Genomic DNA, 72,089 nt, shown 5'->3' with positions numbered 1-72,089 from the left:
TAAAAAATAATTGTATTTTAAAATCTAGAACACCTTACACACATATTAGAACTTTATACTGTGTGTTCAAATTAATTGGGGGAATTTCAGAGCAGGCAGAGCTTCTTTCTGCTGTGAACAATAGAAATACATTCTCAAAAAATAATTTAGCCCTAAGTGTCCCCTCATCTTGCAGTGTGCCACATGAACTCTGTCTCTTTGTTTCAGCTGTGATGGGAACAGCACCACTCCAAATTGCACAAGATAACTCTCCCATCACATGGGAGAGTCAGCCTTACAGATATATATCATTGTGCCCAAAGAGAGCTTGTGAAATAGAAATACTAGAATACACATGGATGGAAAGTTCACTGAAATTAGTGGCCCTTTACCACTCTGAATCAAATTTGTAAGACTGATGAGATATAAGAATGTTCATAAGAAATGTGATGTAATTGTAGATTTCAATAAAGCCAATGTCAGTGAAGTGTGTAAAGGAAATGAAATCATCATGTTTCTTCAGTGTTATTCACCAAAAAATTTCTGCAAGTGAAGTAAGGCTGTTCTCTAAATAAATAAGTCATCTGTCATAGAATTAACAAGTTTCAAGTTTTTCATTACGTTTTTCTTGAAAATGAAGTTTGAGAATCTAAATAGATTACTTTTTCCCTTCACATCCTTCAGGATGACAATCAGGGATATATAGATATTTATAGTTTTCCTCATATAAACAGGACATGTATCAAATATTCACTGAATAGGTCTTTCTTTTTCTTCCTTCCATCTAGAATGACGCCCATGCAGTCAGAATTACATTTCTTACAGCTCTATATCTTATTCTACCAGTCTTCTGAATTATTTTTGATAAATACTTACATTTATTTCCCTTCAGTTGTGAGCCTAAAAGCTAAAAATGTCTGGATGTTGCTGGGCAGGTGGTCATAGCCAAGTCCTTGAGTAATCAGGGGCTGGCATGCCTTTATTGCCTGAACTACGTCCAGGTTCAAAATACTAACCAGAGAGCAGTACAAAAAGGCAAATTGAGCAGCCACATCCTGACTGAAGGTCTCCCAGGCATACATTAAATACTCTGGTGCACCCTCACCCATCCTTGACTGTTGATAGCTTCATCATGTGGGGTTACTGGTACAATGAAACAATGACGTGCTACCAGGGGATGGGAACTATACAAATTCTGAAGCCACGACACCATCACCTTTGCAAAACACCCAGGAGAAAAAAAAAACATATTTTGAGCCTTTTCCATTTTCCCACTAAATTGGATTATCTTTTAATATTAAGGCTTAGCAACGCTTTTGATCATTAATGTTAACAGTTTTCTTCTCAAAATCATTTATTTAACAGAGAGTTTTTGGCAGAATTTTTAGTAAGCATGAACAGCAGTTTTTAAACCTAGAAAACTGACAGATTGTACATAATTTCTTCGCCACCCACAGCCACTCGAAGGAAAGCCAGTTTCAGTGCACTGTTATTATATACACAATATTATCTGAACCACACAAGTAGCAGTGTCAGTAGTGTTCAAGGACTTCAAGATGGACTCTGAAAAATGAGCAGAGAGGCCCTGTTTGGGCACCAGAAGAGTAGCTGGGCTTTCAATTAACCTTACTTAACAAAAGGTAAATGAGATTCTTTAAGAAGGCATGGAGGAAATAAATGCTTCAAGGGCCAATACACTGCAATATTATGAGTGACTTTCTACTGCTACAAAGAATAATTGAAGTATGTAAAGCAATGTTTCTTAGTAAAATAAATATGTATGTACAATTCATGTATATGGTCATATATATCAGTCAGTTCAGTCCAGTTGCTCAGTCGTGTCCGATTCTTTGTGACCCCATGGATTGCAGCACACCAGGCCTCCTCGTCCCTCACCACTCCCAGAGTTCACTCAAACTCATGTCCATTGAGTCAGTGATGCCATCCAACCATCTTGTCCTCTGTCGTCCCCTTCTCCTCCTGCCTTCAGTCTTTCCCAGCATCAGGGTCTTTTCAAATGAGTCGGTTCTTCACATTAAGTGGCCAAAGTATTGGAGTTTCAGCTTCAGTATCAGTCCTTCCAATGAACACCCAGGACTGGTCTCCTTTAGGATGGACTGGTTAGATCTCCTTGCAGTCCAAGGGACTCTCAAGAGTCTACTCCAACACCACAGTTCAAAAGCATTCAATTCTTTGGCGCTCAGCCTTCTTTATAGACCAACTCTCACATCCCTACATGACTGGAAAAAACATAGCTTTGACTAGACAGATCTTTGTTCGTAAAGTAATAGCTCTGCTTTTTAATATGCTGTCTAGGTTGGTCATAACTTTCCTTCCAAGGAGCAAGCATCTTTTAATTTCATGGCTGCAGTCACCATCTGCAGTGATTTTGGACTTTTGACCTTGTGGACTGTAGCTCGTCAGGCTCCTCTGTCCAGAGGATTCTCCAGGCAAGAACACTGGAGTGGGTTGCCATGCCCTTCTCCAGGGGATCTTTCTGGCCCAAGGATCTAATCCATGTCTCTTTTCATCTCCTGCATTGGTAGGCGGGTTCTTTACCACTAGTGCCACCTGGGAAGCCCCATACAGATATTCATAGATATATAAATAGCGATTATTTGTGTCCTGCATGTCAGCAGCAAAATCACTTGATGACTTTTTCATTCACATGCTTGTATCACCTAGATATAATTTACTAATTTGAAGGAAATGGCAACCCACTCCAGTGATCTTGCCTGGGCTATCCCAAGGACAGAGGAGCCTGGTGGGCTACAGTCCGTGGAGTCACAAGAGTCTGACATGACTTAACAACTAAACTACAGCAAAACAACTTTACTTCTCAAACATATGAAAAAACTTACATGAGTTTAAAATATAAAATTTAGCCTTAACACCAACAATGGCTTCATACCTATAAATGGATATGTTTTATTGTCCTTACACTGCTTACTTGATCTTTAAGCGTCTTCTCCCTTTAAACATCATTAGTGTAGTTGGTAACAGTGGCACAAATAATATCAAACCTGTGAGTTTCTGTACAATTCTGACTACCCTGATCTGTCCACAGACTTTCCTTAGCATTATGCTCCAAACCAATGATTTCTAGGATTGACTACAGTCTAGGCAAATAGATAATTCATTTATTTTTGGAACAAGTGATGATGGTGCAGATTTATGGGGTTTTGTTTTGTTTTGTTTTGTTTTCAAGGCAATTTGGCATGATATTAAAATTTTTAATCCAACAAATACTTGAATTCCACTTCTTATGCTGTCTCAAAAAAAGATACTTGCAAATAAGTACCAAAAGTAAAGATAAGTCTCTCCAGCACAATCTTGGTATTAGCAGAAACTCTAAACCACCATCCAGAGAATTGTGGTTAAATAAACATGGACGCTTTATTCTATTAAGTACCTGTTAATAATAGGTAAGATAGCTCTATGAGTATTGGTCAGGAAAGTGCTCTAATATATTAGTAGATATTGCAAAGTAAAATAATTGTATAATACTTAATTTTAAGCCATTCACCTCCAAATATTGCATAGTTTAATTTATGGAAGAATTTCCCCATGCAAAACCACCTTTGAACAGTAACTAAGGTTGGGATGTGAGTGATTTGTGAATAAGGTGTTTAAAGATGTTTTTCAGTTTTACTGCATATCCCGTATACAATGTTTTAACAAGAAAGTTTTTAAAAATCAGAATTCATGTGCTATTATTCATTATGTTACCATGGATAATGATGTTAAGTACATTTAAACTTGTCCTCTTCACCATATTGTCATTGGATATTATGGAAGCCAACATTTTTTTAATTAAATAAAGGAAACATAGTCTCTATTCACATATATATTTTGTAAAGTATCATATTCCTTCTACCTGAAAAAAAATAACATTTATGTGTTTTGGGTCTGTTGGGGTTAATTGTTTTCATTTTTAATTTTCTGAGACGGTTTTAATGTTTTTTTTATTTTTTTACTTTTTAAAGGTATTTTCACTGAGTATAGATATTTTGTCTTGAAATACTGTTTGTTAATTCTTTCATCAGTTTAATATATTATTCCATTGTTTAATATATTACATGATAATATATCTTATATTGTTTCTGATGAAACTCTTATGTGATTATTTTATTTGTTTGTATGTATGTACATATATAATGTTTATTTTTCCTTCTGGCTGTCTTCAAATTAAAAAAAAATTTGTTTTCAGCACTTTCAATATGATATATGTATGTGCATGTGTATACATATGTGTATTTTTTTCTGTGGTCCTCTGAACTTTTGAGAATAATGTATGTCATTAATTTTGGATAATCTTATTCTTTTAAGTATTGATTTTGTTCTCACTCTTCTGGGATTCCAATTATAAGCATATTATGAAAAATAATACATAAATATATAGTAAATTAGTTTGCTATTCATGCCATAACCTCTACCCACTGCTAAGCCCATGGGTGCTTTGTTTTATTTTTTTAACATTAAAAAAAAATTCCTTCAGATGGAATACTTTTTATTACTTTATTTTAAAGTTTGCTCATTGTATCGTAAATGGATGCAATGAGCAAACTTTAAAATAGAGTAGTAGAAAGTACTCCATCTAAAGGAATTTTATTTTCTTGGGCTCCAAATCACTGCAGATGATGACTGTAGTGATGATATTAAAAACACTTGCTCCTTGGAAGAAAAGCTATGACAAACATAGACAGCATATTAAAAAGCAGAGACAAAACTGCTGACAAAGGTTCGGATAGTCAAAGCTATAGTTTTTTCCAGTAGTCATGTACAGATATGAGAGTTGGACTGTAAAGAAGGCTGGGTGGTAAAGAACTAATGCCTTTAAATTGTGGCGCTGGAGAGGACTCTCGAGAGTCCCTTGAACAGCAAGGAGATCAAACCAGGCAACCCTAAAGGAAATCAACACTGAATATTCACTGGGGGATTTATACTGAAGCTGAAGTCCAATACTTTGGCCACCTAATACGAGGAGCTGACTCATTGGTAAAGACCCTGATGCTCAGGGAGATTGAGAGCAGGAGGAGACAGGGGGTGGGGTGCGACAGAGAATGAGATGGTTGGATAGTGTCACCAACTTGATGTACATGAGTTTGGGAAACTCCAGGAGATAGTGAAGGACAGGGAAACCTGGCATGCTGCAGTCCACAAAGAAGCCCAAAGAGGTGGAAACAACTTAGAGACTGAACACAGCTTGCTGCTGCTGCTACTGCTACTGCTGCTGCTGCTAAGTCGCGTCAGTCATGTCTGACTCTGTGCGACCCCATAGATAGCAGCCCACCAGGCTTCACCGTCCCTGGGATTCTCCAGGCAAGAACACTGGAGTGGGTTGCCATTTCCTTCTCCAATGCATGAAAGTGAAGTGGAAGTGAAGTTGCTCAGTCATGTCTGATTCTTTGCGACCCTGTGGACTGAAGCCTACCAGCCTCCTCCGTCCATGGGATTTTCCAGGCAAGAGTACTAGAGTGGATTGCCATTGCCTTCTCTGGAAAATAGCTTATCGAGGAACAGAATTGTATCCTCCCCTAAACCATTAAAAGCATTCTTCATTTCTGACCTCTATTTATCTTTATAGTATAATTTTTATAACATTTCTTATTCTATTTATGTTGATTACTTTGCCTCTTAGCAATGCTTTTGTTTTTTACTCTGTTTTTTTTTTTTTTTTTTGCCTCTCAATCTGACATCTTTTTAAAGATGGTAGATAGATCTCTACCTGAAATTGGTAAGCGATAAGTAGATCTCATTCCTGCCATTGTGCACATGTTTCCACTTGCTAAGTTTTGAATGTAGAGTTCACAGTCAATGTGTTCAGTGGTTGAATTTGTTTGGGGTCTGCTGTTGCTATGCTTACCCTTAGTGTACTGCAGATTTCATATTCCCAATCTTGTTTTTAAGATGGGGTTTCCTTCCCATAGGGGATTTATGAGTGTCTGATCCACCTTCTGTTTTGGGTCTTTTTTGCACTAAAACCTAAGAGGATTTCTCTCAGTGGTGCTCTAATTGTCTCAGCAGTATTTTGCTAGTGCTTGACCTTGAAGATTATTATCCTGGTGATGAGGGAGCAATGCTATTTTCCTATGTATATGCCAAGTGGAAACTAGAAATGGCAGCAGTTTATTTTAAACTGGTATCATTTATTGTACTGATTCTACTATAAATCCAGTTTTGTCTTCTTTTAGGGCTGTGAGTCCCTAAATGTGGACTGAGGCAGAGGGAGCTTTGCAAAATAGGTAAACAATATGAAAGTACCTGGAGCAGTTATTCATGAATTTTCTCATGTCTTCTGGACCTACTCACACCTACCCTGAATGTAATACTTCCATTACATAAATGGTTAGTATTGCATAAGCCTCATCATTTGACTTGGGGAGCTCAAATGTCACATAGTCACATGAGGAGCATTCACAAATATCTGTCTTTACCAAGTCTTAGTAACAAGCCTGTATTTTTTTTTTCTCTTTTCTCACACAGAGTAAATTTCTCTGATACCAGTGTCATGGTTTTGAATCAGAACTATAGGGGGTCTTTGCCCCAATTTGGCTTGTTAGAGACTCCACACACATCTTTATTGGTCACTTACCTCTACCCCATCTTATCCAGTGGGTCATATGACCCAGTGGCAGAGCGTATCCGCTTCAAGCTTCCCCTGATGCAGAGCACTCACACATTGTGAGGTCTACAAAGCTGTCAGCCTATCAGGACATATGATATTTAGTAGTGAAGTAATTTTCCTAAGTGCTCTATGATCTGCTTCTAAAATTCATGTAGCACAAAAGAACATGTTGATACTTTTTACAAGTGGAAGAAGTCTGACATTCACCAGTATGCCCTTTACCTAGCAATGAGATGCTCTCAGGATGCTTCAGATCAGTGGACCTTTAAAATCTTCACTGATATAACAGAACCCAAAAGGTTCATAGAAGCTATCTGTCACCCTCTGGTATGCATTTGCTTTACGAAGACATTTACCTCAGTTGCCATAGACTGATTATTAGGTCTAATCCACATGTGTCAAGGTACTATCCTACCCTGTGAACTCATGACAGAGCCCAGAACAGTGTACCAAGTGATCAGGCAAAACAGAAAATATATTTAAATATGACTGACTTTCTCACAGAAAGAAGATATGCTTTTGATCCTCCCTATTGATAAAGGTTGAGAATAGAGCATCTGTGTTATCCTTGATGTATCAAGTACCAAAGACCAGGTTAATCTAATCCTAGAAAGATTATATTGAGAACAGTGGCTGAAACTGGGGCAAAGATATGGTTAATACATATATCAGTGCACTTTCATTTGCCATCAGTCATGTCCCTTCTGGTTTCTGCAGAGGACTGACATGGTGAGTTGAAAGCATATGAAGTAAGACCGTCTCCACTGTGTTCTTCGACGTTTAATAGTGGTGCTCATCTCTGCATTCCTCATATTTGCACTGGTGCTTCTGATTCTGATTTCCTTTCTTGACTAGAAGTGAGGGAGAAGCTTCAGGGGCTCCCACTTAACCTTCCCTATCATAATAGTCATACTCTAGGTTTCTGGAAACCACTATGAGGCTTCTGTCTGATTCTAAGTATGTGTAATCCATCCAAAATTGCCGTAGAGACATGATTTTATTTGAAAAACCCAGGACCCTCTTTTCATAGCTTTATGGATCCACTGAATGTTACAATCTGTCACAGACATTTGATACCCATTGGAAACCCTCACACATGATGACCAAGTTATTACTCATACTGAAGCTTGAATGAGTTAGAAAAAAATTCTTTGGTTCCAAGGTGTGCTAAAAACTTAAAGTCTGATAAAGGGATCAGAGCAGCACAGCCACATCTGTTATGTTTTCCTGAATATCTGATGATGCTCATGAAACATTTCACATTTTTCTTACAAGGAGTGATGGCAAGGTACCACTGCATGGCCTTTATTTTGCAGGGGGTATATTGATATATCTCAAAACCTATGCCTTACCAGAAACTTCTTAAGGAATACAGTGCTTGTTTTTGTGGAGACTTTATCTCTAATCCCAAGGTACAGATATCTGTCACCAGATCATGTGGGTTGACTGCTACTTCCTGATCCCCAGTACTCATCAGCTTATTGATACCAACATACCGGAGCAGTGTGACGTCCTGTAGGATGGTAAGAGAGCTAGGCTCGTTGCAGACTGATTCGTAGCATAGAACCGGAGAGGACAATGAGCCTTGCACAAGCCTCCTTTTCATTTTGGGTACGCAATCTTTATTAGACAGAGAAAAGAAATATTTGACAAATCAATGACTACACAAGAGGGTAGGAAATCTCTGTTCGCTAGAGGAAAGAGGCCATGTACACAGTGGCACTGATTGAAATAACTGACTGTAATTCTTTAAGATCATTTTATCTTTACTAGCAGGTTAGTTAAGCATGTACACTATAAGATTTCCCATAATATTCTTTCAAATCATTGAGGATGGCACTGATCTCTGTCATTCTCCTTGATGACACAATTTCCCTGGTATTAATATTTTTAGAGTGCTATTCGGCTCCAGAGTGTTTTTGTCTTCTTACCATGAGAGTGTTTAAAAAAAAAAAATTATGAGGATATAGTGCTAGGATTTTGTGTGTGTGCTCTGAATATCTGTTAAAATTATATATTGGGCCTAAATTAAGTAGACTGGAAGCAATAATCGCGTGGATCATTCAAACACCACAAGTTTCCCCTCTGTAGAGAGGGCCATGGTGATACTTTCCCTCAGGTATTAACTTCAGTTCAAGGTCAGTGTATGCTAATTCCCCTCAATGCATAGGATATTGGTACTTTTTACTATTTAGGTTCCATGCTAAACATCAGTATGGTGCTCAAAGTGCTCAAATATAAATTGACTAAAGTTTTAGATGTAGAACTACTATTTCCTGTTATCCAGCTCAATCTGGCATCTCCTTAACTTTTGCTTTTGATAATGCTATTACACATGAGAAGTAGAGCTTTAATCAGTTGTCTATATATTTTTATTCTCGAGATCTACATGGCTAACCCCAGCCAGTCTTTATTTCAAACCAAGTTGATACTTCTATTGCTGTACTGCCTCTGGGGAAATCATACCCATAGAGCCACCTAGATTTATAGTGCTACACGGCCTCTGCCTCTGACCCATTCATTCTACAGTAAAAACATATTTGCTCTTGGGCTGGACACTTGGAATGGAGTGACAGTCCATAAGAAATTTAGCTTGTTTTAATTTTCCTTCAGGTAGAATGCATCAATATGCCTTTGGCTAGTTAAAAAAAAAAAAAAAAGAAATAGTGAATAGGTAATCACGTGGTATGCTGTTGTTCAGTTGCTAAAATCATGTCCGACTCTGTGACCCCATGGACTGTAGCCTGCCAGACTCCTATATTCTTCACTATCTCCTGAAGTTTGCTCAAGTTCATTCCATTGAGTCAGTGATGCTATCTAACCATCTCTCCTCTGCCACCCGTTTCTCCTTTTGCCTTCAATCTTTCCCAGCATCAAGGTCTTTTCCAATGAGTTGGCTCTTCCCATCAGGTGGCCAAAGTATTGGAGATTCAGCTTTAACATCAGTCCTCCCAATGAATATTCAGGGTTGATTTCTTTTACTATTGACTGGTTTGATCTCCTTGCTTGGAGTTCAAGGGACTCTCAAGAGTCTTCTCTAACACCACAATACAAAGACATCAATTCTTCGTTGCTCAGCCTTCTTTATGATCCAACTCTCACATCCATACATGACTACTGGAAAAACCATAACTTTGACTGTGACTGCATATCATGTGCTATAAGCACTAGGTTTTACATGTGAAAGGGAATAGTTGATGAACATATGTTTGTCAACTCTTTATTATGATTGTTCTTTAATTCAGTTAAGTTACTGAGTATTGTTTAAGAATGCAGGATAATTAATTATTTCCAATTCTCAAATATACCCAGTTCCCCTTTTCTTTCAGGTACTTGAGAGTCCATATGCAAGCCTTTGAGTTGGGAGAAGATTCTAGGTCTGGTGGTTGAGCTCTGAGTGACACACATTTCCTGAAGCACTTTGTTATAGGAGAATTCTTGGTCTACTAGGACAGCCCTTGAAACTTCATGTTAAGTGGTGGCATTTTAAGAAAGTAGAATTTCCATCCAATTAGGTTTCTCTGTCATGAGCAGAAGTCTTGCACTGACTTGGACATGAAATATGAGCCAGCAATCAATTTTTTGACATTTTCTAGTACATTTTGGGCTTCCCTGGTAGCTCAGATGGTAAAGAATCCAGCTGCAATGCAGGAGACCTGGGTTTTATCTCTCGGTTGGGCAGATCCCCTGGAGGAAAGCATGGCAACCGACTCCAGCATTCTTGCCTGGAGAATCCCCATGGACAGAGGAGCCTAGCAGGACACTCCATGGGGTCACAAAGAGTCGGACATGACTGAGTGTCTAACCACAGCACAGCACCGTGCATTTTATCATCATGTAGCTTATGGCAACCCACTCCAGTGTTCTTGCCTGGAGAATCCCAGGGACAGGGGAGCCTGGTGGGCTGCCGTTTATGGGGTTGCACAGAGTCAGACACGACTGAAGCAACTTAGCAGCAGCAGCAGCAGCTTAGACTACCCTAGTTAGTTGAGCTCAACTGGCAAACATCCATAGAAAATCATGCTAGCTAAATTAAGTAAAATCAAATTTATAGAAAGAATATTAGGGGTTAAATGGTTTGTTGGGAGGCTGGAAAACACACCTGCAAATGAGTTTGAGGAGATTCTAGGGGATCCAGTGTGAAGATGAAAAACCCTATGATAAGAATAGCAATCTGGGTGTATGTTATAAGAAAGAGACAACTGTTTACTTCTTGAATTATTATTTCACAATACTTTTCCAAGATCTGGGATGAAATACCATGTTATATGTTTTTTCTTGGCTTATTGAAGGTATTGGGATTTACTTTCCCAACAAGATTAAAAACTTAGGATGAGGTAGTGATTCTTCAATAGGAAATAAGATGTCATTAGGAAGAAAATGCTGCAGATGCTTGGAAAGGGGTTAAACCTAACAGAAATTCACAACATACAGTTTTTATTTGAAAACTGGACATAGATGACTCTAGGGCCATCAGAACAGGATGGTACGCATATGGCATTAAACATGAACTTGTTAATGCAATGTAAAGAGCCTTTCTTGTATAATCCTTTTTTACCCCCTTCACTGGAAAACATTGTTAAAATGTTTATGGCATTTATTAAATGTTAATTATTAGATTAGGAGAAAAAAGTCATTTTAAGGTGATTTGTTTTTAGCAAAGATTCTGTTTTTGTGTTTGTTTTTTATCCCCAAGAATTCTTATGGTTGTAAGCATTAGTATTCTTTATTGGTGGGAAACAATATAATTTAAATATTTCTCTCAGAATTTATTAGCCCAAGAATATCACAGTGATATATTTTGGTAATGCTCAGGTATTGAATGCCAAAATTATTAAATTCTTAGTTGCTTTCATCATATTATGTTCCATAGGGACAGAACTCTTGTGTGAGCATTAGCTAATGAGGTTACTATCATTTACCTATGTGTTTCTTGTTATTTTACATGATCTGATTTTATCAAAGACTTAGAAAAAGCTGAAACACTGACAATGGATATAATTAATTTCTAAAAAATCTACTTTATATTGGATTCACAATTTGGAATGTAAAAAATATAATACAAAACTACTTCATAAAATTTTGACTACATTATATGAGAAAAATAACAATTTAGTTGAGTAGATTAAAACTGATTTAAAGTTATCTGAATGGACAAATAAGTTTTTTTCTTTTTACAGTGAATGTAGATTTTCATTTTGTACCCTGGAGTAAGTGAACCTATCATTACCTCCATTCTGATATAATTTCTAAAATAATTTGGTCCTGACCAAATTTTACATAAATAGAAAATTTACAGATAAATCCTAATATTTTTTCTTTTCATGATTTAGTATTAAAAGTATCATTCCTTTATAGTGAATATGATTAACGTAGACAATTGTGCAGAAAGCTGGCAAATAATTAGAAAAATTATAGATCATTATAGATCAATTTTTAGAGGTAGCCAATAAATAAAATGTAAAAAAAAAATTTTTAAATGAGATTGAATTAATGAATCTTTGACTTATGGAGGAAAATGCATCTAATGTACCTTTTTAATTTTTTTGCCGCATGTTGTTCTGGAGTGTAGAACTCACCACCCAAAAGTACACTACTAAGAATCTACTGAAAACTAGAGATATTTGAAAGGAAAATTAAATGCAAAATCCTTGGAAATACATGACACTTCAGAGAAATGCATCTCATCTTAGACTTACAACATTCATTAAGCAAATTATGTATAAAATCCTCTTTTACCAAAGCATTTAGTATCACCTTCCTTTATTTATGGTAGACAAATATACAGTACACCAATTCTATAAGGGTGTGCTTATTTCTAAAACCATCATTTAGTTTTATATTGCATTCTATTAAGCATATTTCTTAAATATATAAAATTTTGTACCATTGTTATTTTTAGTTATAACTTTGTTCCAATTGTTCCTATTATGGTCTTAGTCATAATACTACAATGAGAATAATTTGTAACCGATACTCATTTGCTCATATAGTAAGTTACCAAGCTCAAAGTGCTATTTTCATGTCTGAAATATTAGAAATCTCCAAGATTATGTTTATTAAAGGTATATAGTGTGCTATTACCCTATCCATTAGCTAATTTTAACAGCATCACTCCCTTAAAACAACTTCTACATGTTTTTGATCAGCTTGAAATTATACCTCTAATATATTCTTAGAAGTGTTAAATAATTTCATCTCATGAAATTTTTCCATTTTTTATTTTCCAAATCTGTTATTTGCCATTCCTCATACACAAATTGTATTTCTGTAGTTACACACAAGTATGCATATGTATATGTCAATACAAATTTAGACACACTCACTAAACACACATATATACTAACAGGATGTAAATTCCTATATTTCCTACATAAATATTCATTCTCTAAATTTTAACATTTAGGTCTTTTGAACTAAATTATTTTTTTCCCAAATATACTAAGCAACACCGGGTAATAGCCAGTGACTGATTGAAATGGTTTTCTAAACTAGTCTAAGTAAATTTTCAGAAAACATATAACATCTTTTAAACAAAAGTACTCAAATTATATTGCATTTTACACTTTGTGAAAGATTATCACTAACCATCTTCAATGTGATTTATTTTATTTTCACTGGGTGTAGTAATAAGGTAATACAGTTTTCAAGAAATTTCCTTTATAATTTTACTATTCTTACATTAAATAAAGTTTTCCTTATTCCTCACATACATCTATACTTATTCCCACTACTATGACCACTTAGTTTCACATCCTATCTGTTGAAATAATTCAACAAATATTGAGTGGATACTCTCAAAGAGGTGCTGTTCTAGATGTAGTAAGATGAACAGATAATTATATATACAAGCAAATATTGAAAGGAAATATGTGCTGTGAAAATACTAGAGGAGACTAGGGGTATTAGAAAATCAGCATCTGAGGAATGCAGACTTAATTGAGATGGTTGGTGTTGGATTTATTGAAAAGGTAAAATCTGAGCAACAATTTGAAGTGGAAGAGTAAGTCCTGAAGATGCATGGAGACTTGTAGGCAGAGGAAACAGAAACTATAAAGATTTTGAGATAGTTCTAAGCAGGTTTCAGTTCAGTTCAGTCTCTCAATGGTGTCTAACTCTTTGCAATCCCATGGACTGCAACACGGCAGGCCACCCTGTCCATCATCAACTCCCGGAGTTTACCCAAACTCATGTCCATTGAGTCGGTGTTGCCATCCAAGCATCTCATCTTCTGTCATCCCCTTCTCCTCCTGCCTTCAATCTTTCCCAGCATCAGGGTCTTTTCAAATGAGTCAGCCTTTCACATCAGGTGGCCAAAATATTGTAGTTTCAGCTTCAACATCAGTCCTTCCAATGAACACTTAGGACTGATCTCCTTTAGGATGGACTGTTTGGATCTCCTTACAGTACAAGAGACTCTCAAGAGTCTTCTCCAACACCACAATTCAAAAGCATCAATTCTTCGGCACTCAGCTTTCTTTATAGTCCAATTCTCACATCCATACATGACCACTGGAAAAACCATCAGATCAGATCAGATCAAATCAGATCAGTCGCTCAGTCGTGTCTGACTCCTTGCCATCCCATGAATCGCAGCACTCCAGGCCTCCATGTCCATCACCAACTCCCGGAGTTCACTCAGACTCACATTCATCGAGTCAGTGATGCCATCCAGCCATCTCATCCTCTGTTGTCCCCTTCTCCTCCTGCCCCCAATCCCTCCCAGCATCAGAGTCTTTTCCAATGAGTCAACTCTTCGCATGAGGTGGCCAAAATACTGGAGTTTCAGCTTTAGCATCATTCCTTCCAAAGAACACCCAGGGCTGATCTCCTTCAGAATGGATTGGTTGGATCTCCTTGCAGTCCAAGGGACTCTCAAGAGTCTTCTCCAACACCCCAGCTCAAAAGCATCAATTTTTCGGCACTAAGCCTTCTTCACAGTCCAACTCTCACATCCATACATGACCGCAGGAAAAACCATAGCCTTGACTAGACGAACCTTTGTTAGCAAAGCAACGTCTCTGCTTTTGAATATGTTATCTAGGTTGGTCATAACTTTCCCTCCAAGGGGTAAGCATCTTTTCATTTCATGGCTTCAGTCACCATCTGCAGTGATTTCAAAGCCCAAAAAACAAAGTCTGACACTGTTTCCACTGTTTCCCCAACTATTTGCCATGAAGCAATGGGACCAGATGCCATGATCTTAGTTTTCTGAATGTTGAGCTTTAAGTCAACTTTTTCACTCTCCTCTTTCACTTTCATCAAGAGGCTCTTAAGTACTTCACTTTCTGCCATAAGGGTGGTGTCATCTGCACATCTGAGGTTATTGATATTTCTCCCAGCAATCTTGATTCCAGTTTGTGCTTCTTCCAGTCCAGCATTTCTCATGACGTACTCTGCATATAAGTTAAATAAGCAGGGTGACAATATAGATCCTTGACATACTACTTTTCCTATTTGGAACCAGTCTGTTGTTCCATGTCCAGCTCTAACTGTGGCTTCCTGACCTGCATATAGGTTTCTCAAGAGGCAGGTCAGGTGGCCTGGTATTCCCATCTCTTTCAGAATTTTCCACAGTTTATTGTGATCCACACAGTCAAAGGCTTTGGCATAGTCAATAAAGCAGAAATAGATGTTTTACTGGAATCCTCTTGCTTTTTCGATGATCCAGCAGATGTTGGTGATTTGATCTCTGGTTCCTCTGCCTTTTCTAAAACCAGCTTTAACATCTGGAAGTTCACAGTTCACATATTGCTGAAGCCTGGCTGGGAGAATTTTAAGCATTACTTTACTAGCGTGTGAGATGAGTGCAATTGTGCGGTAGTTTGAGGATTCTTTGGCATTGCATTTCTTTGAGGAAGATCAAAGTACTCAGTGTGGCTGGAAAAGGATAAGTGATGGGCAGAGTAGCTGAAAAGTGAATGTATTAGTTGCTCAGTCATGTCCACTCTCTGCGACCCCATGGACTGTAGCCTGCCAGGCTTCTCTGTCCATGGAATTCTTCAGGCAAGAATACTAGAGTGGTTAGCCATTCCCTTCCTCAGAGGATATTCCAGACCCAGGGGTCAAACCCAGGTCTCTTGATTGTAAGCAGATTCTTTACTGTTTGAGCCACCAGTGAAACCCAGAGTGGTTGATGATGACAAAAAAATGTCATTAAAGGTCCTTTGATTTTTACTGCAAGTGGAGGGTAAGATGGTACTAAGAGGTTTTGAAAAGTTGACCATCTTGATGCAATTCATATTTTAAAAATGTACGCCTAGCTTTCCTTTAGAAAGCAAATGATAAAGGGCAGTACCCCAATTATCTCTTGACTTTTCATTTTTCCACTCTGATCAGCATTGTTAAATTTCTTATCAACATTCTCAAGGATTACTTCAACAATTTACTACACTGTCTCCTGCTCTTGCCCTTTAAAATTCATTCTGCAAATCATGATTAAAGTAATGTTTTTTAGTTACAAATGTGGTGATATTATTTACCTTCATTCCACAAACCTTTCATGATAAATTTCAAATTGTTTGACTGGCATGAAAATCTTTCATGACAAGACTTGTGTATATATAAAGCACATTTTTTGCCATTTTCTATACACACCACTATTGACTGTTACCTAGATATCAAATGCTATTGTAAACTTCTATACCTGGCCACATGTTTTCCCATTTATCAGAAACATTCTTTACTCAATAATCTTATATTGGGAGATTTTTGCTATATATCCATGAATGTTATCAGATCATTGTCAAATCATTCCACATCCAGCAGTTTATGTTTGCTTGTGAACTCTCATATGAATCTATTCATGTCTCCATCATAGCATGTATTATATGTCATAATAATTAAAATATTTTATTTTTATCATTTCTCTCCCTCACTGAACTGTGAAGCAGTTCATCTCAATATTCTAAATATCTTCTCATATCTTTCACATTCAAGCCCAATTAAGTCCTTGTGATGGCAGGAGGAGAAAGGGATAAAAGAGGATGAGATGGTTGGATGGCATCACTGACTCTATGGACATGAGTTTGAGAAAGCTCCAGGAATCGGTGATGCATAGGGAAGCCTGGCGTACTGCAGTCTATGGAGTTGCAAAGAGTCAGACATGACTGAGAGACTGAATTTTTCATTTGTATGTTTTCCATATCCAAAAGTTTTAACGTTTCCATCAAGAGATATTTTATCTCCTTCATGTGGTTTGCCAATTACCCTGGACAATACACTTCTAGTAGTCACTATGGCTCCAAGCTTTTTGCCCTATACTCACATACTGTTAAATTATTTTAATTTTTATCAACCATTATAAAAATGTCATTTCCACTCCAGTATTTTGAATCACTCATTTGAATTAATCCATGTGGTCAAAGTTCTTGCACTTTGTGAAATTATGCATGCCAATTTATAACTTGATAATCTGCATTCAGTTTATCATTCCTATTGGATGTCCTCTATACTAATTTTCTCCACTCACCTTTATTCAAATGTTTTGCCTTTTCAATTATCTCTACTATATGACAAAAAAATTCACTACATTTTTTCCAGAAATCTTTTTTTCATGTCTTCTTGAAAGATTTTATTCTCTATAAGAAAGCTAAAGCAGTAGTAGATATATTTTCAGCAAATTCATTTTCTCATTTTGTAGAAACTTAACTTTGCATCACCAGGATACACAATTTGCTTATATCAGTAAATAGTTCATTTAGTGTACAAACTTCTAGAGTCACCAGCTAAATCTTATGTGATTCTTGCAGTAATTCTAGTTATAAGCACAGTCCATATTTTTATTTTTGTTTTTATTAATTCTTCTAAAAATTATTGATTTTAATAAGTACTTCAGTTCAGTTCAGTCGCTTAGTCATGTCCAACTCTTTGCGATTCCATGAACCGCAACACGCCAGGCCTCCTTGTCCATTACCAACTGCCAGAGTCTACCCAAACCCATGTCCATTGAGTCAGTGATGCCAACCAAGCACCTCATCCTCTGTCATCCGCTTCTCCTCCTGCCCTCAATCTTTCCCAGCATCAGGGTCTTTTCAAATGAGTCAGCTCTTTGCATGAGGTGGCTAAAGTATTGGAGTTTCAGCTTCAACATCAGTCCTTCCAATGAACACCCAGGACTGATCTACTTTATGATGGACTGATTTGATCTCCTTGCAGTCCAAGGGACTCAAGAGTCTTCTCCAACACCACAGTTCAAAAGCATCAATTCTTTGGCGCTCAGCTTTCTTTATAGTCCAACTCTCACATCCATACATGACCACTGGAAAAACCATAGCCTTGACTAGACAGACCATTGTTGGCAAAGTAATGTCTCTGCTTTTTAATATGCTGTCTAGGTTGGTCATAGCTGTCCTTCCAAGGAGTAAGCATCTTTTAATTTCATGACTGCAATCACCATCTGCAGTGATTTTTGGAGCCCCAAAAATAAAGTCAGCCACTGTTTCCACTGTTTTCCCATCTATTTGCCATGAAGTACTTAAATTTGAGTTTTGCCTGCAATATGGGATAGCCAAGTTCAAACCCTGGGTCCAGGAAGAGCCCCTAGAGAAGAAATCGTTACCCACTCCAGTATTCTTGCTTGGAGAATTCCATGGACAGAGGAGCCTGGTGGGTTACAGTCCATGGGTCACAAAAAGTCAGACATGACTGAGCGACTAATACTTTCACTTTTTAATACTTAGATTTGAGTTTACTCTGTTATTCTACCTTCCTTCTCTAGTGCATTTAACACACAAAAGGTATTTAGAAGAATCATTGCTCATTAACATTCAAATTATTTCCTAAAGCTAAACTAGATGTTTAATCCTCTTCTGGCTTTCCTACATCTTTCCTGTCAAAATATCACTTTTTACTTTGGTTATAGCTATAGTCAAAATTCACACAGACTATCCCTGGATGACACTTTAATATGTGGAGTTGTAATAATTAAAACTACTTTCATAATTAACATAGCAAAGTGATACTGGACTGCTTTCTTTGTTCTTTTTGTAAAAGCCCATTTTGAAGAGAGTTATAGTTTTATACTGGAAGTAAATTTATTTTCATAGATGCAAGAGTTCTGCTGTTGCATTTGACAGTAAATACAGATGACTCTCATCTAACATACTAACCAAATGCAAGCTTGCTTATGTGTCATAAATGACATTACTGTTCAAAGGCAAAAGCCAAATTGATGGTTGGGAACTAAGTAACGAGGTGCAGAATCCACTTACCAAGAAAGATATTTAAATTTGAAAACATTAAATGGATTTTACTTCAAAAGCCATCCATTGGACATATATTAATTCCATTTTCAGGAGCATTACTTTTGAAACTAACAGTTATTTTTTCAAAATGTTAGGTAGTTAGAATAGGAAAAAGGAGTCCAGAATGGTGGTGGCTAAAAGACAAAGAAGGGAAAACCCCACAAAAATAGAAAAAAAAGAAGGTCAGAGGACCCGAGGGAGGACCTTAGGTGAAACCAATAGCCCTCCTAGCTAGCCCAATTTACATAGGCTCAGGGGGAGGAGAAAAAAACATATCAAAAGAGGAGCCAAAATTGAGCTGGGGGGTTTCTCTTATCTTCACGTCTTTTGGGTCGACCTGCCCTCACACTTCCAGGATGTATTTTCCTTTGCTTGCCAAATAAAACTGAGCTCTAATGCTGTTCCACCCACCACTTCAGAATTTTGCTGCTGTAAGTCAAAACCAAGGAAATTACACACTCCCCCAACAAAAACAATAAGCTTCAACACATTACTTAAACAGTCGAAAGTGGGTTATTAAAGTTTCATGAAGAGTTTTTAAAACTGGAAAAAAAAGGGAATAATTATAATTCCATAGAAAGGTGTTACATATAGCCTTAGCTTTTAAATGTATAATCAACACAAAAATCAGTTACTTTACTATACTACAATATCAGTATAAAGTGCTACTTTATTTATCTGTTAAGGTTTGTAGAATATCTGTGTGCTCCATGTACATGTGTGCTAAAGTTGCTTCAGTTATGTCCTACTCTTTTTGAACTTATTGGACTGTAGCCAACTAGGCTCTTCTGTCCATGGTTTTCTCCAGACAAGAATACTGGAGTGGGTTGCCATGCCCTCCTCCAGGGATTGATCTCACATCTCTTACGTCCCCTGCATTTGCCGCAGATTCTTTACCACTAGTGCCATTTCATAAACCCAGAATATTTCTACCCAAATAACTGTGACAGTCCAGCTGATATCAGCAAGTTAGTTGGTGGGCTGGGTAGTCTAGGCTGATTTTGTTTGCAGAGGCCAGATCTTGACTATACTACAAGTAGACTCTGAAATTTAGCAGGCTAGCTGAGACCTGTCTTTGTCGTAAAAAGCATAGTGAGAAAAGAAATGGTCCTGTTATCATAAGCATAAAAATGCTGATGTGTCTGACAAAACATGATTGTTCAAATTTTGGATTTATTTTATTGCAAAGCATATAGGATTTATTCATGATGTGAACTGAGATGTGTGGGAAAGGGAAATCAAAGTCAAATCCTAACTTTTGACTTGAACAAGTGGGTAATTTTGTCATTTACCAACTTGTGGAAGAGTGGGAGAGGAGTGGGTTCAGTGATGAAGGGGGACAGAATTCGCCACCCCCAAATATGTCTCTTTGACATAAGGATTGTCTTCAACTAGCTATTTTTAGGAAACAGAGACACAAGGGAAGCTCTGAAATCTGAGCAGAAGTTACCCATTTGTAAGAGACATTTATATTTATAAGGGAAATCTCCATTTGCAAGAATATGTTACTCTGTGCCAGGAAGAGGAACATGACTAAGTCTCTAGAAATTCTTATCAAGGGAGAAGGTATTGACTTAAATCTGCATCATAATTTTGCCCTTTTTTATTGTGCTTTTCCTGGTCACCTCCCATAACTGGCCTCCCGCCCTCAACCATATCGTTTGTCTTTAGTTGCAGATGGTACTTACGGTGATGGGTTGGCCTAATTCAAAGAGTTGCTAAGTCTTCCTTGGTATCTTCCTTGTATATAAGAGGTATGCTGCTGCTAAGTTGCGTCAGTCCTGTCCGACTCTGTGTGACCCCACAGATGGCAGCTCACCAGGCTCCCCCGTCCCTGGGATTCTCCAGGCAAGAACACTGGAGTGAGTTGCCATTTCCTTCTCCAATGCATGAAAGTGAAAAGTGAAAGTGAAAAGTGAAAGTCAAGTCGCTCAGTCGTGTCCGACTCTTAGCAACCCTGTGGACTGCAGCCTACCAGGCTCCTCCGTCCATGGGATTCTCCAGGTGAGAGTACTGGAGAGGGGTGCCATTGCCTTCTCCAATATAAGAGGTATACATGTTATTAAAATTCTATTTTTTACTCCTGTGATTGTCTTTTCTCACAAGGAAGTCTGTCAAGAATTTTGAAGGCTAAAGGGAAAATTATGCTTACTTCCCTAGGATGATAAGGTTGTAAACAGTGTTGCCCATCTTTCTAGCCCTACAAGGGTAAAGCCATTAGCCACACAAACCAACAGTACAACTGAAGGAGCTAAGGATACAGAACTCTATGTTTGGATATATGAGCCTCTCGATAGTTAATATGCGTATCCAAGGAAGGAGATCAATGAGCTCAGATTGTTGCAATTTCCTATATATAAATGAGCTCTAAAATCATTATCTTGAGATATCCAGGTAGGTGTGTGTGTGTGTGTGTGTGTGTGTGTGTGACTAGCAACAATCTTTTAAAAGGATGAGCCTTTTGACTACATGTATTTTCTAGTTTAAAAAAAATCATATATATATATATATATATATATATATATATATATATATATACAGACGTTCCCCAACTTCTTCAGAGTAGTTCCTCAAAGCTACCTGAGAGGCTGGTGTCTGCACTTTAGTCCTCAGTAAGACACTGAATACAATTCAACTCACAGCTCTTACACTGCACATTTTTTTCAGAGTTAACAAGGTGGTAATGGCAAAATTGTTCTATTTTTACACATGTTTAGTAGAAAATGCATTGTAGACACATCAATATCAATTAGCCAGTTCATTATGAGTCGGAAATAAGACAAGGTCACACATGGAGGCATTTATTTGGGAATTATTAGTGCCTATTTAAATTAAATAGAAACTAACCTGACGTGAAGAGCTGACTGATTGGAAAAGACCCTGATGCTGGGAAAGGTTGAAGACAAAAAACAGAGAATAAGATGTTGGACAGCATCACTGATTCAATGGACATGAATTTGAGCAAACTCTGGGAGACACTGGAGGAAGGAGAAGCCTGGTATGCTATAGTCCGTGGGGTTGCAGAGTCAGACAGGGCTTAGCAACTGAATAACAACAACAAAAAGTAAAGAGGAAATTCAATGTTTTGATAAATTACTTTGGATTTGAAAAATGAGAAATTTACAAAAATCCAACAGATAAAATAATCAGATGTCATTAAGCCCTAATCAATGCAAATATTCAGGGAACAGATATAATTACAGTAACCTTCAGATTAGTAACAAATAACTATAAAGCTCTATGTTAAATTAACACAAATGTCATTTTCTGATTGAATTATATTGGATTTATACAATGTTAATATAGAGAATTTCGGAGAAGGCAATGGCACCCCACTCCAGTACTCTTGCCTGGAAAATCCCAAGGGCAGAGGAACCTGGTAGGCTGCAGTTAATATAGAGAATTTCGGAGAAGGCAATGGCACCCCACTCCAGTACTCTTGCCTGGAAAATCCCAAGGGCAGAGGAACCTGGTAGGCTGCAGTCCATGGGATCGCGAAGAGTCAGATACGACTGAGCGACTTCCCTTTCACTTTTCACTTGCATGCATTGGAGAAGGAAATGGCAATCCACCCCAGTGTTCTTGCCTGGAGAATCCCAGGGACGGGGGAGCCTGGTGGGCTGCGTGTCTATGGGGTTGCCCAGAGTCAGACACGACTGATGTGACTTAGCAGCAGCAGCAGCATGTTTACTGAAGCTTTGGAACATACGGAATCTTACCAAAAAACAAGACTTGGTTTTAAAGGCAGACTAAGTGTAAAGCTAGCCCAAAACTAATAGAATCACTACAAATAATACAAAGTTCAAAATAGTCAATGCATAATAACATTAAATGACATCCGTAGACTACTTTAGAAAAGATTCTGGAACATATTAACTTTTGTCAGCAAATAAATAACATGTGTCTTAGAGGTGTGTGTGCGCGTGCTAAGTCACTCCAGTCAAGTCTGACTCTTTGCAACCCTATGGACTGTAGCCTGCCAGCTTCCTCTATCCATGGGGATTCTTCAGGCAAGAATAATGGAGTAGGTTGCCATGCCCTCCTCCAGAGGATCTTCCCAACCTGGGTATTATGGTGTACTGGGAAAATTATGGAACAAAGATAAGTGAATGTATTTTTTAACTCAGACACAGCAATCTTGAACGTATTACTGAAACTTTTTATTAAAAAAAAAAAAAAGACCTCAATTAAATAGAGTCTGGAGGCCAGAAGTTGACGAGATGATGATAGCAGAACCCAAAAGGAAGGAGAAAGACTCCTCTTCTTTCCTGGCAAGGACTCAGTCAATGAAAACCCTGGACTCTTTCCTTACTGTAGCCCTCACAGCTTCTTTTTCCTCTATGAAAGTGCTCTCCTTCCCTTGCTGTGTAGGGACTCACATATGGCTCACCATGATTGTACATGATTGTAGTCCATACTGTAATTCTCAGCTGATACACACACACACACACACACACACACACACACATCTTTCCTGTAGAATAGTCTGACAGTCTAATTGTTTTCAGTCAACATTTAGGTGGTTGCTCAGACGGTAAAGCGTCTGTCCACAATGTGGGAGAGCCGGGTTTGATCCCTGGGTTGGGAAGATCCCCTGGAGAAGGAAATGGCAATCCACTCCAGAACTATTGCCTGGAAAATCCCGTGGACAGAGGAGCCTGGTAGGCTACAGTCCATGGGGTCGCAAAGAGTCGGACACGACTGAGCGACTTTACGTTCACTTTCACTTTACAAAGACCCTGATGCTGGGAAAGATTGAAGGCAGGAGGAGAAGGGGATGATAGAAGATAAGATGGTTGGATGGCATCACCAGCTTGATGGACATGAGTTTGAGCAAGCTCTGGGAGTTGGTCTTGGACAGGGAAGCCTAGTGTGCTGCAGTCTGTGGGGTTGCAGAGTCAGACACGACTGAGTGACTGAACTAAACTGAACTGAACAGTGACCAGCGAAGACCCCCAACAGCTCCAGGGCTGGTAAGCAAACAGGAGAAGGACCCACAGTTGAGCCCATTATTACTCTATGGCCTTTCTCTCCAACTCTAGTGTTTGAAGAGTAGTCTTTCTCCTGGATTTGAATGTATGCCCTACTTGTGTTTGAAGTGATCTGGGCTTTATTTAGCATCTATTTTAAGGTTTATCTTTCTGTTTAAAGCCTTGTTCTATATGTGAGTACTTGTTTGTCTGATTTTGAGATCAGACTCTTACAAATGAAACTTTCTGAAAATGCCTTCAGCCCAGTTCCTCTGGGAATTAGGGCTACTTCTCTGAAACTCTGCAGGTTTTTCAGACTTTGGCCTATTTGTTGGGAAGGGGCTGTTCTCTGAAACCTAGCTGAAAAAGCCTTCATCCTGGCTCTTCTGCAACCAAGCTGTCTCCTTAGAACTGTCTGGTGTAAAGCCTGCAGGCTGTTTGAATGAGCTGTTTGAGCTATAAGCTGTTTGAGCAGCTTAAAAATTGTTCTTTTACTCTAGAGAAAAACTTCTGAAACATGAGATCCCAATTATCTAAATATTTTGAGGGCACCACCCCTACAGAAAATCCAGCCTATTTTGTGTTTTAAAACTACATTTCTTTCTTATTCCCATTTCTAACTAAACAGGCTGACTTAACCAAAGGCGATTTAGAATATCAATGAGGAACTTTTGAAATCCCCAAATATAACTGCCTTAAAACTGAATTGGACTATCATAACTCAAAAATTTCCAAAACTGAGTGGAATGCTTATTTTGATTGCTACTCCAGCATGATCAGTAGTCGAAAATTGCCTCCCTGCAAAATAAGATTTTTAAGATTCGCTGAGGCAAACAATTATAAAAAAGATTAAATGGCTCCTTAAGCCCCAAGCTCTTCTTTGTCTTCTTTGTCTCAGGCTTTCCATGTGGTCCCATTTTTTTCTCTTTCCCTTATATGCCCCCTATGCCTTGTCTATACCCTCAGTTCCCACATATTAATTTTCTCCAAAATTCCCCTTTTCCTGAAACTTTCACTACTCCCTTTTCTTCAGAACCTGTTCCTTTTTAAAACTAGGCCTTCTGAGGATCCAGAAGCTAAGCTCTTAATTTCTTATACTCCCTAGACTAAAGTTGAACTGAGAGTCATAGCCAAAGATTTCCCCATAGTAATCAAAAATTCTCCCATATCTGCTGAGGAATTTAATATAGCCATTCAAACATATCAACCTGGTTTCTCTGACTTATATCAGCCAGTTCATATGCTTGTTGGCAAAGGTCATGCTGAGTGTTAGATTTAAAAACTACTGGGAAAATCCTGAAGGATCTCTATAATTAGAACCAGGAGACTAGCCTCCAAACTTATGATATGATCAGGCTTAATCACTAAGGGACTTCACTGAGTAATTCCTAGGGCTTTTTTGAGCCTATTTATTGAAACAAAATTCAAACTTGCACACGAAAATCTGACGTATCTGTTCATGATTATTATGATCAACTTTTGATTGTTTTTAAAGAAAATTCTAGTTTTCCCTCAGATGTTGATATCACCCAGGTAACTTTTAACTGTATGTTTATCAATGGACTCAAAGAGGATCTTTTCCTCTATTGAAAAGGACCAGGATGAAATGGGAAAAAAATGTACACTCTTTGTTACTTGAATGAGACCTCAGTATTTTTTCAGTCTGTGCACTTTTCCCCACATCTTGATCAAAGGAAGAAATGTAAAAACTAAACAGAAATAAATAGAGTTGGAAGACCAGAAGGGTCTTCTCACAATCTGCAATGACCATAGAGTCCAATAGGGAGAAAAACACTCTTCTTTCCTCTCGAGGACTCACCCACAGAAAGCTATGAACTCTGTTTAGGCCCTCCAACTTCTGTTTTCTCTCTGTACAAGCATTCTCTTTCCCTCTGTGTGGGAACTTGCACATGGCTCGCCATGGTTGCAGACTCTTAAGTTTCAATTCTCTGGTGATCTCAAATACAACCATCTTTTCTGGAGAAATACCTTGTCACTATTTGTTGTAAGTCAACACTGAACTTCAATTTATGTATGCACATTTTCTAATATTAGGAAAAGCAATAGCTATGAAACCAACTAGTTCTTTTTAAATAAGCAAGTTATATCATTCCTCTAAATGTTAACACAAAAACACTCCATGGGGGAATATCTAGAAAACACGAACTTGTGTCCGGCTAGAATTAGAATGTAACAATATCTTGGAGACAACCAGAAAGACAACACCTTGTCCAGGTGTTTGGCTAATTCAGTGGCAAAAAGATGTGCATGTGGTCTTGATGAGGTCTACCTCTTGAAATTTGACTCTGTGCATGGTTGTTTTGCAAGATGAGGGAGAATACTAGCTAGAATAAACACTATGGGGAAAAAAATAAAACTTTAAAAAATATTTTGCAATTTTATCCAAAAAGATACAGTGACCTGGCTCACAAGATTTATGAAGGTGACACTGAAGCAATGAAAGCCAAAATCAAGAAAACACTGCCAGGTTATTGAGCTGGAAAGAAATGTTTTCTGCCATATTTATATAAGTAAATATAATTATCATCAGTGGGAAGTCAAAACCAATTTGAGGGAGGAGATGAACAGAACTAAAGAAACACATGGGCATATTTTTTACTGATTTAGTGCCATCATGCAGATGGTCCAGGACGAATAACAACAAAACATTTGCAGTGTACCCTTGAAACCATAGAGGGTTTCCCCCATACTTTGATCATTAATTGTTCATTTCCTTCATAGAAAATAAATTAATATGAATATTCAAATGATAGTTCCACTGACAAGATTATAAATATATGTATAGTTTTCCACCTAACTTGACATGAATTGAGAATAATGTATTAGGGTTTGGAAGAGGGGTTGTTTTGTGTTTTTGGTATAATAATGCAGATACTATAATTGAGATTTTCTTTCCAAAAAAAGAAAATCTAGAAATAATGTAAAATCCTAAGCAAGAGAGAAGCTTCACTCTTTATTATTAAATGTTTTCTTCTAAAATCACTTAAGAAAAATGTTACTGTGTTTTCTCTAAAACATAGGGTATATCAAGTGTAACAGGCTGCTTGTATAAATAAATTAGTATTTATGTGTAAAGCGATACTCTGCGGCAATAGTATGGCACGAGTACATAGATTTGCGTTTTAGTGATTCTTTTGCAGTGATGACTCAATTCTGATGGCATTCTCATATTTCTGGGAGGAAAAAAAAACTGAATATAATTTAAAAGATTTTCCTGAATGCTTTCTGCTTCATATTGCTTTGTATGATTCTGTCATAGATTGAGGTCTAGAATATTTTCTGAGTAACTTATTTTTCTTTTCTTGTACTGCATTATAATCCTGCATCTGTGACAGATGGTGACAAAGTGGTCACTACCACAATTCTAGTTACCATCCATCACCACACAGCTGACCTCTTTCAATCATTTCGGCCACATCCCCAACCCACTTTTCACCTGGTAACCACCAATCTGGTCTCTTTATCTATAAATTTGCTTTTGTTTATTTCATATTTTGTTTTTACATTTTATATATGAGTCAAGTAATCTGTCTTTTTCTGTCTGACTTATTTCACATAACACAATACTTCAAGATCTATCCATATTGTTGTAAATGGCAGAATTTCATTCTTTTTTTTGGTGTGGTCTATTAGTGTTCCCTTGTGTGTGTGTGTGTGTGTGTGTGTGTGTGTATATAAAGTACTAAATTTTTGTTTGGAATTTTATTATCTCAGGCAAATATGCATTTGCTTATATTGTAAATATATGGTTTGTAAATCAGATTTGAGTGAAGTAAGCCAGAAAGAAAAACACCAATACAGCATACTAACGCATATATATGGAATTTAGAAAGATGGTAACAACAACCCTGTATACGAGACAGCAAAAGAGACACTGATGTATAGAACAGTTTTTTGGACTCTGTGGGAGAGGGAGAGGGTGGGATGATTTGGGAGAATGGCATTGAAATACGTATAATATCATATATGAAACTAGTCACCAGTCCAGGTTCGATGCACGATACTGGATGCTTGGGGCTGGTGCACTGGGACGACCCAGAGGGATGGTATGGGGAGGGAGGAGGGAGGAGGGTTCAAGATGGGGAACACGTGTATACCTGTGGCGGATTCATTTCGATATTTGGCAAAACCAATACAATATTGTAAAGTTTAAAAATAAAATTAAATTAAAAAAAAAGAAATTGAGGGAAAGGAACTTGGGCATAAAATGAGGAAGTATGCAGTTTTCACTTTATTTTAAAATATATTTATAATTCATTATTAACATAAAAATGATCTGTATAAAATTTCCCACTTACCACCATTTGCCCACCCCCATCCAGTCTCCAAAGGGACCACTGTAACCTTTGGCATAGATACCTATACCAATAGAGAAATACTTTATTGATGTGCATATTGGTATGAGTATATATGTGATTTCTATGAATGGCATCATAATTTATATAATGTTTTACAGCCTGAACTTGTACTATTCGAGAATAAATCTTAAAGATCTTTCCAAAAAAAAAAGAGTAATTAATTCTTTCTATATCATTTAATGGAGGCTTAATTTTTTAAAAAAGTAGAAACTTTAAAATGTGTAAAATAGGTAAGACACCAGTTTCTCTCTGAAAAAAACAATCAGTGAAGGCAATGAAGATTGTACTAATGCAGAAATACCTAACTAACCACTCTATTTTTCATCCAGCCACAATAAGGAACACCACAAATCAGGGAACCAGAAAAAGTAAATAATGCCTAAGCTTAATCTAATGAAGCATGCAATTAAGCCTTTATCACTAAGAGGAGGTTAAACTTACTCGTTACACACTTAACATATATGCATGGGGGGGAAATGGAATTTTTTAAGTTAATCAATGATAACACTTTAGAATATTCTTTAGAATTTTATATAACTATAAAAACTACTCATTATCAATTTTCCCTGCAGTTTATAACTTTTCCCTCTGTACCTGTGTTTTCTTATTTACATAACACAATATAGCATCAGTGCTGAATAGCATGATTATGTGCAATACATAAATATGAACTTTTTGTACACATGTGCAGATCTAACTCAGAAATAAGCTACGTAAAATTGAAAGCAAAACTGAGTGCTTTAAGAATAGAAGTAAAAAAAAAAAATGAGATGGAACACAGCAACAAATCAGAAATTGTGCCTCGTGTACATGCTTAACTATTTACAGATGAAAACAGGCATTACTGCAACAGTAATCTATCTGTTGTTTAGTCACCAAGCCATGTCCAACTCTTTGGTAACCCCATGGACTATAGCTCACTAATCTCCTCTGTCTGTGAAATTTCCTGGACAAGGATGCTGGAGTAGGTTGCCATTTCCTTCTCCAGGGGATCTTCCTGACCCAGGGATAAAACCTGTGTCTCCTCCGTTGGCAGGCAGATTCTTTACCACTGAGCCCCCAGGGAAGCTCTAATCTATTTATATATAAAAAACACAAGTTTTGTACATCAAAAAAAAAAAAAAAAAAAAAACCTTTCATTATAACACAGAAGTGACATTACCAGACAAACATCAGTGAAGAATACTGTCTCTTCTAGTTGTTACTGTACAATGCTATAAATAATGTGGTCCATGCAATACCCCTAAGAATGCTAGAATTCTGCACCAAGTTCAAATTCAGTATTGTTACTATATATAATGAACCTGTGTGCACACATTCCTATGCACATATAAGCATCTGTTGTCTACCTGCATCTCTCTTCTAATTTCTCATATTCAATTCAACATGATACATTCAAACAGACTTTGTTATCCATACTGCTTGTCTTTCATATGTTTTCTTTATCTTGGAGTAGGGCATCAACACCTAGTCAGTTCTCGGAATCATCATGCTTGAAGTGTTCTGAGCTTCATACATGTCATGAAATTCATGACAAATTCATACTTTGTAATATCCTCCAAAATTCATATGTTGAAACTCTAACCTCTGGAACTCCAGACTGTGACTGTATGGAAGATGAGACCTTTTAAGAGGTGATGATGGACAGGGAGGCCTAGTGTGCTGCAATCTGTGGGGTCACAAAGAATTGGACATGACTGAGCAACTGAACTGAACTGAACATTAAGATGAGGACCTTTGGTTGGGCTTTAATCTAATTTCACTAGTGTCCTTATAAGAGAGGAACTTTGCACTCATAAGGATACACTGGACTTGTGCATCTAAAGCCCATGTGAGAACACCATAAAAAGATGGCCACTTACAAGCCACAAAAAGGGGCCTCAGGAGAAACTCAACTTGCTGACACCTTGATCTTGGACTCTAACCTCCAGGACTAATTTTTGTTAAGTCACACAATCTGTGGTATTTTGTTTTGGCAGCCTGTGCAAACTAAACAGATTACTCTCATCTCTGATATTTAGTCAGCAAGTGGGTTAAGACTACTTCTGCTTATCTTTTACAATCATCCTTTCCTTTCTAAGTGCCCCACAGTCGTGTCTTCCTCACTGGACATCTGAGCCATAAATATCACATATTGTCCTTCTTGCCTTGACCACCATTTACTGCATGCTGTCAGAGTTTTCTTTCTATGGTACACGGCTTCTCATTCATTCATAACAGAAATATTCAATAATTCCTCATCTGCTGTGAAAACTAAGTGTCTTAACACAAAATGAGGACTCCCACTACTTATTATTATCAGCCATGTGGTACATCTAGTCTTGAACTTCAGTTTCAAATGTAATCATTAGAGAATACACATCATTTGAGACACTTATTAAAAACATAATTCCCATGCCCCTTCTCTGGAGAATCTGCTTCATTAAGTTTGGATTGTGTCTTGGGAACCTGTATTATTAACAAAGCTCCCAGGTGGTTCTTATTAGCAGCCAAGTTTATAAGCCATAAAGTATAATATATTCTTGAAGTCCTTTCCCAAGACATGTACTTCACTGAGACTTATGGTACTTCACATTTCCTAAATTTAATTGGTCCTTATTGAGGAGTAAAGTAGTTTCTTATTTCAAAGCAAAGGGAGCTTGATACAGTTACTTAGATGTTACGGGGCCATCCTTATTATGGGAGTAGCAAAACTTCATTAAAATCGCTAAACATTATAATTGCTGTGCATAGGTTCTCATAATTTGATTTGGAGGTATGCGGTCAGCAAAGAAGATCAGTTAGCAAGGACAATGAATAGAGATAAGAGGAGGGGAAAAAAGAATGGAAAGAATATTATTACAATAGCAAAATATCCCCAACAATTCAAATACTTACCCAAAACTTTTAAGTATGAATAATACTTTCTCCAGTTAAAATTGGCCATGAAACATATGGCCACAGGGAACATATGTTTGTGTACACACTCACACGTGCAAATGCTCACCTGCATACCAGCATGTGCCCTACATAAACTTGGAATTGAGATGTTTCTCTCAAATCTGTAATTCAACAATCGTGTAAAATCAAATTATTACATTTTAATTAGACATCTCTCATGGTTATTATTTTGTGAAACTTTAAATTATTAGTAAATAGCCAACTGTTATTTATGAGAGTGTTTGTTACTTTAGCTTAATTTTAAAAACTTGAAAGTAAAGAGCACAGTGGAGACAAGATTTCTCTCCCAAACATTATCTTCCTATAGAGGGAAAAAAAAAAATCTGCTGCATCTTGCCTCCAAATAGTAAATCTTGAAAACTCATTACCCAAACCAAAAATGTTAGAAAATTATAAGAAAAGGCACAAATCATATCCACTTCTAAAAAAGAAATCCAAATTTACTATTCAAACAAGTTAAACTGGAATATAGACTGCTACCACCAGGTGGCGCTAGTGGTAAAGAACCCGCCCGGTAATACAGGAGACACACAGGTTTGATCCTTGAGAGGGGAAGATACCCCCGAGAAGGAAATGCCAACCTACTCTAGTATTCTTGCCTGGAGAATCCCATGGACAGAGGAACCTGGTGCGTGGGTTACAGTCCATAAGGCTGCAGAGTCGGACGTGACTGAAGTGACTTAGCATGCAGTAAATAACAAGAGAACTATGAAGTTATGTTGGCAGTGTTACACTTGATGAATTATATTCTAGTGATTTACCATGAGAACATTTCTCGGCCCCAGTCTCAAATTAAGACATGTGGAGATGATTTTGCAGTGCTCCCTGCAGTCCAAGAAGTAAATAGCAAGTCAGTCTGTAGCCTGGAACCTAGAGGCTGAAAGCCCAGAGGTTAGAGGCTGGACACTGGCCAATCTGCTGGCTATAGAGTGATTAATATCACTCTCCTCGATTTAAGTCACTGAATCTAGGGCTGTAAATTTTGCCACAGCTCTTACTGTGGAAATAACTCACTAATTCTCTTGTTCTCTCTCTCTCTTGCTGTTTCTACCTAATGTTTAGTTTAGTTTCTTTAGACTTGACTCGGTATCACTTTTTCCTCTGAGGGTGTAAATACCAGTGCTGCTGGAAAGATTATTTACAAACCATGCACAGCTGAATTTAGGAAAATTCTCTGGGGAAAAAAATGATCTAGTGAATGTTGGTGGTTTAGTCGCTCTGTCATGTCCATGGGATTCCCCAGGCAAGAACACTGGTGTGGGTTGCCATTTCTTTCTCCAGGGGATCTTCCTGACCCTGAAATCGAATCCAGATCTCCTTCTTTGCAGTCAGTTTCTTTACCAACTGAGCTACAAAGGAAGCCCCAAGGGAAGTGGATGTTGGGAAGTGCATATTGCAAATACACACATATGTGTTTGTGTTTATATGTCTGGGATTATATATAAGACATATAAACATATTTTAAAATACACACAAAATATTTTGGAGTGAGTTTTTATGTTTCTTTGGGGAAAAGGAAACGTTAAACCCACATTTAAGTTTGTTTCAATTTAGAATAGTTAAAAAAACAAATTAGAGGTTTTGTATTAGTTTGCTGTTTGATTTGGTTTGGGCAGATTAACATATAGCTAAAAAATGGTATGATGTGTAGGCTTACTGTTTTGTTTTTAATGAGAAAGTCAGTCATGCCAGTAATAACCAAATTCTACAGTTTCTGAGAGAGTCTTATGAAAATGCAAAAATTCATTTTTACATTATCAACTAGTGAGAAGCATATTTCCCTTTAAATGGGCTTGCCCACTAGAAAAAAATAAAGTTTCACTGCTCTGGTGCATATCAAGCTTGCTGATATAATATCCATGCCTCTGATATCCTTAATTAAACAGTGATGCACTGCAGTCAAACATGATCATTTGTATCACCTCTGTTGTAGGCCCTGTACTTGCCCAGAGACTCATGAACTTTTAAATATTCTGTTTTGATACTGAGTTGCAGAGACTATAGAGAATTAGGGTTGATTTGGGGCTAGTGTTACTGTCTTCTTTTCCTTCTTGGCTCATTTTATATAACAAATAGGCCTGGTGTTAAAGGGAATTGAGTGACATAGGACATTTGTATCCTGGCACAGGAGACAAACTGAGTTGATGGTGGTGGATATGGTCCACCATTTAGTAGAGGTAAAAGGTAAAAGAGTCATTCCTGCCAGTAGAGGTATTGCTGGTTGAACTCAGGATAGGCATGGCCCTTCGCCTGTCGGTGGATATAGTGGAGTAGATCCTGGAATTTATGAGCAATGAGCCTGTGACCCTGGGTTTGAGGATGGCATTTTGTTCCAAGGTCCTTGGAAATTTATTCCTATTTTTGTAGCTTGTCTTAGGTCTGCTAAGGATTTGGCTACATCATGCCGATTACCTTAGCTAACACAGTAGATGTCTGCAAGCTAAAGCAACTATTTAAACATTTCATTGTACCTGATTTTCTCAGAAAAGTTTTATCTGTTTGTTTTTTTACTTTTTAACCCAGCTGTATTGAAGCATGAGTGACAAAAATTACATATACATATGTATATATTTAGCTTGGACGTGATTTTTTAAGGTGTATAATGTGATGATTAATATATGTATACATTGTGAAATGATGACCACTGTCATATTATTAATATATTCATCTCCTTACATAGTTGTCTTTTGTATATGTGCGTGTGTGTGTGTACACTTAAAACCTACTCTCCTAAAAATTTTCAAGTATAATATAATATTATATCTAAAATCACCATGTTGAACATTAGGTCCCCAAAACTTATTCATCTCAAAACTGGAACGTATTATCCTTTGACCTGCATCTCCCCATTTCTCCCACCCACTAGATCCTGGCAACTATCTGCATTTAATAATTTGTTGATGCATGTATGTGAAAGTAAAAGATAAAATGTAAATTTTCTCTATGTACACTTAAAAATGTCATTTTATTTTTCAAATATTTTATACATTTGCCTTATATATTAAGAAATCCATAATTAGGTGGAAAATTACATATACAGGTATATAATGGATATTCTTCAATCAAAACTGGATCTGGAGAAATGTAAAGTAATAAATATAGTATCTGCATATAAGCATACACACATCCATTTGTACAGTTGGAACTCTCCAAGCACCATCACCTGACTGATGCTGTAAAGTGCAATTAAAACAAATTATTTTGAAGCTTTCTAGCCATTCTTAAAAAATAATGCTTCATTTTATTCATTTTATGGTGAATCTGATAACATTTAGCCAATAAATTATAAAGTAATATAAATCACTTTTTACCAGAGGTTGATGAAAAAGTAGTGCATTTTTTTAGTTTGTAGAATTTCTATACTCTTTGAGCAAAAAAAAAAAAAAAAAAAAGAGAGAATAAGAATTTGGTTATGTGAGTAGGCTTTTATTAAAAAAAAAATCTTTTCATTTTATATTCTGTCTGGAGAGATGCTGAGACAGATTTTCCTCCCTTGTTTTGCACTAAATTTTGTAGATATTTATGCTATAAACTATGAGACAGTAGTAGAGACACCCAAGGCTTCATAACTCATTGCATTATTTTAAAAATGATGTACAACATGACCTCTAAGACACTTTCCAATCTCAAACTTTACTAAGAATTTGACAAATAGAAATTTGTATACCTTCATCAAAATTACAAATCTGGAAGAATAATTCTCGGAAGCTACTTCAAAACAGATGCATTAAAATAACTGTTATTCATTTGATTTACATTAAGAACCAAAATATGTAAGCTTGTTCAAATCCTGTTACTAAACATTTGCACACAATTTTAACAAATAGCCATCTTGATTGTTATGCCAGATTTAACAATATTTAGCACTGTTTTCTGTTTATCAAAGATTTTGTCAAGTATGTACAACATGGAGAGAAAGACATGTGCTTTGGTGAATAAGATTCTATTTTAGGAGACTAGGTAATAAAAAATAATATTCATTGACCAAATGGATGAATATATTAATACTATTTTCTGTTTCTAAATATCACTGATTTGGAGAATTATTTATTCTTTTTATTAGCTGACTATATATTAGCTAGTATAATTTTTTTTCCAGCAAGTTTGCCTTCATCACTCAAAACACTATGCATAAAGTTCCTGAATTCATTTTCTCTTGCACTGCTTGATATATTATTTTGTTTCTTGGACTGTTTCTAACACCTAAAAAATGAAAGCAACCAATCACATAAAGACAACCTTCATCAAAATGTCACATTTACAGACTCTGCTGAGTAATGATACTGGGAAAGCAAATCAGGATTGCTCATGAATGCAAAACTGTCATTACTTTCAGTCCTAATACTTTCTACTCTTAATTTATTTCCTTATTTAATGTTAACATTGGTTTGTGTGATTCTTTTCACTATATATGCCAATATATAATCCTGCCATGCTGGTGTGTGATTGTATTCATAACTTATATAGAACCAGGTTAAATGTATTATGAACTAACTCAGTGGTCTAATAGTATCCCTACAATATTTGACATGGCTGCATTTTCTCTGCTTACAGGATATTAACATAGTCTTGCTTGCAGAAATACTAGAATGAATAAGCATTCTGAGGGAAAAAAGTGTAATTTAGGAAAAATATGAAGGTGCCAATCTCCATGTGCTTCAAGCAATAGGAAGAGCTTTGGAAGATTAACACATGAAAGAACAAAGTGAATTTTCTGGTGATAGTATAAATAAAGCACTTGAACATAAGGATGTGATGAACTATGTGTAGAAACAATGTTCATTTTGTCTCTACTTCCTCTGCCTATGTTTATTTCCTCTCTTCTGGCTATTCAACCCCTTGCTATAATCAAGATTTAATAATTTATCTTTTGGATCATAAATCAAGTAATTCAAAATTAAATATTTTTTTTACAATCTTACAAACATACTGATCATAATTAATGTACCTATCTCAACCACTTTTAGACAATAATGGCTTCCTTTAAATATCTGATATTTAAGTAAATTTTGATAGAAATTGCTAGAAACATATCTGAGTTTTGAATAGGAATATCTCCAAATTTGTTTATATTGGCTATTAAAAAATATATAATATATAAATATATTCAGTTTATCTCTTTTTTCCAAATTTTGTTTACCAATTAGATTATGAAAAGGTACATTTATATCAATTTTGGTTTAAATAGTTTTCATTTGGGATTTAGTGTTGGCTCAGCACTCTTGCCTGGAAAATCCCATGGACAGAGGAGCCTGGTAGGCTGCAGTCCATGGGGTCGCTAGAGTAGGACACGACTGAGTGACTTCACTTTCACTTTTCACTTTCATGCACTGGAGAAGGAAATTGGCAACCCACTCCAGTGTTCTTGCCTGGAGAATCCCAGGGACGGGAAGCCTGGTGGGCTGCCTTCTATGGGGTCACACAGACTTGGACATGACTGAAGTGACTTAGCAGCAGCAGCATGACTTTTAAGGGGCTTTCCAGGTGGCACTAGTGGTAAAGAACCTTCCTTCCAATGCAGGAGACACAAGAGAGACAGATTCAATCCCTGGATCAGGAAGATCCCCTGGAGGAGGGCACGACAACCCACTGCAGTATTCTTGCCTGGAGAATCCCATAGACAGAGGAGCCTGCTGGGCTACGGTTCACAGGGTCACAAAGAGTCGGACACAACTGAAGTGACTTAGCACTCACGTATGCATGATTTTGAATGTAACAGAATTTTCCATCCCCAAACATACTTCTTTGGTATAAGGATTATCTTGAGTTGGTTATACTTAAGATAACAGATGCAGAAGAAGCTCTAAAATCAAAGTAGAAGTTACTCTTTTATAATGGACTTTCACTTTTATAAGGGACATGGCAGTTTGGAAGGGTGACTCCCTGTCTGTACCAGCAAGAGGAGGGTAACTAAATCTATAGAAAGTCAACAATGGAGAAGAACTTGAATCTGTGTAACAGCCTTACCCTTTTTACTGTGTTTCCCCCCCTTAACTGGCCTTCACTGTCCCGCAACCCCCAACCTCTCTTGTCTTCAGATGGAGATGATATTTAAGGTGATGATTTGTGTCATTCTGAAGTTACTCAGTTTTCCTGGATATCTTTCTTGTATATAGAGGTATAGATGCTATTAAACTTACATTTGCTTTACACTATTAATTTGTCTTTTATTACCAGGGGCTCTTAGTGAGGAACCTAGAATGGTAGAAGGAAAATTTTGCCTCCCCTCACCACTATATTTTCAGTAGTCAGTTTATTAGTTTTAACAGAAATGTGAGCACTTCACCTTATATTTTAAGGAGAGCAAAAGGAGTGTTATGAAAAAGAAATGTTGAAGAAAAACAATAGTATATTATTAACAATGTAGGATCTAGAGTGAGAACACCTGGACTTTTGGCTGAATGGCCACTTGATAATGCTGTGGTTTTATCTCTTTGAACTGAAAGTTTTTTATTGGAAAAATGTCAACAGTTATAAAATCTTCCCTGACTATACATATATATCAAATATATAATATGTTAAGTCTATTCTGTTGACTAAATTTTTCAAAGGTAATATGTCTCAGGGATAAATATTTCTGAAGTGATTTTAAAATATTATCTTGGTAATTTTTATTTCATTTATGTGTATTTCATTATACAGTCTCTGAACATATTCATGTCTTATTAAATTTCAAATAAGATCTTCATCTCTAATTCCATTTTACAAGAAAGGATGTAAAATTTCTATTCAATTAATTATGTCAACTTAATCTCAATAAGCCTTTATTCAGCTCAAGGAGCCAAACTGTGTCTGAAGTCTTTTTCTTACAAATGAGCACATTTACTATTTCCTCTTTTCCCCCTGCTGTTTCTTTTCAATAAAGTTAAATGTCCCCAGTCAATCACAGTTAAATAATTTCCTCCTAAAGTAGTCAGTATCAATCAATTATGATAAATTAAGACTGACAAGGGATAAACCAAGGATTGATGTACGGGCAAATTGAAACAAAAGAAGGCTTCAGTGGAAAGGAAGTAATTACAAATAGTGGAAAGTTACCCTTTATAAATTAAAAAGCAAAATATTTTATTATAAAAAATCATTGTAATTATATATACACATGTGTGTGTATATATATACACACATGCACACATAAGCAAATAGTTATTTTTCAATCTTCAAAATATTTCCAGCCTGCTACACTGGTATAAGTTGAAAATCAATAGGATATAAGCTTCACTTTTTTTTCCATTTCCTATAAAATATATCCACTTACTGCAATTACTTTCACCTGTTCTTTTGTAGATGAAAAATTAATCAGCTACTCTAAGAAAGCAGTGGAAAATTTTATTTGAGCCAAATTGTGAGAATTTGAGCCAAATTGCTGAGAACTGTTATAGCCATTAGAAGTTGAAGCATAGCTATACAAGTTTTTTAAGGGGGCTGTACTTTAGCAATTGGGATTAAACCTAGGAACAGCCTGAGAACTGTTATAGCCATTAGAAGTTGAAGCATAGCTATACAAGTTTTTTAAGGGGGCTGTACATTAAATGACATTTTACTGGCAGTTTGAGCCTGGCATGCTGCAGTTCATGGGGCTGCAGAGTTGGACACAACTTAGCAACTGAACAACAACAACACAACCCAGATCTAAGCCTACAAAGCCAGTAGTGGGCCATGGGTCATCATGGACCCTTCCAAGATTAAGAAGGAACATTATCTTCAAGGAGTGGTCTTGTTGGTGCTGAAGAAAGGTTGAACAGGTATTTCTATGAGTAAGTTTGGTTGATGCAAAATGAAGATACACAATATACAGTAAAGTCTGGAGAGGAAGCTAAAGGGAAGGGAATTTTTTATGTTTAAATTTTTCTTGTCTTGCCATTAAAATAAGAATTTTATTTCACACTCTGGTCATCTTCTTACATACTTTACAAATAACCTTACTACTTAGACTAATTTCTTGTCTTTTTTCATATGGTTTCTTCTCAACAAGAAATCAGTTTTCAAAAGATATTGTAGTTTTATGTAAAGAATCTTAACTTCAGCAGTCAAATAAAAGCTATCACCTTTTCTTTCTCCAACATGAGAGAAAAATTATCAAATGAGGTCAAAATTAGTTGCATATATGGTGTGTTTTCAAAGATGCATTTTATGAATTATGTTAATTCCTTGTACAAATAATGAAGACGTTTCATTGAATTATATAAAAGTAGAATATAATCATAACATGGATTTTACATTATGAATAGTGATAAAGCATGGATGTTAGTATTGCGGTGTGGTTTCTGAAAGCTCATACTTAGTCTTAAATTTGATCCAACAATTGTATAAGTTTATCAGAGTCACGGAATAGATACTGACAACCTACACCCGTACACAGGTGATATGTAACAGATGATAATGATACCAAACATCACTGCTAAGGAAATGAAGAAAATGACTTTTTTAAAGAAACAATTTTGCAAGTAGAGAATGTATTAGCAATGGGCTTAGAAAGGCTGAAGGGTTTAGTATACACTGATAAATATGAGTCATCAAAGGACTGTGAGTACATAAATATGATTTCTATTCCTTTTAGTATTAGCCAAAATGTATTTTAATAATGGCAATAGTTTATATGTTAATGTTTATATTTTCAAAAGCCTGAATTTTGTGTGTAGTTTCTGAAATAATCTTCCTCAAAATGCTGTGAGAAATCAGTAACACCCTTTTAAAAGTGAGTGAACTACATCTCAGTAAATTTACGCACCTTCCTCTTGATCTTACTCATAATAATCTTTTCCCCTCTGTGCAATCTATATCATACACAATGACAGAGTGGGCTTGCCAAGTTGGCTCAGTGGTAAAGAATCCACCTGCAATGCAGAAGACATAGGAGACATGAGTTTGATCCATGGGTCAAGAAGATCCCCTGGAGGAGGGCATGGCAGCCCACTCCAGTATTCTCGCCTGGAGAATCTCATGGACAGAGGAGCATGGCAGGCTACAGTCTATAGGGTCACAAAGAGTTGGACAAAACTGAGCATGCATGCATGCACAATGACACATAGCTGCATTTAATTCTTCATGCCATGATTTAGAAAGGTCACAGAGAATTGGAAGGCATTCAGAGGAGAGTGACTGGGGTGATCAGGAAGGTGAGAATACAGTCATGTCTCAGTATCCACGGGTGGTTGGTTCCAGAGCCCCCATGAATACCAAAACCTGCAGATGTTCCATTTTCTCATGTAAAATTGCATAGTATAATCTGTCATGCTTATCTGCAGATTCAAACAACTGTGTATCTTCCACAGTTAGTTGAAACTGTGAGTACAAAACTCAGCTCCAGAATGCTGTTTTTTTTTTTTTTTTTTTTAAGTAGAAAAGAGAGTATGCTGGGCACGGAGTTGGCTTTAAAGAAATGTTTATTTAACTATCTACTTGCATTTTCTGCCTCCTTTATTATTTTTTCATGGATTTTGTTGTTGTTGTTTTTGTTCAGTTGCTCAGTCCTGTCCTACTCTTTGCAACCCCATGGGCTGCAGCATGCCAGGCTTCCCTGTCCTTCACCATCTACCAGAGTTTGCCCAAACTCACGTCCATTGAGTCGATAATGCCATCCAACTATCTTATTCTCTGTTGCCCCCTTCTGTGCTTTGTGGTACATGGGATTCCAGTTCCCCAACCAGGGATAGCACCTGTTCCCCCTGCATTGGGAGTGTGGTGTCCCAACCACTGGTCCACTGGAAAAAGTCCCATGGGAGTTCTATTTTTTTTTTTAATTTATTTGTTAATTGGAGAAAAATTGCATTACAGTGCTGTGCTGGCTTCTGCTGCAGCCTATGGGAGTTCTAAACTTACTCACATGCCACTTACTTGCCTCCAGGCTGCAGTGCAACTTCATTGTTCACTCTCTCTCTCACTTGATTCTTGCTTTTGTCCTGGCTTATCAAATTCTCCTGACTCTGCCAATGTCTTTCTGGACTTTTTCCTCTTTCACCTTAAGTCTTCATGTTCTGCTGCACATATGGATGGGTCCCTATGGTAAGATTATAATGAGTCCTAAACCTTAGACCCGAAATTCTCTAAAGCCTTCTTCATCAATAGAGCAGTCTTTCCTCTTGTGTGAGGACATTGATCTTTTTCCTAAAGAATCTGTAATAGTCTCCCCTGAGATAGTTGCCTTGCAAAGAACTGCTGACACTTCTGAGGACCTAGTCCCCACACCTCTTATTGTTTCTAGACCCTGTAACTGGATTCTACATATATAGGGAATAACTGCAAGATTTTGCCAACTTACATTGACCCAAATCTGGAGAATACACATACAAGAATAGAGTCTACAGGTTCTGAATCAGAATGCTGTTTTTAGTTGCTCAGTCGTGTCCAACTCTTTGCAACCCCATGGATGGTAGCCTGCCAGGCTCCTCTGTCCATGGGGGTTCCCCAGGCAAAAATACTGGAGTGGGTTGCCATGCCCTCCTCCAGGGAATCTCCCCAATCCAGGAATTGAACCAGGATCTCCTACATGGCAGGAAGATTCTTTACTAGTTAAGCTGAATGGAAGAACACAATATTCTTTCAAACCAACTTTATTGATAGGTATTCACTAATCAAATTCTAGGATCAATATCTTAACTCAAAAGACTTTAGAGTAATTGATTAATTGAAAGTTGGATCCAAACAGTAACTTAAGCTAAACAAAGTTGAAGTGTCGGGACTACCTTGATATATCCTAGAGAAAATATTCATTGGTCCCTTTCTGTGCAAGAGGATCGTCTCCTTGGCTGTATGACAAAGCAGATGAGATTGATGCTTGAAGTGTCTATGGCAAATAGGGATATTTATGGAGATTTTGACAGGTCCCTGTTGAAGAATCACAGTCAAACATTTAGGACTTTAGAGCAATTACTCTTTGAAACTCAAATTTCAATGGAGACTGAATGCTTGAGCATATTCCTATAAGTTATCATGTCACCTAAGTACCTAAGATTTGGGGCTTCCCTGGTGGCTCAGATGGTTAAGACTCTGCCTACAATGCAGGAGACCTGGGATTGATCCCTGGGTTAGGAAGATTCCCTGGAGGAGGAAATGGTAACCTATTCCAGTATTCTTGTCTAGAGAATCCCCATGGACAGAGGAGCCTGGAGGGCTACAGTCCATGGGGTTGCAAAGAGTCAGACACGACTGAGTGAGTAAGCAGTTAACATTTAACAGCTTTGGCCTCATGGAGAATTTACTAGTTAACTGAAGCAATATCCTGAGGAATGAAAAGTGTTTTCAATGGTAATGAGACAATTAGATAGCCATGAACAAAGAAATTAATTTAGACTCATATTTCACACCATATGAAAGTGTTAGTCATTCAGTCATGTCTGACTCTTTGTGACCCCACGGACTACAACCCGCCAGGCTCCTCTGTCCATGGGATTCTCTAGGCAAGAAAAGTGGAGTGGGTTGCCATTCCCTTCTCCAGGGGATCTTCCCAACCCAGGAACTGAACCAGGGTCTCCTGCATTGCAGGAAGATTCTTTACTGTCTGAGACACTAGGGAAGCTATATTTCACACCATTATTTCAAAATGCATCAAGCAAATAAAAACATAAAACCTTTAGAAGAAAAACTGAGATATTCTTGACCTTGGATTAAGAGTTTTTTAGATACAACATCAAATGCACAATACATAAAGGAAAAAAATAATGCATTAGATTTGATCAAAATTAAAAACTTGGTTTGTTCAAAGGACACCAATAAGAACCTAAAAAGTAAGCCACACCTTGGGAAGAATTATTTGTAAAGTCTTTACTTAGATTGGGCTGGTGTAACAGAATGCCATAGAGTGGGTGGTTTATAATCAACAGAAATTTATTTCTTACCCTTCTGAAGGCTAGAAATCTAGACATAAGCATATTTGGTATACAGTGAGCAACAACTAACTGATTGTTATCTCAGAATATACAATCAATAATTAGCACAGATACAAGGTTTTTTTTTCTTCTTCTTCTTCATGCAGCCTTACATTATCACGTGACATTTTCACATATATGATCTATCCACTACGTGAGAAAGGAAATATACATATACATGTATTTGGTATACAGTGAGAACCTTCCTGGGTCATAGGTTGCTTTCTTTTCACTGTGTCTTCACTTATTGGAAAGGGTAAAAATGCTCTCTGATTTCTCTTTTATAAGGATACTAATTTCATTCATGAAGCCCCATCCTCATAGCCTAAACACCCTTAAAGGGCCCCACTTCCAAATACCATCAGATTGGGCACTAGCATTAAGCATATGAATTTCAGGGATTGACATAAATATTTAGTCTACAGCAGAGGTATCCTAGGTTCCTGGTGTCATTCTGTCCATAAAGGTTGACAGCAGAATGTCAAAAGGAATAGAATATTAGCAACATCTTCCACGATCATGACAGCAGATACTTAAGAAACACAAGTCACATTATTTTTTTGAAATAGCAGAACTTACCAAATAACTTCCAAGTTCATGTGCAAAAGAAATAACTTTTTGTTTTTTTTCTTATAGGATCCAGATGCAATCTCAATCTAAAATAAATATCAATAAAATTTGTTCACACTTTTATGGGCTTATTAAAAACTCAATGACTGCTTCATAAAATACACACAATAAATAAGCTTTTGTCAGACAAAATCTGGAATTAACTTGGTATGATGTATCAATAACTAAACTGATTAAGTGAATACTGATTATTATCTCAGAATATAAAATCAATAATTAACATAGATACAAGTTTTTATTTTTTTTAAATCATGCAGCCTTACATTATTACATGGCATTTTCACATATATGATCTATCCACTACATAATATGAGAAAGGTGAAGCATTGTAATTGTTCAAGAGAGACCTTCTAATTAAAAATATTTTAAGGTAATCTTTAATCTTTTTTTTTCTTTTTTTGGTAAACTAATCTCAAAGATTTCAGATATTTCCATTGTGGCTATTTGCTCCAACTGACAAAAAACATGCTATTTCTTATGACCCTTTCCACCTTTTCAAGGTGAAAAGCTTAGTGGACATTGGACTCATTTCAGGCTCAGTATCTGTTTTAGAAGTGAGACAATTTAACGATCGCTCCTGATTGGCTTCTCTGTGACAGACTCAGAGTGAAATCAATGCTGAATGACCAGAGAACTTAAACCCAAGCTGGCAGCAGCAATCTAGTGGGCTGAGATGAGGACAGCATGTGTTCTTTCAGACCTTCCTTGCCAGCTGTGTGCAAGCATACTTCCTGTGGTTCGCTGTTATCCCCAAAGCCTTTTAGAAGTGTGAATAGAGGACTACAATGAGTTGAAACCTTCTATTTGAACTGATGTCTTGGAAACTTGTCTATACCAAATTTAGGTCATATTTTTTTCCAGCTTTCAGAAGGCGCAAATTAGCTGAAGATATTTTATTTTATTTATGTTGTTAATGCTTAAGAGGTTTGAATTCTCTATACTGGTCATGTTTAAGCATTGTGCGCTATATGCTTAGTGAATCACTTTTATCGAGATAAACCATGTTGGGAATATTAAAAGAATCTCATTTCGTGATCCACTTACTTGAAACTCGAAAATATCTCCTCCATGACTCATGCCCAACAGAGGTTTATAACAGGAAAATGAAAAAGGAAACAGAACTGCTACCCTGATGAATTGCTATACTTCATAGCTTCATTTGCCTATCAGAGCAAAGAAATATGCCCTAATTGACACATGATATTCCTGGACCGTATATAGCATACACGTGCTGCGATTCATGGGGTCGCAAAGAGTCAGACACGACTGAGAGACTGAACTGAACTGATATAGCATATATTTTAAAACTTATTATAAGAAAAAGACTGACAGTGAATTATAGAAAGGACATAATTTGAATAATACATATTTTGTTTATTAGGACCATCCTAATATATTTATACATAATTGCATATAGTTATCATTAATGAATGTACTTCTTTGCACATCTTTCAGTGGGCAAATACAGAAAGTTAGAAAATCAATGCAAGCATGATTTGCCTTAAGGAATGTTTGCAAAAATGAAAAACCTTTTAGAATACGTATATTGATTACAATATTTTCATAATCAAGTGAGGTTTCTAGTAACAGACTTAGCATTTGAATGATGTAGTTTATTTTTATGGGAATGATACTAAGGTAAAGATTTAGATATACATCATTGCCAAAAACAAAAAAAATAAAAAAATAAATAAAACATAGAGTAAAATAGCTGTATAGTTATCCATAAAACAAATTCATCACTTGCTTTTCTGGGAAATCTGAATTATACTATTGTTGCAACAGAGTCATAGTTAAAGATGAGAATGGCACAAAATTCTTCTCAAAAATGGTTTATTCACATGTTTGTTCTCTGCGTCTGTGTCTATTTCTGCTTTGCAAATAGAATCATCTGTACCATTTTTAGAGATCTGACATATATGCGTTAATATACCATATTTGCTTTTATCTTTCTGACAAATGGACACCAAAGGGGGATGAAGGGGTGGGATGAATTGGGAGATTAGGATTGACATATATACTGTACTGTGATTAGTTGCTTAGTCACATCCAACTCTTTGCGACCCCATGGACTGTAGCCCATCAGGCTCCTGAGTCCATGGAATTCTCCAGGCAAGAATACTGGAGTTGGTTGCCATGCCCTCCTTCAGGGGATCTTCCAAACCAGGGATCAAACCCAGGTCTTCTGCACTGCAGGTGGATTCTTTGCTGTCTGAACCACCAAGGAAGCCCATATATATACTACTGTGTATAAAAGAGACAGTACATGAGAACCTACTGTGCAGCACAGCACAGGGAAATTCTACTCAGTGCTTTACGGTAACCTAAATTGGAGGGAAATTTTCAAAAGAGAGGATCTATACATACATAGCTGATTCTCTTTGCTATATAGCAGACACTAATACAACCTTGTAAAGGAGCTATACTCAGATAAAAATGTTATAAAAATTGTTTTAGGTTTTAATTTTTAAAATATTGCAGCTGTCGGTCTCTTAGAGTTCTACTTAAGGAATAACTTGATGACAGTTAACAGAATTTGAATTTTGTTTGTAACTCCTCTTTCCCCGTGAAACCAACAAAAGTGGTTGTGTATGGTTTCACCTAAATAGAGTGAAAAAGATAGATGTAGGGGTCACAAAGAGTCAGACACAACTGAACGACTAAGCACAGCACAGCACACAGGGAGCTAAAGAGAGCAGCGGCATGACCCCTCTTTAGGATATTCTGATACTGACTCAGAGGAAATGCCTAGTCCCTTCATACTTCCACCAGACTGTATCCAGCCCACTCACATCACAAGGGCCATGACAGTTGATACCACTTCCTGAAGGAAATCATGAGTGACAATACACTTTTCAAGAATAGTTCAAGAAAAAACATCATCATGTTGTAAAGTGAAAAGCTGTCAACAATCTTGTTTGCTATTCTATGATCATAGTATATCAGGCACACTGAACTCACCCTTAAAAATAATTGCATAAAGAATTATAAGGAAATGATTTGTATATATTAACTACATTTAATATAAATTCACCGAGTAACATTTTATACACATATGCATGTGTGTGTTTTAAAAAGTAAAATGGAACTGAGTAAATCTGAAGACCTAACAAGTTTACTAAAGGATTCATGAATTTGGCAGGAGCCTCTGTCCGTGGAATTTTCCATTCATGAATACTGCAATGGGTTGCCATTTCCTGCTCCAGGGAATCTTCCCAGGGGATCAGACCCAGGTCTCCTGTATTTCAGGCAGATTTTTTTTATCATCTGAGCCACAGGGAAGCCCATGGTAAATAGAAAAGAGCTCCAAAGAACTATAGGGAAGGAAAGGATTTTAAGGACAGAGAGGTGCTGGGACAAGGGAGTCATAAATAAAAATAGGATTATTTCAGTCTAGATCATCTTCCTTTGGAGTACAAAGGCCAGTTACTCCTCTGGTGCTGACCAGGAAATTCCAAACTGACTTGCTTGGGGAAGATTGAAACTGCAATTAGATAGGTATTAAGTCTCTGTTTGGTAATGTGTATTTAGCTCAGTCACTTCAGTCATGTCTGACTCTTATGTGACCCCATGGACTATAGCCCACCAGGCTCCTTGGTCCATGGGAATGGGCTCCCATGCCCTCCTCCAGGGGATCTTCCTGATTCAGGGACTGAACCCTTGTCTCTATATCTCCTGCATCTGCAGGCAAGTTCTTTATTACTAGCACTGCCTGGGAAGCCTACATTTAGCACAAAGGACTCTATTTGGGCCTGCTGTTTCCTTTTTTTTTTTTAACAATCCTCTGCTTTTTATCAAACTCTTGGCTTTGCTGAGAGATGTGGTCAACATTTAAGGCATTAGTACCGCTCTCAGCTACCTGTTGAAGGTTTTGTGTGTGTGTGTGTGGTGGATCATGTAATATCCATTGGTCAAGATATTTTTGCTTAATCTCTGAGGCATTCTGACATTCCACTCCTAGGGACATCAACAGCTTGGTAGTTAGTAGATGTGAATGTACATGCATTTAAGGCTTTTGAGAGATAAACACACCAGGGATATTATTGTGATTATATTAAAAGTAAGCAGGATAGTTCTCAGTTTGGCATGACATTCCCTAAGACCCAAACCAATCAAAATCAAGTGGGTCAAAGCAAAACTTCATTCAAGGAGTTACTCTTTTAAGTTAAGTGGCTTGCTTGATGATTTTATATAATTGAGTTTCAATACACGTGGAAGGATTACTCTAGATACAACAGGTAATGTTGTATAGCCTGGACAACTCACTGCTTAGCTTACATATAAGCAATAATAATAATACATCTTATTATTATGAACAACTTTGCCAGAGAGTTTAAGGATTTTCATCTTAGAATAAGATTCTGAAATATCAAGAGTTGAGGAAAGATTTCTTATTATATTTTCTTTTACATTTACTTCTAGCCAGCCTAACCAGTATGATAAAGGAAGCAAATCTTGTGCCATGAAGATCTCCTGGTAGGTACTTTCTAACTCAACAATCTAAATCAAGGGTGTCCTAGTTCATTGGATTATTGATGACTATTGCATGCGGGATAGCGCAAAACCACTAGAACATTCAGGTATGACGTAAATCAAATCCCTTGTGATTATACAGTGGAAGTGAGAAATAGATTTAAGGGCCTAGATCTGATAGATAGAGTGCCTAATGAGCTATGGAATGAGGTTCGTGACATTGTACAGGAGACAGGGATCAAGACCATCCCCATGGAAAAGAAATGCAAAAAAGCAAAATGGCTGACTGGGGAGGCCTTACAAATAGCTGTGAAAAGAAGAGAAGCGAAAAGCAAAGGAGAAAAGGAAAGATATAAACATCTGAATGCAGAGTTCCAAAGACTAGCAAGAAGAGATAAAGCCTTCTTCAGCGATCAATGCAAAGAAATAGACGAAAACAACAGAATGGGAAAGACTAGAGATCTCTTCAAGAAAATCAGAGATACCAAAGGAACATTTCATGCAAAGATGAGCTCGATAAAGGACAGTAATGGTATGGACCTAACAGAAGCAGAAGATATTAAGAAGAGATGGCAAGAATACACAGAAGAACTATACAAAAAAGATCTTCACCACCCAGATAATCATGATGGTGTGATCACTGACCTAGAGCCAGACATCCTGGAATGTGAAGTCAAGTGGGCCTTAGAAAGCATCACTACGAACAAAGCTAGTGGAGGTGATGGAATTCCAGTTGAGCTATTCCAAATCCTGAAAGATGATGCTATGAAAGTGCTGCCCTCAATATGCCAGCAACTTTGGAAAACTCAGCAGTGGTCACAGGACTGGAAAAGGTCAGTTTTCATTCCAATCCCAAAGAAAGGCAATGACAAAGAATGCTCAAACTACCACACAATTACACTCATGTCACACGCTAGTAAAGTAATGCTCAAAATTCTCCAAGCCAGGCTTCAGCAATATGTGAAGCATGAACTTCCAGATGTTCAAGCTGGTTTTAGAAAAGGCAGAGGAAGGAGAGATCAAATTGCCAACATCTGCTGGATCATGGAAAAAGCAAGAGAGTTCCAGAAAAACATCTATTTCTGCTTTACTGACTCTGCCAAAGCCTTTGACTGTGTGGATCACAATAAACTGTGGAAAATTCTGAAAGAGATGGGAATACTAGACCACCTGACCTGCCTCTTGAGAAACCTATATGCAGGTCAGGAAGCAACAGTTAGAACTGGACATGGAACAACAGACTGGTTCCAAATAGGAAAAGGATTATGTCAAGGCTGTATATTGTCACCCTGTTTATTTAACCTATATGCAGAGTACATCATGAGAAATGCTGGACTTGAAGAAACACAAGCTGGAATCAAGATTGCCAGGAGAAATATCAATAACCTCAGAAATGCAGATGACACCACCCTTATGGCAGAAAGTGAAGAGGAACTCAAAAGCCTCTTGATGAAAGTGAAAGAGGAGAGTGAAAAAGTTGGCTTAAAGCTCAACATTCAGAAAACGAAGATCATGGCATCCAGTCCCACCACTTCACGGGAAATAGATGGGGAAACAGTGGAAACAGTGTCAGACTTTATTTTGGGGGGCTCTAAAATCACTGCAGATGGTGACTGCAGCCATGAAATTAAAAGACCCTTACTCCTTGGAAGGAAAGTTATGACGAACCTAGATAGCATATTCAAAAGCAGAGACATTACTTTGCCAACAAAGGTTCATCTAGTCAAGGCTATGGTTTTTCCTGTGGTCATGTATGGATGTGAGAGTTGGACTGTGAAGAAAGCTGAGTGCCAAAGAATTGATGCTTTTGAAGTGTGGTGTTGGAGAAGACTCTTGAGAGTCCCTTGGACTGCAAGGAGATCCAACCAGTCCATTCTGAAGGAGATCAGCCCTGGGATTTCTTTGGAAGGAATGATGCTAAAGCTGAAACTCCAGTACTTTGGCCACCTCATGAGAAGAGTTGACTCACTGGAAAAGACTCTGATGCTGGCAGGGACTCGGGGCAGGAGGAGAAGGGGATGACAGAGGATGAGATGGCTGGATGGCATCACTGACTCGATGGACATGAATCTCAGTGAACTCCGGGAGTTGGTGATGGACAGGGAGGCCTGGCATGCTGTGATTCATGGGGTCGCAAAGAGTCAGACAGGAATGAGTGACTGATCTGATCTGATCTGATTGCCTGTGGAGGGCTTCCCTGATGGTTCGGTGATAACGAATCTGCCAAGCAACCAGGAGTACAGCTGAGTTGCTTCAGTTTAGTCTGACTCTGTGTGATCCTATGGACTGTAGCCCCCAGGCTCCTCTGGCCATGGAACTCTTCAGGCAAGAATACTGGAGTGGATTGCCATGCCCTCCTTCAGGGGACCTTCCCGACCTAGGAATAGAACCTGCCTCTTTTATGTCTTCCTGCATAGGCAGGCAGGTTCTTTAGATGCAGGTTCTATTCCTAGGTTGGAAAGTTCCTCTGGAGAAGGAAAGAACAACCCACTCCAGTATTCTTGCCTGGGAAATCCCATGGACAGAGGAGTCAGGTGAGTTAGTCCAAAGTGTCACAAACAGTTGGACATGACTGAGCAACTAAGCATGAGCTGAAACAAGGTGATTTCATGTGGAGTGAACTTATGTTTCCCAAAGAGGATACTTTAAATAGTCAGCAAGGATAGAAGCAATCCTTAGGCCAAGAGTCCAGTAGTCACAACAAGTTTAGAGATTTTAAGTTTTTGGATCCCATTAGTCCTCCTGACCTTGCCTGATGATTGAGGGTGATAGGATAATGGCAACTGCAAGAATTTTGCAAAGTTTTTGTTAAGGCTTGTACAATTTGCCCAGTTAAGTGGTTGCCTTGCTCAGTGGAGACTGTGGAAGGAATATCAAAGTGAGAAACATGTTTTCTACAGTTTCTATGGCATTAGCCTGAAGCCAGGGAAGGCTTCACTCCATGCTGAAAATATACACACAGTAACAAGAACATATTGATAATCCATCCTAAGTGTTTAGCTGAATGAGGTCAACTGCAGTGTGCAAAGAGTGTGCAAAGGGTCCAATAGGGAGAGGTTTGAGACCTCTGGGAATAGCTTTTGCAGGATTATGAACCTTGGTAGGTCAGACTTTAGTGGTGAACTGTTTTTGTAGTTTTACAGGTCTTCCCACTATTATTTACTAGTAATTTGAATAGTCAACTTAAATGTACCATGGTGAGTGAAGGAAGGCAAAACCTAACAATGGGATTTGCTAGGGAGCCAGAAAGAATCAAATAGCCGTCACGGCTTCCTAATTATTTAATTTATGACTATTGTTTGTTCATGTAAATTCAGATTCAGAAGCAGACTGCTGGCATGTTGCAAGGCCATCAAGATGGCAAAAGTCTGGCAACAAGGGGTCATTCTTTTGTAGAAGCAGAATGAACTTCATCCACACATGCCACCTTCTGTATAGACCCTGTTTCTGCTACCTATAGATGAAAGTCAGTCAAGGTATTTCCCTGGTACTCACATTCACTCTTTTAAAGCAAGCCTCAATGTTGATGACAGCAATTTCAGAAGGTGAGAAAACAGCAATAAGAAGATTGCTTACCTGTCCATTTGTGATTGATCCCCAAGAGTATGTAAGAAAACCCTTTTATTTCCATAACATTCCCAAATCATGCACAACATTAAAGGCATATAGGATATCAGTTTCATATTAATAGTTGGTCCTGACAACTGTGCTTCCCACGTGGCTCAATGGTAAGGAATCCACCTGCCAATGCAAGAGATGCAGCCTGGGTCCTTGAGTTGGGAAGATCCCCTGGAGTAGGACATGGCAACCACTTCAGTATTGCCTGGAAAATTCCATGGACAGAAGAGATTGGTGGGTTGCAGTCCATGGGTCATGAAGAGTTGGACACGACTGAGCACACCTGAGCACCTGACAAGTAGTGTTCTCTGGTAAGGGCGTGGAGACCTACTTGTTGGGCTGATTTAGCTTGTGGGAAGTTTCCTGTTTCAAGTGGTTTATATTGGGTAGTAACAGCAAAACATCATACTATTCACAGGGTTCTCAAGGCAAGAATACTGAAGTGATTTGCCACTCCCTTATTTTAGACAGCATATTAAAAAGCAGAGACATCACTTTGCAGACAAAGAACCATATAGTATTTAAAGTTATGGTTTTTCCAGTAGTCATGTATAGATGTGAGAGTTGGACCATAAAGAAGGCTGAGTGCCCAAGAAGTGATGCTTTACACTGTTCTAAATGAAAGCAATCCTAAATGTTCATTGGCAGGATTGATGCTGAGGCTGAAGCTCCAGTACTTTGATCACCTGATGTGAAGAGCTGACTCATTGGAAAATACTCTGATGCTGGGAAAAATTGAGGGCAGGTGGAGAAGGGAGTGACAGAGGGTAAGATGGTTGGATGGCATCACTGACACAATGCACAAACTGAGTCAAACTCTGGTAGATAGTGAAGGACAGGGAAGCCTGGCATGCTACAGTCCATGGGGTCGTAATGACTTAGCAACTAAACAGCAACAGCACAACCATCTTGGAATTTCCCATTTTCATTTCATAGTATGAACCAACAATGAACAACATTAGGTAAGAATTAAAGGGGTATCTTGTAAACCAGAACTATGTCTCACAAAGTGGGACATTATTACCTCAAAGTTATGGGGCTCACCTTCATCAGGGAGAGGTAGTAAGATAGCAGGATTAAGAACATTGTCACTATAAGATGTAAATTAGATGGTCAAGGAAGAAGGATCTCACAGAAGGTTAGCTTGCTTGCAGAGAAAGTAAGAGAGTTAAGAAAACTTTGAACAGCATTTGTAATTTGCAAATAAATACTATTTCCTACAGTTGAACCTACTGAGGCTTCTACAAACTTTGCAGTTACAGGGGTTGTAGTCTTAAGACTGCTATGATAAGTCTGAACAACTGAATTCATTTGTTTGCTATGATAGGCAATAGGCCTGAGTTTATTACCATGTACTTGTGAGAACATTCTGAGAATTTGGTTATCTGTTTCATGCACAAATAAGGTGAATGGTTGTCAGTAGTTAGGTAACCCTTGGGCAGGTGCTTCTTATAGTTCTTGTTTTAATTTCAGGTTTCTCTTTAAATTTTTACTGAAGTATATTTGGTTTACAATGTTATATTAATTTCTGGCATACAACTAAGGGATTCAGTTAAACATATACATATATTCATATTCTTTTTCAGATTCTTTTCCATATAAGTTATTGCAAGATACTAAATATAGTTCCGTGTGCTATGCAGTAAGACTTTGCTGCTTATCTATTTTATATATAGTATTGTGTATCTGTTAATCCCAAACTCCTAATTTATCCCTCTCCCCTGCATTCCCCTGTGGTAATCATGAGTTCGTTTTCTATGTCTGTGAGCTGTTTCTGTTCTGTAAATAAGTTCATTTGTATCATTTTTTTTAATTACATGCATAAGTAATATGAAATTTGTCTTTGTCTGACTTACTTCACTTAGTATGATAATCTCTAAGTCCATCCATGTGGCTTCAGATCACATTATTTCATTCTTTTTTATGGCTGAACAATAGTCCAGTATGTGTGTATGTATATTTATGTCACATCTTCTTTATCCACTCATCCATCAATGGACATTTAGGTTGCTTCCATGTTTTGTCTACCGTAAATAGTGCTGCTATAAACATAGGCATGAGTGAATTTTTTCAAACTATAGAGTTTTCTTTGGATATATCTCCAGGAGTGAGATTACTGGATTGTACAGTGACTCTATTTTTAGTTTTTAAGGAAATTTCATCCTGTTTTCCATAGTGAGTGACTAGACCAATTTACATTCCCACCAACAGTTGAGGAGGATTCCCTTAATCCAAACCCTCTCTGGCATTTGTTATTTGTAAACTTTTTGGTAATGGTCACTCTAATTGGTATGAGCTGATAGCTTGTTGTAGTTTTGATTTGCAATTCTCCAATAATTAGGTCAACTCTTCGCATGAAGTGGCCAAAGTACTGGAGTTTCAGCTTTAGCATCATTCCTTCCAAAGAACACCCAGGGCTGATCTCCTTTAGAATGGACTGTTGGATCTCCTTGCAGTCCAAGGGACTCTCAAGAGTCTTCTCCAACACCACACTTCAAAAGCATCAATTCTTCAGCACTAAGCTTTCTTCACAGTCCAACTCTCACATCCATACATGACCACTGGAAAAATCATAGCCTTGACTAGATGGACCTTTGTTGGCAAAGTAATGTCTCTGCTTTTCAGTATGCTATCTAGGTTGGTCATTGGAAAGACTCTGATGCTGGGAGGGATTGGGGGCAGGAGGAAAAGGGGACGATAGAGGATGAGATGGCTGGATGGCATCACAGACTCAACAGACGTGAGTTTGAGTGAACTCCGGGAGTTGGTGTTGGACAGGGAGGCCTGGCGTGCTGCGATTCATGGGGTCACAAGGAGTTGGATATGACTAAGCAACTGAACTGAATTGAATTGAAAAATTAGGTATGTTAAGCACCTTTTCATGTGCCTGTTGGCAATCTTCATGTCTTCTTTGAAGAAATGTCTATTTAGGTCTTCTGCTTTTTCATCATTTTTTTTTTAATATTAAGTTGTATGAGCTGTTTTTATATTTTGGAAATTAATACCTCTTGGTCACACTGTTTGAAAATATTTTCTCCCATTCTGTAGGTTGTCTTTTTGTTTATAGTTTCCTTTGGGTGCAAAGGCTTATACATTTTATTAGGTCACACTTGTTTATTTTTACTTTCATTTCCTTTGCCTTAGGAGACTTATTTTAGAATTTTAAAGACCTGTTCAGGTTTATCTACCCAAGGAAGGAGTTCAGGGAGTGAAATTTTGGTAAGTTCATAGAATGAGGAACACAACAGACATAAAATGGAAATCCTTAGTCTGTAGTAATCAGTTAGCCCAGAAATCCATGAAGCTGTAGGCCTAGGAAATTCTTGAATTAGCTTAATTTATTTTGAGATGGGCTTCCCTTGTTGTTCAGCTGGTAAAAAAATCTTCCCATAATGCGGGAGACCTGGGTTCGATCCCTGAGTTTGGAAGATCCCCTGGAGAAGGAAAAGGCTACCTACTCTAGTATTCTGGCCTGGAGAATTCCATGGACTGGAATTCCTTAATTCTATATAGTCCATGGAGTCACAAAGAGTTGGACACAACTGAGTACCTTTCACTCTGTTTTTGAGATAGCTGGATTCCTTTGGCAATTAGATTATGACCTAGTCAATGAACAGTACTTAGAGATAATTGTAATTTTTCTTTAAAGATTTTATGCCTCTTTTTAGGTAAATGCTTCAACAAATAAATGGAATTTTTATGGACGCCTGTTTGGTAACTGAGCACAAGAGGTTGTCTACATATTTCAAATGGGTTAAATTCCCCGAGGAATTGGAGGGCACTTAAATCTTGGTGGAACACTTGGAACAGACAAGATGGAGCCACAGAAACTCTTAAGGAATGATTGTTCAGGCCTACTGTTGATTGTTCTTAATAAAGGCAAATAGATATTAGCTTTTAGGATCTATAGAGATGCTGTAAAAGCCTGAACAAAAGTCCACAACAGTGAACCATTTTGAATATCTTGTAATAAAAGGGCATAATGGTTTAGAAAAAAACTGAGAAGTAAAGAATAACTATCCTGTTAATTGTGCTCAAGTCTTGGACAAATTGTCATCCCCTCCCATTAAGTTTCCAGCCTGACAAAATCAATCTGTTCTAGGGATTGGTATAGGGAGTGATCACCCCTGCACCAATGGGGCTTCCCTGGTGGCTCAGACAGTAAAGAATTCACCTGCAACATGGAGACCTGGATTCAGTTCCTGGGTTGGGAAGACCCCCTGGAGAAGGGTATGGCAAACCACTCCAATATTCTAGCCTGGAAAATCCCCATGGACAGAGGAGCCTGGTGGGCTACAGTCCTTGGAGTCACAAAGAGTCAGACACAACTGTGTGACTAAGCATGCACACACAGACACTCCTGCACTATTAGATCTCCCACTTTTGGTGACTATGGAGAGTGTATGGCCTCAGGCTTCAGTGAATATTGAGGCAATTTAGAAAGAGATTTGTACAGGTTCAATACTTTCTATCCTCCCAATATCAGTGTTAGAATTAGCCCACAGATTTTTGAGCAGTATGATTAGTTAGAGGTTGCCCGTTGAAGTTTTCCTCTTCTCTATGGAGGTTAAATTACAGAGACCATAAAAGATCTGGTTCAAGTTGATCAGATGATTTGAAGCCAAGGTCTCCGTTCGAAGTAAAGTTATTAGCCCTTTTAAATTAGAACAGAGACCTCTACCTAATAGACTGGGACCATATCCCATAACAAAAACAAATGGTTTTCAGTGAGAGGTCCCAGAGTCATTTGAACTGTTTAAGAAAGGAGTTCTACTTTAACTTTATTAAATACCCCTACTACAGAAACCTTTTTTCACTCCAAGGGATTACTGCCTTACGAGAGTAGTTTTAAAGTAAAAAGTGTTAACTCCAGTATCAACTAGAATTTGGCAAGGTTTCCCATTAATTTTAACTTTAGTTTCTGCGTGACCCTTTAAGGGCATTATGGTAACAGTTTACTAAAGAACACCTCTGAGTCCTACATGGAAGTCCTTAACTTGAAGATTTGCTTAGGACCTTTGAAGACGTTCTTCTTTCTAGGTTCCCGGTTGATTACAGATGAATCAGTCTTTGGACCATGATTTTGATGAGTGACTTCTAGAAGGAAGCCATGAGGCAGAGGCTCCAGGTGTTATTTCGGGCTCTGGCCTTGGAGTCATTGTAACTGTAAGACCAACAGCTGGGCAGATTTTTGCCTGCAGTCTATTTCCAAAGTCTTTTCAAAGTGCCCAGCTATTGTCACAAATTCAGACTGGCGACTTCTTATTCAATTTTCTGCCTTTTTATCAATCCACTAATCTCAGGAGATAATTCATTTACAAACAGGGCAGCTAGAGGAGATTAGGGCTCCCCTTCCCAGGTGGCACTAATAGTAAAGAACCAGCTTGCCAGTACAGGAGACCTAAGACACAGGTTCAATCCCTAGGTAGGGAAGATCCCCTGGAGAAGGGCAACCCACTCCAGTATTCTTGCCTGGAGAATCCCATGGACAGAGGAGCCTGGCAGGCTACAGTCCATAGGGGTCACAAAGAGTGCGACACAACTGGAGCAACTTAGCATGTATGTAGAGGAGATTAGGGTTCCCCCTGACTCAGCAGTAAAGAATTTGCCTGCAAAGCATGAGGCACAGGAGATGCGGGTTCGATCCTTAGGTCAGAAAAAATACCCTGGAGGTGAGCATGGCAACCCACTCCAGTATTCTTGCTTGGAGAATCCCATGGGCAGAGGAGCATGGCAGGCTATAGTCTATATGGTTGCAAAGAGCTGGACACCACTGAACACAAGCATGTAACAGGGCAGATTGATTGACCTGATTTATTGTATGAAACCTTGAATGCTGTAAGAAGTGGGTTCTGAGCAATCTTTAAAACCTACCACAGATTCATCTTTTTTGGTTTGCATGTTTGAATAATTGACCTATCATTATAGGCAGGGAAGACCCTGGGAATGAATTATGAAAGTTCAGTTGCTATTTTGCAATATTTTTTTGGTCCATTAAGGGAACGTATTCAGAGAAGGCAATGACGACCTACTCCAGTACTCTTGCCTGGAAAATCCCATGAACAGAGGAGCCTGGTAGGCTGTGGTCCATGGGGTCGCTAAGAGTTGGACAGGACTGAGCGACTTCACTTTCACATTTCACATTTATGCACTGGAGAAGGAAATGGCAACCCACCCCAGTGTTCTTGCCTGGGGAATCCCAGGGACGGGGGACCCTGGTGGGCTGCCGTCTATGGGGTCGCACAGAGTCAGACACGACTGAAATGACTGAGCAGCAGCAGCTGCAGCAAAGTAACATATTGAAGATTTAAAATTTCCAATATCATCCTGGATTTTTTCCTGTTTCCATTTTTGGGTTTCATTGGGTGCATAAACTGGTAAAGATCTGGAAGCCTTGGGTCATATACTCCTTGACAGTGACTCTAAATTCTTCAAAAAACCTTTGGGTTTCCTCCTTATGTTTAGAAAATCATTAAACTATGGCCCATAGTTTGATCTTTGATCAAGAGGTGAAAGATATCCATGGAGGACCCTCTACCATTTAGGAGTTTTATTTAAAAAAAACATATAGTGTCTTCAGAGTGAAAAGACAGTTCAGACAAAGAATTAATAAAATGTGAGTCTGCAAGTAAAGAGGGAAAGAGAGGAACAATAGGAGTCAGATTAATCCTATTGTCTTTTGTATTAAGTACTTCTTGTGTCTTTAATTTTCATTAGCCTTCTATACTAAATCTTTTAATGAAATATTTTGGACTCCTGAAGTCTTTTGGAAGCTTCTGCATGCCAATTAAAATAGGTATCCCATTGTTTGTTTAATTTGGAAACCATTACTATCCAGTGAATTTCTTACATGAATAATCTTGTCTAAATGGAACCTTTCCCATAATGCAATTCTAGTTTGTTTTTAGTAAGATTTTGCCAGTTTTGAAGATATCTACAGCTTCTGCGCTATATTTCTGGGTCATAAAATAAGCAGGTGTGCCAGGAGGTGACACACCTGACTTTTGAATTTAAAGATTTCATTTTACTATTATGTATTTATTTTAGCTAAGCCTTATTTTTTTTTTTTTTTTTTTGGTTTCTCAGAGCCAAACTAAGACCTGATGTGGGAGATGGTGTACAGTGTTTTATCTGCACCTCTTGCATGGAAATATTATTGAGATTGTGTTGACCTAGTGGAGGGCAATGGCAACCCACTCCAGTACTCTTGCCAGGAAAATCCCATGGATGGAGGAGCCTGGTAGGCTGCAGTCCATGGGGTCGCAAAGAGTCAGACACGACTGAGAGACTTCACTTTCACTTTTCACTTTCATGCATTGGAGGAGGTAATGGCAACCCACTCCAGTGTTCTTGCCTGGAGAATCCCAGGGACGGTGGGGCCTGTTGGGCTGCCGTCTATGGGGTCGCATAGAGTCGGACACGACCGAAGCGACTTAGCAGCAGCAGCAGCAGCAGCAGTGTAATCTAATCTGTTCCATGACCATTTTCTCCTAGCACAGGAGTCTTTGAGTTAGGTGGTAAAAGCTCTATTAGCTCTTAAATGTTCAACCAAACCCACCACTTTTTGTGGCTTCTTTAACTTCCAAGAGTCTCACTAACTTTTATCCTTCTAACAGTTTCTATCTCTAGAAAACAAGACAAATAAACATGGGCATCTTAATATATTGGCTATCACCAAGAGATATTATGGCATCCTGGCCAAGAAAAGACTCTGTGCTCACCACCACCAATTTCCCACCAAAGGACTTTGGACTGGAATGGGATTGAACCAGCAGATGTCAACTAATGGGAACTTTGGCCTGGTGACTCCACAGAGTCACTAACAGGTCCCATTGGGATTTGAGGAGACAATTACAGGCTATGGGCTTCCATTCAAAAATCCAAAAATTGCAGTCCAAATTAAAGACTAAGAAATTGGCCTCTGGGTAGAACCATTTACCAGCTCAAGCTAACTGTCTCATAAAGAAAAGCCAGTTAGATTGGGAGTTTGACATAAAGAGAGTGGAGTTCAGAATTAAGAACATATCCACAGCCCACGGAAATGGCGAGAATAATGACAGTGAACACAAAAAGGGGTTTAAATTAAAAGCAACATTAAAATATCAAATATAGGAGAGGGAGCTCTCTTTGCTTTCTAGGGCTCTCATAAAAATACCCACAACCATGGCTTAAAACAGCATAAATTTATTTTCAAACATTCTGAAGTTCAGAGGTTGGCAGTCAAGGGGTTGGTTGTGTTGGTTCTTTCCAGAAGCTCTTAGGAAGAATCTGTACCATGCCTCCCTCCTGGTTTCTGGTGGCTTATAGACACATGACTTCAATCTCTGCCTCTGTCTTCACATCATTTTCCTCTGTGTGTCCCGTGTATCTTCCTTTCTGTCTCTTACAAGGACATTACCATTGGATTTAGGATCTAGAGATACCTAATTAGTGAACATCATATCTTCAAGTAAGGTTCCATATATATTCCATAAAGGTACCAAGGATTAGAACTTGGAAATACAATTTTGGGACCTCTTTCCAATCCACTATAGCAGTATATAGGGCAAAAGTAGTTTTTATAACAAAAAGAGAGAAAGAAATTGCCAGGATGGAGTCACAACACTAAATGTTCATATCCAAATTCCTTATTCCCAGAAAAATGCCTGCATAATTTTAGAGATGTAGCAAAGCAGGTTTTTGGTTTTTTATGATCCTGAATTCATTTCCAGAATTTCATATGATTTATTTCATTAACATTATTACTGTTGTTTCTCTTATTGTTCATTATTGCTTTGTCATTAGACAAAACTGTAATATGAAATCAGTATTCATATAGTGTCTATTACATGCCTGGAACCATGCTAAATGAAATAATCCTATAAAGTAGATATTATTTTAAATGCCTTTGTTCCAGACATTGGTGTTTAAGAATAGACAGGAACAGTGACTTGTTCAAGTCTGGGCAGTTATTATCCATTAACCAGGATTTAATTCAAGGTCTGATATGAGTCTGAATGTAATCACTATGCCATATTAGGAGCACTTGGTGTTTATCATTTCAGTGGCATTAATCTTGTTTCACCTAGATTCCATGTTCTGGGAGAAAAAGAAATGCATTAAATATATTTTTAAAATATTTTATTCTGTCCCTAAAGGGAGAAAAGTATTAGGTGTGATTAAGACCATCAAATAAGACTGTTTATTTTCATGAAGCAATCTACCTGAATAATCTTCTTTAGTTCTCAAAACCATTATGGATGCCAGTGACAAACAAAGTCTAGAAAGAAGTTTATTATATAATGTGTGGAGGAACTGTTGTGGCTATGCCTATATAAATGTTAGGGTTAGGGGAAAGAACATATATAATAGACAAAATTCTGGTCTTGGATCTGATCCTCACTGCAATAACTTCTCTAAGACCTTTGGGATTAACTGAATTCTCAAGAAGTTTGCTGCTCTGCATTCACTGCTATTGTCTGCTTTGTTAAGTGGGAGTTGGAAAAAATAATATAGCCACAGTTCTTTTCTTTTTTATTTTTATTTCTTTTTTATTTTATTTTTTAACTTTACAATATTGTATTGGTTTTGCCATATATCCACATGAACCCACCACAGGTATACACGTGCTCCCTATCCTGAACCCTCCTCCCTCCTCCCTCCCCATACCATCCCTCTGGGTCGTCCCAGTGCACCAGCCCCAAGCATCCAGTATCATGCATCGAACCTGGACTGGCAACTTGTTTCATATAGGGTATTATACATGTTTCAATGCCATTCTCCCAAATCATCCCACCCTCTCCCTCTCCCACAGAGTCCAAAAGACTGTTCTATACATCAGTGTCTCTTTTGCTGTCTCGTATCCAGCGTTATTGTTACCATCTTTCTAAATTCCATATATATGCATTAGTATACTGTATTGGTGTTTTTCTTTCTGGCTTACTTCACTCTGTATAATAGGCTCCAGTTTCATCCACAGTTCTTTTCATCTAAATTATATTACTTTGATATTTTATGATTAATGAGCAAACCTGAAATGTATTAGTTACTAAAAAGAGAATTATAATATTCACTGTAAGAATGCTGCTACATCATCCACTGTATTTCATTGCATCTCATTTTGGCAGAACTAAAAGAAAAAAAAAAAACTTAGTCCTATTATTCCCTTGTTCTGCTATCCCCCCCAAAATGTTTATATCCATTGAACAATAAATAATGTGTGTCATATATTTTCTTGCCTTCTTAGAACTTTGATGGCAAATTTCTAAGTTTTTTCACTAATGTTACCACTGGCTTAATTTCTACCTTTATGTGTGTGTTTATGCTATTTATACTGATTTTTTCAGACATGTTTTTTTCTTTGCATTATTTTCAGTATCAGCCTAAACCCAGCAGGAGAGGCATGTGCCCTGGGTCCTGCACTTCAAAGGGCCCTATTCACCATCCTCCCTTTTCATGGGCGAGATCTTCAGAGCAAAGGGGGTATGAACATGCATGACTCACATTGCCTTTTAATCCACATTCCATGTACCTTAAGTATGGGATTTCCTTCCCAAATGATCTCAAATTCATTCCCAGGGCCTATGAAGAAGAATTCTTCCCTGAGCCCATCATATGGAAAGCACAATCTAAATCTACAATCATACTGGATGCTTGGGGCTAGTGCACTGGGACGACCCAGAGGGATGGTATGGGGAGGGAGGAGGGAGGAGGGTTCAGGATGGGGAACACATGTATACCTGTGGCGGATTCATTTTGATATTTGGCAAAACTAATACAATTATGTAAAGTTTAAAAATAAAATAAAATTTAAAAAAAAAATCTACAATCAGTGTGTTCATCATTAGCCCCGAGGGGCTGACGAGAAGTAGCTTCTTGCAGAGAGTTGGACAAAGACTGATATTAGGCTTTGTGTGTTCATCCATGTTGTGTGAGGCTCCTAATGGTTCAGGATAAAGCCAGGACTGTTGGCCAAGGGCCTGTTATCTGGCTCTCTTCGTGCAGCCACATTTAAGGGTGGAACATTTAGCAGCCCAAGTGTGCCAACTGAATGTGTTCTTTGTTTAGTTTCTAACTTTTAAATATATATAAACTCCCATTTGTTCTTTTGTCCTAGTTTCCACAAATAATAAGGAGAAGTATGCTTATAGTTGTGTGCATATTTTTGTAAATTTTTTTACTCCTCTATAGCATATGTAAATTTATGAAGAACCAAGATCACACTTAGGAATGGTTTTCTCTCTTCTAGGAATAAAGGCTTGTAATGGATTGCTTATCATTGATACTTCATAAGCCAATTTAATTTTCAATCATTCATTTCTCAATGATAACCTAAGTGGCTAGTGGTAAAGAAGCCACTCGCCAATGCAGGAGACATAAGAAATGCAGGTTCGATTCCTGGGTTGGGAAGATCTCCTGGAGGAGGAATGACAACCCACTCCAGTACTCTCGCTTGGAGAATCCCTTGGACAGAGGAGCCTGGCAGGCTATGGTCCATAGCGTCACAAAGAGTCAGACACCACTGAAGTGACAGCACTAGCACTAGCATCTTCAAGAACAAAATGTTGTAAGTCTATTTATGGGTGTATTTTTGCATCTTTCTAATTATGAATTTATCATATTTTTATCACAAATTTATCAATACATTCTTTAGTGAATGACAACAAAGTATCTTATTTATCATCCTTATGTTTGTATAAGTTTAAGTATTGTTTCATTAATATTTTCCTTTATAAAAGTATGAGGCACACTTTTTTAGCTCAATACAATGAAGAGGGGCTCCTCTCTTCACTGGCTCAGAGGTAAAATATCTGCCTGCCAATGCAGGAGACACAGGTTCAATCCCTGGTCTGGGAGGATCCCACATGTTGCAGAGCAGCTAAGCCCATGCAATGCAACTATTAGCCTGTGCCCTAGAGCCTATCTATGTTCCACAACAAGAGAAGCCTGTGCATTGCAACTAGAAAGTAGCCCTCATTGGCCACAACTAGAGAAAAAAGCCCACACAGCAAGGATAAAACCCAGCACTGCCAAAAGATAAATAAAAACAAATATGATAAAGAACTTAACAAGTAAAATTAGTAGGACTTCATGGTGCTGAGATCCACCTGCTCCTTTTCCCTGGAGCAGTGCTCTGAAATGCTCAGATGTTAGGACAAATTCCATTTCTTTTCTTGCCTCTGGAAGGAAATGTGTTAAGATTGTGCATCTTCTCCCAATCCCAGATAGGGTTGCACCAGGAGTTGAGATCCACATTTTATTTTGAAGAAAGACATTGATGGTTAATTTTAAACCTGTCTCTTAATAGGAAACAGAGTGGCCAAACCTGAAATTTAGTAGTAAAATGACCTCTTGCTATTACCAAAGGGTGACACATTGAGAGTGGGTGTTCCTGCAGTTTTAATATTGAAATCATTGGGAATTTCATACTACAAGGTCACTGTTTTCTCTACTTCCAATTGGGTTTCTAATCTTGTAGAGGAGACATTTTCAGAGCTATTGTTTATTTCAAACCTGAAAACAGGATTTATATCATAAAAGTTATTGATTCTGACATGTTACTTCCTCATGTTTATATATAAATGATTAACCTGAACCAGATAGTTTCATAAAATACTTTTATAATGTTTCCAAATTGGTATCCAAAATATATTTTACAGACCAGACATTGTCTTGACCATTCTTGTTTTTGTTTGACATTTAATAATCTACCTGAAAAAAGGAGTTTTCAAGACCAGACATGGTATGAAAAACTGATAATCCTGGATTAGTGAAAGACTTTAAAGTTTTATTTGGAAAAGGACACTAGTTTAAAATTTTTGTTCTCCAAGAGTTCTTTGCAAACAAAGAATAGAGCAAAATTTACATAGACTATGCCTTATTCCATCATCAATTCTTAAATCATGTCAAAAAATGTACAGTATATAACCATGTATTAAAAATCAAGTATAAAATGAATTATGAATACAATGTATAAATCAGAAAAGTCACTAATGATTTTCTAATATACTAAATTATTAGTCTTCATTTTTCTGCTATAAGGTTGCAAGCCTATACTATGCCAGACCAGATAAATCTTACTGATTTAAGCACTAATAAATTTAAATCAAACGTCATCTAAGGTTTTATAGTACAAATTAAGAAGGAAACTGGTGTGTTACTCTTAAAAGAATGCATATTTAAAATAATTTGGAAGTTACATATATATGCTTAGTTATTTACTCATGTCTGACTCTTTGCAACTCCATGGACTGCAGCCTGTCACGCTCCTCTGTCCAGAGGGATTCTCCAGGCAAGAATACTGGAGTGGGTTGCCGTGTCCTCTTCATAAATATACACACACACACACATTTACTATTTTGTAAAGTAATTGGGTCTCACTGTTGTAAAAAAAAAAAAAAAACTGTGAAAATAAGGTAATGTTATTTGTCATTTAGTATCTTAATGCAACGCTCATGAGTTCTGGTCATTTTTCAGATATTTTATACCATATCAGTTATATTATCTATTTATGCATATATAAGATATGTATCCTGGAAAAGGAAATGGCAACCCACTCTGGTATTCTTGCCTGGGAAATCCCATGGACAGAGGAGCCTAGCAGGCTATAGTCCATGGGGTCACAAACAGTAGGACACAACTGAGCACACACACAATATATATGTATATATATTGTTGGTATATGCATAAATTTTAAAAATATATTTGAAGTCACATATAAATACAGCTAACAAGGTTGTGGATAATGCTTAGATAAGAGTTGTAAGGAAATATGGCAAAATTCTTAGATAAAACTCAATTTTAGAGGTGATTAAAATTTCCTTGTTGAGTATTATTGTTTGTATTTTTGTAATGTTCAACTGTCACATTTACTAAACTGACCAACTCATAATATTATAGCTTACACAAATTTTTTTTCTCTTAACTAAAGTAATAAGGGAATATAAGATCTATTATGTAATGAAATGTATATCATTACATAAGATATATAAGGGATAAGTAATAAGGGAATATAAGATCTATTATGTAATGAGTTATGGCTCAGTGAACTTCAAACTGGGCTTCCCTGGCGGCTCTGTGGTAAAGAATCCAACAGCTAATGCAGGAGATGCAGGAGACACGGGTTCAGTTCCTGGGTTGGGAAGATACCCTGGAGAAGGGAATGGCAACCCACTTCAACATTCTTGACTGGGAAATCCAATGGACAGAGAAGCCTGGTGGGCTACAGTCCATGGGGTTGCAAAAGAATCAGATATGACATAGTGATTAAACAACTTCAAAATAGAATTATTGTCAAACAGTGGTAACATTTTAGGGTAGGTTTATAGATATAGATATAATTAAATGTTGCATTTAATAAATTTCTTTAGAGTAGTGTCCATTCTCTTATTGGAATCTAGGGAAAAAATTTTGGTTAAAATTTCTGTTTATCTGAGATAATTTATCTCAGATTATTGGATCCTGAAAAGAAAAATCAAATGTGCTTTGAAACAAGGACTTTCCAGTATTATGAATCACTCTTCTGCTAAGATTTAGTTTTGATTCAATAAAATATTTTTAAGATGCAAATATTGAACAAAATTTCATACAAATATTAATTGCACAATTGATTGCATTAAGAAAATAAATCTAGAGATTTAAATTTACCAGCTAAAACTGGGAAATATCATTTGTTATAATATTACTTTGTCGACTTATTTTATGAACTTGTTTATGCCCACTCTCTACCCAAAAATAATTTAAGACAATGTTTGGTGATACATAATATATATTTGAAGAAGTTGGGGAAAAAAAAGAGTAAAATATGGAAGCATGTTAAATCATTTGAAGAATAAAATAATGTAATAAAATGCATATGTAGGGAGATTACATACTTGCCAAGGATGTGCTTTGATGTAGTTCTTAGCATTCTAGCAGCAAAACAGAGATGAGAAGCCTTGTCTGTGTAACAATATGCAGAGTCCAAAAGATCAAAGCAAATCTACTTGCTCAGGAGAAATACAAGCAATCCTAAAAGCAAACAAAAAACAAAATCAGCAAGAAGGCTCATCAAAGGAAACATCCCCTATTGTGTCCTAACTATAAATAACATGACTCTTTATTTCTCTTAATGGCAATAGATTTATACAAGTACATAATTCAACAGCAGTGATTATTGGAGAAAGAATCAGAAAAATATAATATGATGAAATTACTCAGTTTTGTGACTGCCTGAACTATTGCAGTAGATTTCAGATTATGTGGAAGAACTGATAAACAGAACAGCCTTGAAGAAATGCTCCACAAATAGACTTCTCTCAGAAGGGCCTCTGATAGATAGATATTGGGCAGGAGGGAATTTGAGATTGTATTCCCCGGCAAGAAATTGGAATAAAGCAATTCTATGCTGCCAGATAAATATTGACCTATATGCACTAACAGACAGTCAACCTCGGAATAGAGTTGACCTTCTCTTGTGGAAATTGAATAGTCTAGCCAGGATGTGTGCCTGAATGAAAGGCTATCTGACATTGGCTCAGTGGGTACTTAAATGAGTGCCTGAAGGCAGGGTAGAGATCTTTTGAACATAGGTTCTAATTCACCACAATGTACAGATGAATAGGGGATTGAGTATTCAAAACTTTTTTACATATAGCATACTCAAAATTCTTTTAACTTAAAATGTTTTAAGGCAACTGTAATTGTATAGCTACCTCAGACACTGATAATAAAACAGTGTCCACAGAGCTCCGAGCAATGAAAAATCATTCTTCTTATAATAAAACTTTTATCTAATATAAAAATATTATACATGTTTTATCAAGGAATAGGTACAAATGTAATTGCCAAATGGAACAATTATATGAAAATAGTTTAACACTGGTAGCAATCTAAAAAATTCAGTAGAAACTTCATATTTATAGCAGTTTATCTGATGTCCTGCCGAAGAGTAATGATAAAATAAGTATACTAGATGTCTGTTGAATATAATTCTTGGACCATTAAATAACATATGAATATCAGATATTTATAGGTTTTCTCTATAGTTTTAATGCACACAGACAATATATGTTAAAAATAATGTTATCAAATCACTTAAGACTTCTTTTTTAAAGCTGAGATTAGAAGAGATCCTTCTGTTACCCCACAGAGTACATCCATTATTCTTGTCAAAAGCAGATTCAACTGATAAAACTGTTCCCATAGTGATAGGAAGAAGAGTTGAAATAAGAATCAATTGAAAAAAAAGGCAATCCTTGATGGAGCCACTGTTGAAATTTTCCCAAGTATTTAAAGAATTATACAAATCTTACACAAATACTTCCACCAAAAAATAGGGCAATTTTCCCAACTTATATGTGAGTCCAACATAACTTGATATCAAAAATTATAGAGCATATTCCATGAAACTAAAATTTGAAACAAAGTACTCTTATAAAAAATATCAGAAATTCAAATAATACATAAAAAGCATAATACTGAAAGACTACTTTACATTTGTTTCTGAAAATCAGTGAGGGTTTACAGTTTTAAAATAACTACATTAACAACCATCAAAGCAGGAGTGAGAGAGTACAATGCAATCATATCAACCAATGAAGAAAAATCATTTGATACAGCAACAACAACAATATATTCATGATTTGAACAGAATCTGTAAGTAAATAAAGAATATAGGAGTAGTGTCCTGATCAGGTGGTGCTAGTTGTAAAGAACCTGCCTGCCAGTGCAAGAATGTAAGAGAAGCAGGTTTGATCCCTGGGTCAGGAAGATACCCTGGATAAGGGCATGGCAACCCATTCCAATATTCTTGCCTGGAAAATCCCATGGACTGAGAAGAGTCAGACATGATTTAAGAGATGTAGCATGCACGCAGGATCGTCCTGATCAGATAAAGGGTTGTCTAACAAGTAGCATCAGAGAAGGCAATGGCACCCCACTCCAGTACTCTTGCCTGGAAAATCCCATGGATGGAGGAGCCTGGTAGGCTGCAGTCCATGGGCTCATTAAGAGTCAGACACGACTAAGCAACTTAACTTTCACTTTTCACTTTCATGCATTGGAGAAGGAAACGGCAACCCACTCCAGTGTTCTTGCCTGGAGAACCCCAGGGACACGGGAGCCTGGTGGGCTGCAGTCTATGCGGTCGCACAGAATCATACACAATTGAAGTGACTTAGCAGCAGCAGCAGCAGCAACAAGTAGCATATAGTGAACATAATAAGTAATGGTAAAATATTGAAGCCTTTCTTCCAAAAGGGTCCAGACAGAAAAGCAGTGAGAAAATGGGCAAGGAAACTCTGAATGTCAGAAGAAGCTCAGAGAATGGTAGAATTAGACAGGGTCTGGTGGCTGTAGCCCCCGGTCTCCTTCTTAGTAGAAATCCCATCTCTAGATCTTGGGAGTTCTGCAAGGCCTACAAGGGTGTCAAGATGAGGAGATACCTGGCTCCCCAGCATGCGAGAGGTCCCTTTTCCTAAGGAGTCTGGGACACTTCTTCTAATAGTCAAACCACCTGCTTCTTGCCCCACTTCCCACACAGCCCCCCAAACCAATGTAAGTTAATTCCAGGAAATTGAGGTGGGTTTACAGCTTTTAAATCAACATACTAACAATGATAACAACAACACAGAGTGCTGAGAAGTTAATTGAACTTGACTATCTAAAGGAAGCAATAAATCTGTCTGTGTTGTATATTTTTCTTAAATCATAGAAAATTCACTTGTATACAATTTTTTTTTCACTTTGAGGACACTTAAATATCAAATAGCTGGGTAACAAGACAGAAACTACATCTCCCTTTAAGTAGGGACAAATTTAAGTTACCACATTTATTTTTTAATGTTGAAATAATGTGTAATAGGTCGCTGACTTTTTTCATAATTAGACTCCAGGAATAACATCTCTTATAACCCCAAATTCTCTGTAAGAATGTGTTTCATTGCTTAAATCAACCATACATTTTACAGATGGTTAACTTAAAGTTTTAATACAGAGTCAATTTCTTTTTACCTACCACAGGTTTTTGGAGTACTGTAAGGGCTGATTGATTAAGCTTTCTTTCTACAACAGCAGATGTATAAAAAGTGTGGAATAAATTGCAGGATAAGTTAAATATTAAGTCATATGGCATAACAATAACACCCTACTTTTCTTCCTAACAGGTAAATTTGAAAGTTCATCCTAATCTTATGCATTTATAAAAGGGTAAAGACTAAGGGACCCAGTGACTCTGCACAACCATCCTCAAACCTGCATTCTCACTCCAGAATGAGAAAAGGGTACACTCTATTACTATATAACATTGTCTCTTCACAGTTATACTGGAGAACTTAGTCAAGGTAATAAAGACATAATAAGAAATACACATTGTAAGAAATGGAATAAAGAAATAAAATTGTCATTATTTGCAGAGAAGATGAATAGAAAACCCAATAATCTTCAGATAAACTCTTACAACTGACGAAGGAATTCAGCATCCTGTAAAGTCAACATAGACACCAACTGTCCACATGAAAGCAAAAACATTCAGAAAATAATTTTTTTATAAATGATACCATTTACAATGTTATGTGTGTTAGTTGCTCAGTCATGTTGACTCCTTGCAATCCCGTGGACTGTAGCTTTCCAGGCTTCTCTGTCCATGGTATTTCCCAGACAAGAACACTGGAATGGGTGGCCATTTCCTATTTCATGGGGTCTTCCCAACCCAAGGATCAAACCCGTGTCTCTCACATTGCAGGCAGATTTTTTTTTTACCATCTGAGACACCAGGAAAGCCCTTACAATGCTATACACAAAAGCAAATAAATGTAACATTCTATTTACATGCATACACATACACAAAATTGTTGGGAGAAATTTAAGAGCTATATAAATATAGAAATACACTGTGCACATGTAATAGAAAACTCATTCAACTAAACATGCTAATTATTGCTATATTTATGCTAGGTAGAAATGAAATACAACCACCCCTATAGCAAATTTGTGTATGTGTATGTTTAATTGGTAACTTGATTTTAAAGTCTTATATGTAAAAGAAATAAGAATAAGAAAACTATTCACGGGTGAGCAAATTTGAAAGAATAGCACAACCTGATATCAAGAAGTATTATGAAACTAATACTTGACAACATCATATATGAACAAGGATAAAACCAATGAAACAGAACATATAGATCAGAAATCTCATATGTTCACTTAATTTATGACAGGTAACATCATAACATATTCAGGGAAGAATAGCTTTTTCAATAAATGGTGTGAGATCAAGTGAATACATAAATTGGAAAAAAATGAAACATGACCTCTACTTCAAACCACATGCAAAAATGAATTCAATGTATACTGTATATCTGAATGTGAAAAGTGAAACACTAAAGCTTTCAGAAGTTAATATAAAAAAATACTGTTATAATTTTAGTGTAAGTCAACATTTTGTATAGCATTACACAAAATTTCCTTAATCATAATATAAAAGACTGCCAGATTGTATTACATTAAATTAATAACATTTGTTAATCTAAAGGAATCAGATCAGTTGGAGAAGATTTTTTATGTACATACAATTAACAAGGTTCTAATAGACTGAATACATATAGGGTTTCTTCAAATCACAACAAAAAACAAGTCAGTGGGAAAATGTGAGAAAAAAAAACCAGAAGGAAAGATCTGAACACTTCACAATGTTATTCAAATAATCAATAAGGAAATGACAAATTACTCACCTTAGATACAGAGTAAAGTAAATTAAAGTCAATTGAAATGCTCATAACAGAATGTTTAAAATTTTTAAAAAGGACAGTCACAATTGTTGCTGAAAAAGTAGAAATGCAAGTATTCCACACAGGAGATGAGAGCCTATATTGGTAAAAATACTTTCAGAAAACTCAGGCAATACATACTAAAGTTGAGCACATAACACTCCAATACCTAGCATGTTCACTTTTAGAAATATTCTCAATAACAAAAAAATGTTTTATATGCATTTAAAGACATACATGTTAATATCCTTGGCATCATTTTTAATAAGATTGCTGATGTATGGATAAACTGTGTAGGCAAATAATTGATCAGGAATAAAAATGGGCAAATGAAAAAGAATTTCACATCATCAATCGTGTTAAAACTGCTAGGTATGTAAAAGCATATACTGTGTAACAACATTTATATAAAGTAAAAATGGCAAAAGTAATTTGTGATAATAGAAATCAGAAGAGTTCTTATTTTAGGGAGTTTAAGTAGTATATCAGAGAAGGCAATGGTACTCCACTCCAGTACTCTTGCCTGGAAAATCCCATGGACGGAGGAGCCTGGTGGGCTGCAGTCCATGGGGTCGCTAGGAGTCAGACACGACTGAGCGACTTCACTTTCACTTTTCACTTTTCACTTTCAAGCATTGG

This window comes from Bos taurus, chromosome 20 (genome assembly GCF_002263795.3).
Source record: "Bos taurus isolate L1 Dominette 01449 registration number 42190680 breed Hereford chromosome 20, ARS-UCD2.0, whole genome shotgun sequence".
Classification (NCBI taxonomy): domain Eukaryota; kingdom Metazoa; phylum Chordata; class Mammalia; order Artiodactyla; family Bovidae; genus Bos; species Bos taurus.
The sequence above is the reverse complement of the archived record's forward strand: the minus strand, read 5'-3'. Positions refer to the sequence as shown.